This window comes from Triticum urartu, chromosome 2A, assembly GCF_056163025.1.
Source record: "Triticum urartu cultivar PI428250 chromosome 2A, HENAU_Tu73, whole genome shotgun sequence".
Classification (NCBI taxonomy): domain Eukaryota; kingdom Viridiplantae; phylum Streptophyta; class Magnoliopsida; order Poales; family Poaceae; genus Triticum; species Triticum urartu.
This window is the reverse complement of record NC_141874.1, coordinates 736,430,707-736,502,795: the sequence shown is the minus strand read 5'-3', so window position 1 is coordinate 736,502,795 and position 72,089 is coordinate 736,430,707. Positions and strand designations below refer to the sequence as shown.

Genomic DNA, 72,089 nt, shown 5'->3' with positions numbered 1-72,089 from the left:
CGTAGGGTCTACACACTTAAGGTTCGGTGACGCTAGGGTTGTGAAGATATGTATATGCAGTAACCCGAATGTTGTTCGGAGTCCCGGATGAGATCCCGGACGTCACGAGGAGTTCCGGAATGGTCCGGAGGTAAAGAATTATATATAGGAAGTGCTGTTTCGGCCATCGGGACAAGTTTCGGGGTCACCGGTATTGTACCGGGACCACCGGAAGGGTCCCGGGGGTCCACCGGGTGGGGCCACCTATCCCGGGGGGCCCCATGGGCTGAAGTGGGAGGGGGCCCAGCCCAAAGTGGGCTGGGGCGTCACTCCCCTAGGGCCCATGCGGCTAGGGTTGAGGGGAAACCCTAAGGGGGGCGCCCCCTTGCTTGGGGGGCAAGCCCCCCACCCTAGGCCGCCGCCCCCCTAGGAGATCCCATCTCCTAGGGCCGGCGCCCCCCCTAGCACCCCTATATATAGTGGGGGAGAGGAGGGACTTCATAACACAGCCTTTGGTGCCTCCCTCTCTCCCCGTTACGTCTCTTCCTCGTAGTATAGGCGAAGCCCTGCTACTGTGACGCCCTGCATCCACCACCACGCCGTCGTGCTGCTGGATCTTCATCAACCTCTCCTCCCCCTTGCTGGATCAAGAAGGAGGAGACGTCTCCCGTCCCGTACGTGTGTTGAACGCGGAGGTGCCGTCCATTCGGCGCTTGGTCATCGGTGATTTGGATCACGTCGTGTTCGACTACATCATCCCCGTTCTTTGAACGCTTCCGCTCGCGATCTACAAAGGTATGTAGATGCATCCGATGACTCGTTGCTAGATGAACTCCTAGATGGATCTTGGTGAAACCGTAGGAAAATTTTGTTTTCTGCAACGTTCCCCAACAGTGGCATCATGAGCTAGGTCTATGCGTAGTTCTTCTTGCGCGAGTAGAACACAATTTGTTGTGGGCGTAGATTTGTCAACTTTCTTGCCGCTACTAGTCTTTTCTTGCTTCAGCGGTATTGTGGGATGAAGCGGCCCGGACCAACCTTACACGTACACTTACGTGAGACCGGTTCCACCGACTAACATGCACTAGTTGCATAAGGTGGCTGGCGGGTGTCTGTCTCTCCTACTTTAGTTGGAGCAGATTCGATGAGCAGGGTCCTTATGAAGGGTAAATAGAAGTTGACAAATCACGTTGTGGCTTTAACGTAGGTAAGAAGACGTTCTTGCTAGAACCCTAACTCAGCCACGTAAAACTTGCAACAACAATTAGAGGACGTCTAACTTGTTTTTGCAGCAAGTGGTTTGTGATATGATATGGCCAAAGTTGTGATGAATGATGAATGATCTATATGTGATGTATGAGATGTTCATGCTATTGTAATAGGAATCACGACTTGCATGTCGATGAGTATGACAACTGGCAGGAGCCATAGGAGTTGTCTTTATTTTTTGTATGACCTGCGTGTCATTGAGAAACGCCATGTAAATTACTTTACTTTATTGCTAAACGCGTTAGCCATAGTAGTAGAAGTAATAGTTGGCGAGCAACTTCATGGAGACACGATGATGGAGATCATGGTGTCAAGCCGGTGACAAGATGATCATGGAGCCCCAAGATGGAGATCAAAGGAGCTATATGATATTGGCCATATCATGTCACGTTTATTATTTGATTGCATGTGATGTTTATCATGTTTTGTATCTTGTTTACTTAGAACGACGGTAGTAAATAAGATGATCCCTCATATTAATTTAAAGAAGTGTTCCCCCTAACTGTGCACCGTTGCGACAGTTCGCTGTTTCAAAACACCACGTGATGATCGGGTGTTTGATTCAGACGTTCACATACAACGGGTGTAAGACAGATTTACACATGCAAACACTTAGGTTGACTTGACGAGCCTAGCATGTACATACATGGCCACGGAACATAGAAGACCGAAAGGTCGAGCATGAGTCGTATAGAAGATACGATCAACATGAAGATGTTCACCGATGTTCACTAGACCGTCTCACATGATGATCGGACACGGCCTAGTAAACTCGGATCATGTTATACTTAGATGACTGTAGGGATGTCTATCTAAGTGGGAGTTCATTGTATAATTTGATTAGATGAACTTAATTATCATGAACTTAGTCTAAAATATTTTACAATATGTCTTGTAGATCAAATGGCCCACGTAGTCCTCAACTTCTACGCGTTCCAAGAGAAAACCAAGCTGAAAGATGATGGCAGCAACTATACGGACTGGGTCCGGAACCTGAGGATCATCCTCATAGCTGCCAAGAAAGATTATGTCCTAAAAGCACCGCAAGGTGAAGCTCCCGTCCCACAGAACCAAGACGTTATGAACGCTTGGCAGACACGTGTTGACGACTACTCCCTCGTTTAGTGCGGCATGCTTTACAGCTTAGAGCCGGGGCTCCAAAAGCGTTTTGAGAGACATGGAGCATATGAGATGTTCGAAGAGCTGAAAATGGTATTTCAAGCTCATGCCCGGATCGATAGATATGAAGTCTCCGATAAGTTCTTCAGCTGTAAGATGGAGGAAAATAGTTCTGTCAGTGAGCACATACTCACTATGTCTGGGTTGCATAACCGCTTGTCTCAGCTGGGAGTTAATCTCCCGGATGATGCGGTCATTGACAGAATCCTCCAGTCGCTTCCACCAAGCTACAAGAGCTTTGTGATGAACTTCAATATGCAGGGGATGCAAAAGACCATTCCTGAGGTATTTGCAATGCTGAAATCAGCAGAGGTAGAAGTCAAGAAGGAACATCAAGTGTTGATGGTCAATAAAACCACTAAGTTCAAGAAGGGCAAGGGCAAGAAAGCCTTCAAGAAGGACGGCAAGGAAGTTGCCGCGCCCGGCAAGCAAGCTGCCGGGAAGAAGCCAAAGAATGGACCCAAGCCCGAGACTGAGTGCTTTTATTGCAAGGGAAGCGGTCACTGGAAGCGGAACTGCCCCAAATACTTAGCCGACAAGAAGGCCGGCATCACAAAAGGTATATGTGATATACATGTAATTGATGTGTACCTTACCAGTACTCGTAGTAGCTCTTGGGTATTTGATACCGGTGCAGTTGCTCACATTTGTAACTCAAAGCAGGAGCTGCGGAATAAGCGGAGACTAGCGAAGGACGAGGTGACGATGCGCGTCGGGAATGGTTCCAAGGTCGATGTGATCGCCGTCGGCACGTTACCTCTATATTTACCTACGGGATTAGTTTTAAACCTCAATAATTGTTATTTAGTGCCAGCTTTGAGCATGAACATTGTATCGGGATCTCGTTTGATACGAGATGGCTACTCATTTAAATCCAAGAATAATGGTTGTTCTATTTATATGAGAGATATGTTTTATGGTCATGCTCCGATGGTGAATGGTTTATTCTTAATGAATCTCGAGCGTAATGCTACACATATTCATAGTGTGAGTATAAAAAGATGTAAGGTTGATAATGATAGTCCCACATACTTGTGGCACTGCCGCCTTGGTCACATAGGTGTCAAACGTATGAAGAAGCTCCATGCAGATGGACTTTTAGAGTCTCTTGATTATGAATCATTTGACACGTGTGAACCATGCCTCATGGGTAAGATGACCAAGACTCCGTTCTCAGGAACAATGGAGCGAGCAACCAACTTATTGGAAATCATACATACTGATGTGTGCGGTCCAATGAGTGTTGAGGCTCGCGGTGGCTATCATTATGTTCTCACCCTCACTGATGATTTGAGTACATATGGGTATATCTACTTAATGAAACACAAGTCTGAAACCTTTGAAAAGTTCAAGGAATTTCAGAGTGAGGTTGAGAATCAACGTGACAGGAAAATCAAGTTTCTATGATCAGATCGTGGAGGAGAATACTTGAGTCACGAATTTGGCACACACTTAAGAAAATGTGGAATAGTTTCACAACTCACGCCACCTGGAACACCTCAGCATAACGGTGTGTCCGAACGTCGTAATCGCACTCTATTAGATATGGTGCGATCTATGATGTCTCTTACCGATTTACCGCTATCTTTTTGGGGCTATGCTTTAGAGACTGCCGCATTCACTTTAAATAGGGCTCCGTCGAAATCCGTTGAGACGACATCGTATGAATTATGGTTTGGGAAGAAACCTAAGCTGTCGTTTCTAAAAGTTTGGGGATGCGATGCTTATGTCAAGAAACTTCAACCTGAAAAGCTCGAACCCAAGTCGGAAAAATGCGTCTTCATAGGATACCCAAAAGAAACTATTGGGTATACCTTCTACCTCAGATCCGAAGGCAAGATCTTTGTTGCCAAGAATGGGTCCTTTCTAGAGAAAGAGTTTCTCTCGAAAGAAGTAAGTGGGAGGAAAGTAGAACTTGATGACGGGTTACCTCTTGAACCGGAAAATGGCGCAACTCAAGAAAATGTTCCTGAGGTCCCAGCACCGACTAGAGAGGAAGTTAATGATAATGATCAAGATACTTCTGATCAAGCTCCTACTGAAATTCGAAGGTCCATAAGGACACGTTCCGCACTAGAATGGTACGGCAACCCTGTCTTGGAAATCATGTTGTTAGACAACGGTGAACCTTCGAACTATGAAGAAGCGATGGCGGGCCCGGATTCCGACAAATGGCTAGAAGCCATGAAATCCGAGATAGGATCCATGTATGAAAACGAAGTATGGACTTTGACTGACTTGCCCGTTGAACGGCGAGCCATAGAAAATAAATGGATCTTTAAGAAGAAGACAGACACGGATGGTAATGTGACCATCCATAAAGCTCGGCTTGTCGCTAAGGGTTATCGACAAGTTCAAGGGGTTGACTACGATGAGACTTTCTCACCAGTAGCGAAGCTGAAGTCCGTCCGAATCATGTTAGCAATTGCCGCATTTTACGATTATGAAATATGGCAAATGGACGTCAAAACGGCATTCCTTAATGGTTTCCTTAAGGAAGAATTGTATATGATGCAGCCGGAAGGTTTTGTCGATCCTAAGAATGCTGACAAAGTGTGCAAGCTCCAACGCTCGATTTATGGGCTGGTGCAAGCATCTCGGAGTTGGAACATTCGCTTTGATGAGATGATGAAAGCGTTTGGGTTTACGCAGACTTATGGAGAAGCCTGCGTTTACAAGAAAGTGAGTGGGAGCTCTGTAGCATTTCTCATACTATATGTAGATGACATACTTTTGATGGGAAATGATATAGAACTTTTGGACAGCATCAAGGCCTACTTGAATAAGAGTTTTTCAATGAAGGACCTTGGAGAAGCTGCTTATATATTAGGCATCAAAATCTATAGAGATAGATCGAGACGCCTCATAGGTCTTTCACAAAGCACATACCTTGATAAGATATTGAAGAAGTTCAATATGGATCAATCTAAGAAGGGGTTCTTGCCTGTCTTACAAGGTATGAAATTGAGCTCTGCTCAATGTCCGACCACGGCAGAAGATATAGAAGAGATGAGTGTCATCCCCTATGCCTCAGCCATAGGTTCTATTATGTATGCCATGCTGTGTACCAGACCTGATGTAAACCTTGCCGTAAGTTTGGTAGGAAGGTAGCAAAGTAATCCCGGCAAGGAACACTGGACAGCGGTCAAGAATATCCTGAAGTACCTGAAAAGGACTAAGGAAATGTTTCTCGTTTATGGAGGTGACGAAGAGCTCGTCGTAAAGGGTTACGTTGACGCAAGCTTCGACACAGATCTGGATGACTCTAAGTCACAAACCGGATATGTGTATATTTTAAATGGTGGGGCAGTAAGCTGGTGCAGTTGCAAGCAGAGCGTCGTGGCGGGATCTACATGTGAAGCGGAGTACATGGCAGCCTCGGAGGCAGCACATGAAGCAATATGGGTGAAGGAGTTCATCACCGACCTAGGAGTCATCCCAATGCGTCGGGGCCAACCAAACTCTTCTGTGACAACACTGGAGCTATTGCACTTGCCAAGGAGCCCAGGTTTCACAAGAAGACAAGGCACATCAAGCGTCGTTTCAACTCCATTCGTGAAAATGTTCAAGATGGAGACATAGATATTTGTAATGTACATACGGACCTGAATATAGCAGATCCGTTGACTAAACCTCTCCCTAGGGCAAAACATGATCAACACCAAAATTCCATGGGTGTTCGATTCATCACAATGTAACTAGATTATTGACTCTAGTGCAAGTGGGAGACTGTTGGAAATATGCCCTAGAGGCAATAATAAAAGCATTATTATTATATTTCCTTGTTCATGATAATTGTCTTTATTCATGCTATAATTGTGTTATCCGGAAATCGTAATACATGTGTGAATAACAGACACCAACATGTCCCTAGTAAGCCTCTAGTTGACTAGCTCGTTGATCAACAGATAGTCATGATTTCCTAACTATGGACATTGGATGTCATTGATAACGAGATCACATCATTAGGAGAATGATGTCATGGACAAGACCCAATCCTAAACATAGCATAAAGATCGTGTAGTTCGTTTGCTAGAGTTTTCCAATGTCAAGTATCCTTTCCTTAGACCATGAGATCATGTAACTCCCGGATACCGTAGGAGTGCTTTGGGTATACCAAACGTCACAACATAACTGGTGACTATAAAGGTAGACTACGGGTATCTCCGAAAGTGTCTGTTGGGTTGACATGGATCAAGACTGGGATTTGTCACTCCGTATGACGGAGAGGTATCACTGGGCCCACTCGGTAATGCATCATCATAATGAGCTCAAAGTGACCAAGTGTCTGGTCACGGGATCATGCATTACGGTACGAGTAAAGTGACTTGCCGATAACGAGATTGAACGAGGTATTGGGATACCGACGATCGAATCTCGGGCAAGTAACATATCGATTGACAAAGGGAATTGCATACGGGGTTGATTGAATCCTCGACATCGTGGTTCATCCGATGAGATCATCGTGGAGCATGTGGGAGCCAACATGGGTATCCAGATCCCGCTGTTGGTTATTGACCGGAGAGTCGTCTCGGTCATGTCTGCTTGTCTCCCGAACCCGTAGGGTCTACACACTTAAGGTTCGGTGACGCTAGGGTTGTGAAGATATGTATATGCAGTAACCCGAATGTTTTTCGGAGTCCCGGATGAGATCTCGGACGTCACGAGGAGTTCCGGAATGGTCCGGAGGTAAAGAATTATATATAGGAAGTGCTGTTTCGGCCATCGGGACAAGTTTCGGGGTCACCGGTACTGTACCGGGACCGCCGGAAGGGTCCCGGGGGTCCACCGGGTGGGGCCACCTATCCCGGGGGGCCCCATGGGCTGAAGTGGGAGGGGACCCAGCCCAAAGTGGGCTGGGGCGCCACTCCCCTAGGGCCCATGCGGCTAGGGTTGAGGGGAAACCCTAAAGGGGGCGCCCCCTTGCTTGGGGGGCAAGCCCCCCACCCTAGGCCGCCGCCCCCCCTAGGAGATCCCATCTCCTAGGGCCGGCGCCCCCCCTAGCACCCCTATATATAGTGGGGGAGAGGAGGGACTTCATAACACAGCCTTTGGTGCCTCCCTCTCTCCTCGTTACGTCTCTTCCTCGTAGTATAGGCGAAGCCCTGCTACTATGACGCCCTGCATCCACCACCACGCCGTCGTGCTGCTGGATCTTCATCAACCTCTCCTCCCCCTTGCCGGATCAAGAAGGAGGAGACGTCTCCCGTCCCGTACGTGTGTTGAACGCGGAGGTGCCGTCCGTTCGGCGCTTGGTCATCGGTGATTTGGATCACGTCGTGTTCGACTACATCATCCCCGTTCTTTGAACGCTTCCGCTCGCGATCTACAAAGGTATGTAGATGCATCCGATGACTCGTTGCTAGATGAACTCCTAGATGGATCTTGTTGAAACGAGTAGGAAAATTTTGTTTTCTGCAACGTTCCCCAACAGTCGGTGGCTCCAGCGCGGGCACAGGGCTGAATCTTGCCGTGACACAATCCGCTGCTCCCGTTGTCTACAAAATGGGCACAAATCGCGCGGCTGCAAGAACAGGTGGAAGCCTTTGAGCTCTCTCGACAGTCCCTCCCCCCCCCCCCCCCCCGCCTGGGCCGGGGCTGGGAGACCTCTGCTCAACCCCCTCTGCTGCAGTCCAACGCAGCGGCGGCCGTGATGCTGCGCCTGGGCGACCCCGCTCTAAGGCCGGAGGAGGACTTCGTCGTCGTCCCGGCGACTCCCGAGATGCAGGCGGAGGCGGCACTCCTCGCCTCCAACTGTGTTGTGGCCTGGCTAGAGGGGGCCAGGCAGGACGTCCCCTGCCACCAGGTGGCCGCCGAGATGGCGACGGCCCTCGGCGCGAGGCCGGCCGACGTCGAGGTCGTCAAGCACTACCCCGAGCAATTTTTTGTGCGCTTCATGCATCAACACCACTGCGCCGACGCCGTGTCTCGTGGAGACCTCCGTGGTGCTGGTCACCGCATCTACGTGCGGGAGTGGAGGCTGGAGGCCCATGCGGACAATGAGGACCAGCTCCATCATGTTCGTCTCTGCCTGGAAGGCGTCCCGCTGCACGGCTGCAACCACTACATCGCCACCTTCCTCATCGGCCGTGGCTGCTCCCTCGACTACATCGAGCCGCGTTCGCTCCGCAAAGAGGACACAAGGGACATTGCGCTCTGGGCATGGACGTCCAACCCCAACGCCATCCCCAACGTCAAATGGCTCACGCTTCCGGCTCATGGTCATCGCCGCCGCGGACGCCGTGGCCTCCGGCACCGCGTCCTCATCCACCTCGACCTCCACGAGGACCACTCCAAGGCTGCGGACGACGACGACAACCCACCAGCCCCGGATGTCTTCGAGTTCACCTGGTACAGGAAGATGGTCGACGCACGTACAAACAAAGGGAGCACCGGCCCGCCCAGGGTGGTGCGGAACGCCGTGGGGACAGGCAGATGATGAGGGCGACCGCGACGGCAGGCGTGGCCGTGACGGTGGTCGCGCGCGGGAGGGCTGGGGCGCCAGGGTGCGGCGCTCGCTCTCCCGTAACCCTCGGGGTCGGCAACAAGAGGAGGTCCAGGACCGCTCTAGGGACCGCTCCAGTGGCCGTCGGCGCGCTGGCAACAACCAGGTTGCCTCGCCCACGCCCCTTGTTGGTCCTGGTGCTGCTCTGGTGCTCAGGGGCTCGGGCAGTGCAGCACCTGCTCGCGCCCTCGAGATGACGGCCATCCGCGGGCGCAGCCCGACGCGTCAGGCCTCGCCGCGCTCTTCCAGGCGCCACTCACAGGAAGAGAGGACCCCCCGGCGTCCCCGCCGCTCTTTCCGACAACAGTTCTGCCACCAAGCCCGATCTCCAAACACGCTGTGGATGCGGCTTCCCGCCTGGCGTGCCCTACGCCCAGCCAGGCCATGCTGGAACTCTGCGCGCCTGCTTCGCTCATGCTGCCCCTACGGTCGCCCTCTGGGCCGCCGGGGTTCCAGTTGTTCACCCACGCTGCCCCTGATCAGCACCGGCTCCCTGCAGCGCACGCCCTCTCCTGCTCGGGGCCAAGCGGCAATCTGCTCGGAAGATGCTCTGGAGCCATTCTTTGTGGAGCGCCAAGGAGGCATTCTTGCTTTGCCCGACTCCCCCCCTCCTAGGCCACCTGTAGCTCAGCGGAAGACTATTGCTGGCGTGAAGATTTCCAACAGGGGGGCCTCTCTCTGCAGAAAATCAAGCGTGGAGGTCCTCGCGCAGCCGTGGTTCCGGCTGCCAAGGCGGCGGATAAGCTCGTCAGCCGGTCCTTGGGAATCACCAGAGATGGAGTGGACGTGACAGAGGCCACTCTTGCTGACTTCACAGCCATGTTCAGAGAGCAGCTTGCTCCGGAGGTGATATTGGCCATGAGAGAGTTCTTCCACCTGGACGACGCGGTTGTCAATGATGTTGAAGACGCGCTGATCGAACATGGTGGGGAAGGTACCCTCGAGATGATCCAAGAGGATGGTGCAAGCCTGGGAGCGCAGTAGGCGGCCTGGTAGTTTGTTGTTAAGGGCTGTTCTAGGTATCTATGTTAGCTAGCTATCTCCACGGTGGTATGTGTTGGCATGTTGGCTATAGGTGGCCTTCCCTTGGACCTGGTCAATGCCGTTTGGCTTGGCCTTGTGTGTGTGCGTCCAGTATGTGTTCTTCTGTGTACTTCCAGTATGTGTGTGTCCCAGTGGGGTTTGTATCCTCTTTCAACTTGGCCATACTATTTCTACTAGCTGCTTGTTGTTGGCACCCCTGGTCTTGCAAAAGTGTCTGCTTGTTTGCTCAATGACATCACAACCTGTCAATACCCTAAGCTGGAACGTGTGGGGGCTTAACTGCCCGGCTAGGAGGGCAACAGTCAGTGCTACGATTGCTGACTCCTCGTGCCAAATTGTGTGTTTACAAGAGACAAAGCTGGATAATGTTGATAAGTATGTGGCAGCATTTCTTGGTGGCAACCGATTGAAAAGTTTTGCGCAACGCCTGGCCACGAGAACTCGGGGTGGTATTTTACTGTTGTGGGACGACAATGTCATTGAGATTTCCGGCATTTCTACCTCGGCCTTTTGTCTCTCTGCCATGGTTTGCATCCGGGCGACAAATGTGTGCTTTAAGTTAACATCCGTCTATGGACCAACTGACCATGCCAGCAAAGATCCCTTCTTCGCCGAGCTTGTCTCCCACAAGCCTTTACCGGGTGTTGCTTGGTTGGCCCTCGGGGATTTTAATCAAATATACCGCGCAAGAGATAAGAATAAGCGAAGGGTAAACCGGAGTAGGATCAACCGTTTTCGTGCAGCTCTACAATCTTGTGAGCTCAAAGAGATTCATCTCCAAAATAGGCGCTTCACTTGGAGCAACGAGAGGGAAAACCCCACCCTCTGCAAGCTTGACTCGTTTTTCTGCAATGCGGATTGGGACATGTCTTTCAACACTCATGTGTTGCACGCTTTATCATCTTCTCCCTCCGACCATTGCCCCCTCCTGCTTGCCGATGACAAGGGGCCGAGAAGACCGCGATCCTTCAAATTTGAAAAATTTTGGGTATCGTTACCCGGATTCAATGACATGGTTTAAAAGGCGTGGGATGAGCGTGTCAACCACTCAGAGCCTTTCCAAATCCTTCATTATAGGCTCAAGAAAACTGCGACACGCCTTATTGAGTGGAGCAACAAGTTTTTCTCTAAGGCCAAGGTCCAACTACATGCGGCTCGCCTGGTGATCCTCCATTTGGATATTGCGCAGGAGGATAGGGCCCTCTCCCCTGCAGAGCGAGACCTTCGCGCTAGGCTCAAGCGTAGAGTGGTTAGCTTGGCGGTCCTGGAGCGGGCACGAAAGAGCCAATGTGCTAGGTTGACAAATCTAAAGGAGGGTGATGCCAACACCAAATTCTTCCACCGTCGCATCAATGCCCGTAGGTGAAAAAACCACATTCACCGGCTAAAACATGCACGTGGTTGGGTGACTGAGCATAAAGAAAAAGAGAAGATCATCCACGACCACTTCTCCGAGGTCATGGGGCGGGCAAGCACGTGTAACAAGGATTTCAATTGGGAGGAATTGGGCATCGAGAATCACGCTTTGCAAGACCTCGACTCCGCCATCACTGAGGACAAGGTTTGGGAGGCTATTAAGGAGATGCCTAGTGATAAGGCGCCGGGCCCAGACGGATTCACGGGGATGTTCTTTAAGAAGTGTTGGGGAACCATCAAGCATTCGATCATGGAGGTCATTCAACGATTTGATTCTCTGCACACCTCCAACCTGTTGGGGAACGTAGTAATTTCAAAAAAAAATCCTACGCACACGCAAGATCATGGTGATGCATAGCAACGAGGGGGAGAGTCTGATCTACGTACCCTTGTAGATCGCAACGGAAGCGTTGACACAACGTAGAGGAAGTAGTCGTACGTCTTCTTCCCGGTCCGACCGATCCAAGCACCGTTACTCCGGCACCTCCGAGTTCTTAGCACACGTACAGCTCGATGACGATCCCCGGGCTCCGATCCAGCAAAGCTTCGGGGAGAAGTTCCGTCAGCACGACGGCGTGGTGACGATCTCGATGTACTACCGACGCAGGGCTTCGCCTAAGCACTACAACGATATGATCGAGGTGGAATTTGGTGGCAGGGGGCACCGCACACGGCTAAGGAACGATCTCAACGATCAACTTGTGTGTCTAGAGGTGCCCCCTGCCCCCGTATATAAAGGATCCAAGGGGGAGGGGCTGGCCGGCCAAGAGGAGGGTGCAGGTGGAGTCCTACTCCTACCGGGAGTAGGACTCCCCCCCCCAATCCTAGTCCTAATAGGATTCCTCGAGAGAGAGAGAGAGAGAAGGGGGCCGGCCACCTCTCCTAGTCCTAATACGACTAGGGGAGGGGGGTGGCGCGCAGCCCACCTTGGGCTGCCCCTTTCACCTTTCCACTAAGGCCCACTAAGGCCCATATGGTTCCCGGGGGGTTCCGGTAACCTCCCGGTACTCCGGTAAAATCCTGATTTCACCCGGAACACTTCCGATATCCAAACATAGGCTTCCAATATATGAATCTTTATGTCTCGACCATTTCGAGACTCCTCGTCATGTCCGTGATCACATCCGGGACTCCGAACAACCTTCGGTACATCAAAATGCATAAACACATAATAACTGTCATCGTAACGTTAAGCGTGCGGACCCTACGGTTCGAGAACAATGTAGACATGACCGAGACACGTCTCCGGTCAATAACCAATAGCGGGACCTGGATGCCCATATTGGCTCCTACATATTCTACGAAGATCTTTATCGGTCAGACCGCATAACAACATACGTTGTTCCCTTTGTCATCGGTATGTTACTTGTCCGAGATTCGATCGTCGGTATCCAATACCTAGTTCAATCTCGTTACTGACAAGTCTCTTTACTCGTTCCGTAATACATCATTCCGCAACTAACTCATTAGTTGCAATGCTTGCAAGGCTTATGTGATGTGCATTACCGAGAGGGCCCAGAGATACCTCTCCGACAATCGGAGTGACAAATCCTAATCTCGAAATACACCAACCCAACATCTACCTTTGGAGACACCTGTAATGCTCCTTTATAATCACCCAGTTACGTTGTGACGTTTGGTAGCACCCAAAGTGTTCCTCCGGCAAACAGGAGTTGCATAATCTTATAGTCATAGGAACATGTATAAGTCATGAAGAAAGCAATAGCAACATACTAAACGATCAGGTGCTAAGCTAATGGAATGGGTCATGTCAATCAGATCATTCACCTAATGATGTGACCTCGTTAATCAAATAACAACTCTTTGTTCATTGTTAGGAAACATAACCATCTTTGATTAATGAGCTAGTCAAGTAGAGGCATACTAGTGACACTCTGTTTGTCTATGTATTCACACATGTATTATGTTTCCGGTTAATACAATTCTAGCATGAATAATAAACATTTATCATGATATATAAGGAAATAAATAATAACTTTATTATTGCCTCTAGGGCATATTTCCTTCAGTCTCCCACTTGCACTAGAGTCAATAATCTAGTTCACATTGCTATGTGATTAACACCAATAGTTCACATCTTTATGTGATTGGTTCACATCTCCATGTGACTAACACCCAAAGGGTTTACTAGATTCAATAATCTAGTTCACATCGCTATGTGATTAACACCCAAAGAGTGATCATGTTTTGCTTGTGAGAGAAATTTAGTCAACGGGCCTGCCAAATTCAGATCCGTATGTATTTTGCAAAATTCTATGTCTACAATGCTCTGCACGAAGCTACTCTAGCTAATTGCTCCCACTTTCAATATGTATCCAGATTTAGAATCATCTGGATCAGTGTCAAAAACTTGCATTGACGTAACCCTTTACGACGAACCTTTTTGTCACGTCCATAATTGAGAAACATATCCTTATTTCACTAAGGATAATTCTGACCGCTGTCTAGTGATCTACTCCTAGATCACTATTGTACTCCCTTGCCAAATCAGTGCAGGGTATACAATAGATCTGGTACACAGCATGACATACTTTATAGAACCTATGGCCAAGGCATAGGGAATGACTTTCATTCTCTTTCTATCTTCTGCCGTGGTCGGGCTTTGAGTCTTACTCAACTTCACACCTTGTAATACAGGCAAGAACTCTTTCTTTGACTGCTCTATTTTGAACTACTTCAAAATCTTGTCAAGGTATGTACTCATTGAAAAACTTATCAAGCGTCTTGATCTATCTCTATAGATCTTGAAGCTCAATATGTAAGCAGCTTCACCAAAGTCTTTCTTTGAAAAATTCCTTTCAAACACTCCTTTATGCTTTACAGAATAATTCTACATTATTTCCGATCAACAATATGTCATTCACATATACTTATCAGAAATGTTGTAGTGCTCCCACTCACTTTCTTGTAAATACAGGCTTCACCGCAAGTCTGTAAAAAACTAAATGCTTTGATCAACTCATCAAAGCGTATATTCCAACTCCGAGATGCTTGCACCAGTCCATAGATGGATCGCTTGAGCTTGCACATTTTGTTAGCACCTTTAGGATTGACAAAACCTTCTGGTTGCATCATATACAACTCTTCTTTAATAAATCCATTAAGGAATGCAGTTTTGTTTATCCATTTGCCAGATTTCATAAAATGCGGCAATTACTAACATGATTCAGACAGACTCAAGCATAGATACGAGTGAGAAACTCTCATCGTAGTCAACACCTTGAACTTGTCGAAAACCTTTTGCGACAATTCTAGCTTTGTAGATAGTAACACTACTATCAGCGTCCGTCTTCCTCTTGAAGATCCATTTATTCTCAATTGCTTGCCGATCATCGGGCAAGTCAACCAAAGTCCAAACTTTGTTCTCATACATGGATCATATCTCAGATTTCATGGCCTCAAACCATTTCGCGGAATCTGGGCTCATCATCGCTTCCTCATAGTTCGCAAGTTCGTCATGGTCTAGTAACATGACTTCCAGAATAGGATTACTGTACCACTCTGGTGTGGATCTCACTCTGGTTTACCTACGAGATTCGGTAGTAACTTGATCTGAAGTTACATGATCATCAACATTAGCTTCCTCACTAATTGGTGTAGTAGTCACACGAACAGATTTTTGTGATGAACTACTTTCCAATAAGGGAGAAGGTACAATTACCTTATCAAGTTTTCTACTTTCCTCCCACTCACTTCTTTTGAGAGAAACTCCTTCTCTAGAAAGGATCCATTCTTAGCAACGAATGTCTTGCCTTCGGATCTGTGATAGAAGGTGTACCCGACAGTCTCCTTTGGGTATCCTATGAAGACATATTTCTCCGATTTGGGTTGAGCTTATCAAGATGAAACTTTTTCATATAAGCATCACAATCCCAAACTTTAAGAAACGACAACTTTGGTTTCTTGCCAAAACACAGTTCAGATTGTGTCGTCTCAACGGATTTAGATGGTGCCCCTTTTTTAACGTGAATGTAGCTGTCTTTAATGCATAACCCCAAAAACTATAGTGGTAAATCGGTAAGAAACATCATAGATTGTACTATATCCAATAAAGTACGGTTATGACGTTCGGACACACCATTATGCTGTGGTGTTCCAGGTGACACGAATTTGTGAAACTATTCCACATTGTTTTAATTGAAGGCCAAACTCGTAACTCAAATATTTTACCTCTGCGATCATATCGTAGAAACTTTTATTTTCTCGTCACGATGATTTTCCACTTCACTCTGAAATTCTTTGAACTGTTCAAATGTTTCAGACTTATGTTTCATCAAGTAGATATCCCCATATCTGCTCAAATCATATGTGAAGGTCAGAAAATAATGATACCTGCTGCAAGCCTTAATATTCATCGGACCACATACATCAGTATGTATGATTTCCAACAAATCTGTTGCTCTCTCCATAGTACCGGAGAACGGTGTTTTAGTCATCTTGCCCATGAGGCACAGTTCGCAAGTACCAAGTGATTCATAATCAAGTGGTTCCAAAAGTCCATCAGTATGGAATTTCTTCATGCGCTTTACACCGATATGACCTAAACGGCAGTGCCACAAATAAGTTGCACTATCATTATTAACTTTGCATCTTTTGGTTTCAATATTATGAATATGTGTATCACTATGATCGAGATCCAACGAACTTGTTCATTGGGTGTATGACCATCGAAGGTTTTATTCATGTAAATAGAACAACAATTATTCTCTGACTTTAATGAATAACCGTATTGCAATAAACATGATCAAATCATATTCATGCTCAACGCAAAAACCAAATAACACTTATTTAGGTTCAACACTAATCCCAAAAGTATAGGGAGTGTGCGATGATGATCGTATCAATCTTGGAACTATTTCCAACACACATCGTCACTTCACCCTTAACTAGTATCTGTTCATTCTGCAACTCCCGTTTTGGGTTACTACTCTTAGCAACTGAACCAGTATCGAATACCGAGGGGTTGCTATGAACACTAGTAAAATACACATCAATAATCTGTATATCAAATATACCTTTGTTCACTTTGCCATCCTTCTTATCCGCCAAATACTTGGGGTAGTTCCGCTTCCAGTGACCAGTTCCTTTGCAGTAGAAGCACTTAGTATCAGGCTTAGGTCCAGACTTGGGCTTCTTCACTTGAGCAGCAACTTGCTTGCTGTTCTTCTTGAAGTTCCCCTTCTTCCCTCTGCCCTTTTCTTGAAACTAGTGGTCTTGTCAACCATCAACACTTGATGTTTTTCTTGATTTCTACCTTCGTTGATTTCAGCATCACGAAGAGCTTGGGAGTTGTTTCCGTTATCCCTTGCATATTATAGTTCATCATGAAGTTCTACTAACTTGGTGATGGTGACTAGAGAATTCTGTCAATCACTATCTTATGTAGAAGATTAACTCCCACTTGATTCAAGCGATTGTAGTACCCAGACAATCTGAGCACATGCTCACTAGTTGAGCGATTCTCCTCCATCTTTTAGCTATAGAACTTGTTGGAGACTTCATATCTCTCAACTCGGGTATTTTCTTGAAATATTAACTTCAACTCCTGGAATATCTTATATGGTCCATGACGTTCAAAACGTCTTTGAAGTCCCGATTCTAAGCCGTTAAGCATGGTGCACTAAACTATCAAGTAGTCATCATATTGAGCTAGCCAAACGTTCATAACGTCTGCATCTGCTCCTGCAATAGGTCTGTCACCTAGCGGTGCATTAAGGACATAATTCTTCTGTGCAGCAATGAGGATAAACCTCAGATCACGGATCCAATCCGCATCATTGCTACTAACATCTTTCAATATAATTTTCTCTAGGAACATATCAAAATAAACACAGGGAAGCAACAACGCGAGCTATTGATCTACAACATGATTTACAAAATACTACCAGGACTAATTTCATGATAAATTTAAGTTCAATTAATCATATTACTTAAGAACTCCCACTTAGATAGACATCCCTCTAATCCTCTAAGTGATCACGTGATCCAAATCAACTAAACCATGTCCGATCATCACGTGAGATGGAGTAGTTTCAATGGTGAACATCACTATGTTGATCATATCTACTATATGATTCACGCTCGACCTTTCGGTCTCCGTGTTCCGAGGCCATATCTATATATGCTAGGCTCGTCAAGTATAACCTGAGTATTCCGCGTGTGCAACTGTTTTGCACCCGTTGTATTTGAACGTAGAGCCTATCACACCCGATCATCACGTGGTGTCTCAGCACGAAGAACTTTCGCAACGGTGCATACTCAGGGAGAACACTTCTTGATAATTTAGTGAGAGATCATCTTATAATGCTACCGTCAATCAAAGCAAGATAAGATGCATAAAAAGATAAACATCACATGCAATCAATATAAGTGATATGATATGGCCATCATCATCTTTTGCTTGTGATCTCCATCTCCGAAGCACCGTCATGATCACCATCGTCACTGGCGCGACACCTTGATCTCCATCGTAGCATCGTTGTCGTCTCGCCAATCTTATGCTTCCACGACTATCACTAATGCTTAGTAATAAAGTAAAGCATTACATCGCGATTGCATTGCATACAATAAAGCGACAACCATATGGCTCCTGCCAGTTGCCGATAACTTGGTTACAAAACATGATCATCTCATACAATAAAATTTAGCATCATGCCTTGACCATATCACATCACAACATGCCCTGCAAAAACAAGTTAGACGTCCTCTACTTTGTTGTTGCAAGTTTTACGTGGCCGCTACGGGCTTAAGCAAGAACTCATCTCACCTACGCATCAAAACCACAACGATAGTTTGTCAAATAGACTCCGTTTTAACCTTCTCAAGGACCGGGCGTAGCCATACTCGGTTCAACTAAAGTTGGAGAGACAGTCGCCCGCAAGCCATCTATGTGCAAAGCACGTCGAGGGAACCGGTCTCGCGTAAGCGTACGCGTAAGGTTGGTCCGGGTCGTCTCGTCCAACAATACCGCTGAACCAAAGTATGACATGCTGGTAGGCAGTATGACTTGTATCGCCCACAACTCACTTGTGTTCTACTCGTGCAAATAACATCAAACCATAAAACCTAGGCTCGGATGCCACTGTTGGGGAACGTAGTAATTTCAAAAAATTTCCTACGCACACGCAAGATCATGGTGATGCATAGCAACGAGGGGGAGAGTCTGATCTACGTACCCTTGTAGATCGCAACGGAAGCGTTGACACAACGTAGAGGAAGTAGTCGTACGTCTTCTTCCCGATCCGACCGATCCAAGCACCGTTACTCCGGCACCTCCGAGTTCTTAGCACACGTACAGCTCGATGACGATCCCCGGGCTCCGATCCAGCAAAGCTTCGGGGAGGAGTTCCGTCAGCACGACGGCGTGGTGACGATCTTGATGTACTACCGACGGAGGGCTTCGCCTAAGCACTACAACGATATGATCGAGGTGGAATTTGGTGGCAGGGGGCACCGCACACGGCTAAGGAACGATCTCAACGATCAACTTGTGTGTCTAGAGGTGCCCCTGCCCCCGTATATAAAGGATCCAAGGGGGACGGGCTGGCCGGCCAAGAGGAGGGCGCAGGTGGAGTCCTACTCCTACCGGGAGTAGGACTCCCCCCGCCCAATCCTAGTCCTAATAGGATTCCGAGAGAGAGAGAGAGAGGGAGAGAGAGAGAGAGAGAAGGGGGCCGGCCACCTCTCCTAGTCCTAATAGGACTAGGGGAGGGGGCTGGCGCGCAGCCCACCTTGGGCTGCCCCTTTCACCTTTCCACTAAGGCCCATATGGTTCCCGGGGGGTTCCGGTAACCTCCCGGTACTCCGGTAAAATCCCGATTTCACCCGGAACACTTCCGATATCCAAACATAGGCTTCCAATATATGAATCTTTATGTCTCGACCATTTCGAGACTCCTCGTCATGTCCGTGATCACATCCGGGACTCCGAACAACCTTCGGTACATCAAAATGCATAAACTCATAATAATTGTCATCGTAACGTTAAGCGTGCGGACCCTACGGTTCGAGAACAATGTAGACATGACCGAGACACGTCTCCGGTCAATAACCAATAGCGGGACCTGGATGCCCATATTGGCTCCTACATATTCTACGAAGATCTTTATCGGTCAAACCGCATAACAACATACGTTGTTCCCTTTGTCATCGGTATGTTACTTGTCCGAGATTCGATCGTCGGTATCCAATACCTAGTTCAATCTCGTTACTGACAAGTCTCTTTACTCGTTCCGTAATACATCATTCCGCAACTAACTCATTAGTTGCAATGCTTGCAAGGCTTATGTGATGTGCATTACCGAGAGGGCCCAGAGATACCTCTCCGACAATCGGAGTGACAAATCCTAATCTCGAAATACGCCAACCCAACATCTACCTTTGGAGACACCTGTAATGCTCCTTTATAATCACCCAGTTACATTGTGACGTTTGGTAGCACCCAAAGTGTTCCTCCGGCAAACGGTAGTTGCATAATCTTATAGTCATAGGAACATGTATAAGTCATGAAGAAAGCAATAGCAACATACTAAACGATCAGGTGCTAAGCTAATGGAATGGGTCATGTCAATCAGATCATTCACCTAATGATGTGACCTCGTTAATCAAATAACAACTCTTTGTTCATTGTTAGGAAACATAACCATCTTTGATTAATGAGCTAGTCAAGTAGAGGCATACTAGTGACACTCTGTTTGTCTATGTATTCACACATGTATTATGTTTCCGGTTAATACAATTCTAGCATGAATAATAAACATTTATCATGATATATAAGGAAATAAATAATAACTTTATTATTGCCTCTAGGGCATATTTCCTTCACAACCTTCAGTGGCTAAATTCGGCCAACGTTGTTCTATTGCCAAAAAAGGATGGCGCGGAAGAAATCTCTGACTATAGGCCCATTAGCCTCATCCACGCCATCGCTAAAATCATTGCCAAGATTCTCTCGCTCCGGCTTGCACCCCACATGGACGATCTTGTCTCCAATGCCCAGAGTGCATTCATCAAAAGGAGAAGTATCCATGACAACTTCATGTATGTTCGAAATTTCGCCCGGCGTCTTCACAAATGCAAAACGCCCGCACTCCTCTTCAAGCTTGATATAAAGAAGGCGTTTGACTCGGTCAAGTGGGGATACATCCTAGAACTTCTCCAACGACTGGGCTTCCCTCCAAAATTCCGGGCTTGGATTGCTGCGTTATTATCATCTTCTTCATCTCGGATTATGTTAAATGGGTTGCCTGGTCCTCCGGTCAAGCATGGTCGTGGATTCCGGCAGGGAGACCCCATTTCCCCCCTCCTCTTTGTTTTGGCAATTGACCCCTTGCACAAGATCCTCGACTTGGCGATGAGAAAGGGACTCCTCCACAAGATCCGTGGTCGCGGGTCCATGGTGCGTACCTCCCTGTATGCGGATGACGCAGCGGTCTTTGTGGCTCCCATCAAGCGGGACATCGACAATCTTGCCTCTATTCTGAGAGGCTTTGGGGACGTCACAGGCCTTTGCTCCAACTTCCAGAAAAGCTCGGTTGTGCCTATTCGTTGCAACCACCTCGATCTTGAGCAAATCCTTGAGAGTATGCCGGCAACACGGGCCTCTTTCCCGGTAAAATACCTTGGCTTACCACTTTCAGTTTGGCAGTTAAAGAAGGTGGATTTCCAATACCTTGAGGATAAGGCAGCCGGGAAACTGGTGACCTGGGAGGGACAAAACATCACTACCATTGGTCGTACGACACTTGTTAGGTCGGTCATCTCCTCCCAAGCGGTGTTCTCCATCACGCCCCTCGTCGTGCCTCAAGGCTCTCTTGATAACCTAAACAAGATTGAGAGGGCTTTCCTTTGGTCTGGTGCAGACAAGACAACGGGAGCCAAATGCAAGGTTAACTGGGAAGTGGTTTGTAGACCAAAACAATACGGCGGCCTTGGAGTGCTCAACACCGACAAATTTGCGCGTGCTTTGCGGCTGCGGTGGCTGTGGTTTGAATGGAATGATCCCCGCAAATTATGGGTTGGACTAGGAAACCCCTGCACCGAGGAGGACTACGAGTTTTTCTATGCCTCTACGACTATCACGGTGGGAGATGGCGCCAAAACGCCTTTTTGGGACTCCCCGTGTCTTCTTGGACGCAAACCCAAGGATATTGCACCTCTCATCTTTGCGGCCTCGACAAGAAAGAACTGGAAGGTTCGTGAGGCCCTCAAGGGGAACGCTTGGATCCTCAAGATCAGCCACATCATGGTTGTCTCCGCCGCCCACATTCAGGAATTTTTCACTCTTTGGATGCTCCTAAATGATTTTCACCTGCACGAGCAAACCGAAGATACCATCATCTGGAAGCACGCGAACGACGGGATATACACGGCGGCCACCGCGTACCAGGCCCAATTCCTAGGCTTGACTTTTTCCCCCTTGGATCGCATGGTTTGGAAGGCATGGGCACCTTCAAAGGTCAAATTTTTTGCATGGTTGGCATTGCAAGATAGGATTTGGACCGCCGATCGTTTAGAGAGGCGAGGTTGGCCAAATTGTGGCCTCTGCAAGCTTTGCAATAGGGAACAAGAAACAGGTGCCCACCTTTTCTTCAAGTGTCGCTATTCGATTCGGCTATGGAAGGCTCTCATTGAGTTGCTTGGTCTCGCGCACATGGACACGTCCGGGTGGCACATGGACGAATCCGTCTTCGAATGGTGGGACAAAAGAACCGACAACCGTAACCCCAACCGGCAAGCTTTGGCCTCTCTCACCATGCTTGTCTCGTGGACCATTTGGAAGGAACGAAACGCTCGGGTGTTTCGTCATAAGAGTGCGCCACCGAACATCCTACTCGCCGCCATCGTCGACGAGGCCAAGCTTTGGGTGACCGACGGTGCAAAGAAATTAGGGTATATTCTTGCGGGCGAGTAATTGTCATGCCGTGCCTGTGGGTGTGTTGTAAAACTCTAAACTCTATTTTCTCCTTATTTAATAGATGAGGCAAATCTTTTGCCTCCGTTTCAAAAAAAAACAATTATTATGAGAGCTCGGATCCACCTCTCGACGAATTCTGGGAGCCTATATGCAGCTACCTCTTGAAGCTGGAGCTGGAGTTGCAGTGGTTGGAGAACCCAGTCCACGTCAAGCTCGACGAACAGATTCTTCAGCACAGGGTCCGGACCAAATGTTCTAGTGAGAGATATGTTGTCGAATATTTGTACCATACGCTGGGTGTAACCGTCGTTGACCATCCTGTGAGCAATCTTCGTGAGCTCGCTAGTACCCAAGTCCGCCGCTCCGCCGGACGCCGAGTTGGAAGTGTAGCGGGAGTTGTTGGACCTTGAGGCACCGGAGTCGCTTGATCTCGATCTCATCCGCCACTCGGGGCAGACGTTGCTGACACTCCGGATTGAGTCGCGGTAGAAGTTGGGCGGCGGGCCGAAGGCATCCGTGAAGGTGAAGCCGCTGGTGCACTCCTCCGGCACGGAAGCAAGCTGCCCCGCCGCGCTCTCCTCCGGCACGGAAGCAAGCTGACCAGCCGTGCTCTCCTCCGGCACGGAACCAAGCTGGCCCGCCGTGCTGCTACCTTGAAATAGGACTCTAAGACTGTTAAACACGCTTGACAGGTGGCGCGCCATTCTTCTACTTTGTGCAGCTCGAAGAGATTGGCAGTGAGGAAGACTATGAGAAGTGCCGGGCCGGAATCAACACTAATGGTCCATGATGTGACGATAATTTTGATGTGAGTTTTCATTATAATTTATTTATGATGAAAACACAGATTGTCGAAACCGAGTGACGGCGAGTTACGGCCTGACCCGCCGGCGATGAATGGTGGTCAAAGCCCATGAGGTGGCGAGCTGTTTTTTTTTTATAAAAGGGTAGATTTTATTGACTCAAAATGAAGCATCAAAAGAATACAAATATAATGAGGACACATCCGACCTCTTTATAACTAAGATGCACACAGCTAACATCAACATACTTCCTTGGTCCCAAAATTCTTATCTTAGATTGAACATATAAAGGATGAGGCAGTCCGGCTATCTAGCGGCCGTGGCCACGTCTCCTTTTTTGCGAACAGTGCGCGCGTTACTGTAGCGACGAGGGAAGCGAAAGCGAGCAGGCAGCGCAGCGAAGCGAACAGCGAGAGAAAAGACCTAGCCCGCGCCCCCGCCCCCGCAGCTGCCTCCTCTCCTGCCGCCGCCTCGTCCTCGTCTCCTTTCTTGCCCTCAGCGCCGCCTCCTCTCCTTCCTCTCTCTCCCTCTGCGCCACCTCCTCTCCTCTTCATGCGTGGCGGCGTCTCGTCATCCCCAGCCCCCACCCTAGCCTCCCCAATCCCCTCCTCCAGCACGAACCCTAGCAGAGAAAGAAGATGAGAGGGAGAGAGAGAAGGAAGGAGAGGAGAGGAGGGAGAAAGAGAGAGGAAAGAAGAGAGGGAGGTGTGGCGGCTGACGGGAGAGGGTCATCGGCGGGCCTGCAGTATGCAGTTTTATGCCAATTTTTGTGTTCGCTAATAGATTTGGTTTGATTGATTCAAGTTTTTGATTTATGCACATACATATTGTAGAGTGTATTGTCCCCTAGCCGACTTGATTTTAATATGCTATATGCAGCTTTGAGACAAGTGACTATTCTCTGGTAGTCAACTAACTCACGGGTTGATTACAATATCTTGTCATAGAATTTTATAACTGTTTTGTACTTTTGTCATAGAACTGGTTTTGCCATATCATCTATGAATCCTTTTTGTTAATTACAATATCCTGTGATAGAATTTTTATAATGGTTTGTTCAAATGCCTAGGATGGGATGCCAGATCATGTTAACTATAAAAGTTTTTCTCTCCAATCGGTTTCTGTAAGATGATGTGGAGATATTCATATGTGGAGCTCCTAATCTAGCTAATTTAACTATGGAAATATTGTTTACTCTACCTTGTGGGCCTAACTTCCTAAAAATATGGGACATTGTGATATATACCAATGACTGTTCAAAATATCATCCAAGAGAGAGGCAGTAGCAGGAGAGAGGCGGTAGCAGCAAACCAAAGCAAAGGAAGATTAACTCCTTTTTGCTATTGGCTTTTAACCTCTTGTTTTGTGTGATTGTGCTTAGGTCTTTGAAGGATTAGGGCTTAGGGCACTTGATGCCAGCGAGTTGGAGTTTGCTTGGTTACATATGCAGGTCTTTGGAATCTGAAACTTCTATGTGGTGATGTGCTTCTACTCATCTTGATTGATTCATCTCCAGTGAAGGTACCCACACCCTTCACCCCCTCCTAATTTGACTCATCTCCTCTATTTTCCACTCATTTTTTTGGTTTAAGCCAGAATGTCTCATCTCTGTATGTAGATCCATTTTTGTATCTACCTAGAAGGTGTTCGATGAAAATCCTAGCTGCAGCAGATGCTTGATGAAAGCTACAGATTTACTTCTTCCGAATCTCTATAGGTACTAAGAACTTCCCTGCAGGTTAGACATGGATCCTTGGGAAACAGAGGTATGGCTATTCTCTTACAAGTTCCTTTTCCGCACCTGCACATCTATTATTTGCCGAATTAAAACAAATGAAACACTCTTAAAGACCTGGAGCTAAAGTATGAGTTACTCTCAAGACGTATGCATGCGTTTGACACCCTAAAGATATATGTTTACTTAACCACAAAAAATATGTTTACTTCTACACAGAAGTTATAGTTCAATGAACTTTAATGTGTGATTGTGTAATGTAGACTTCAGTGAGTATGGCTTCTCCAATCTACATTGTTAATATCTTGAGCTCAATTGATAATTGCCCGTCAAAACAGATTGCATAATGTTCCTTGCTCTGAAACATTTAGATTGATGTCCATACTTTTTTTGGACACACAATTATTTCTAAAATAAAAGCATAACAATTATTTACTGGTTGTAGGTCACAAAGTGGCTGATAGTAAATCTCTCGCGTCGGCGCTCGCTTTCTTTCCTCTCTCTCTCTCTCTTTCTGTCTCTCTCTGATTATGTACGTGCTCCTCCCTTGCAGGAACACAGAGTTGTGCAGCCAGTAGTGTCTTGACCAAGGGTTGTTGTGATGAACATCCATCGATGGTACTGCCTCCTCCGTATCATGCCCATGTAGAGCTGCCACTTCCTCCCACATATTCTCGATAACATATTCGACAAAATCCTGTGAACTGAGATGGCTCCATTTTCTTGTTTCATTGCATATCCAGGTTCTTTGCTCGTCGAACATATAAAGGCGCAACCATTGTGATGTTTGCTTCCTGCCATTAGAGCAAAGTTGCCTGAATAAAAACATCAGTAGTTTCCCCCTTTTAGCTTTGACGCGGTGTTATGGTTGTACAAGTGTATAGCAACAGTAAGTTGTAGATTTTTTGGAAAACGTGAGTGTGCAACTAATCCGAGCAGAGCCTTGCGCCACTACAAAATGGTGAGGTATTTTCGTGCCCACTGAAATAGCAAACTTTAGGATCGACCGGGCGCATCAGTGACTTGAAGGGGATAGCAAAACACATAGAAGAAATATAAAGCATCAAGGTAGCAATTCGTTGGTGATTTTTGGCTTATTTGCGACTAATTTCATAATTAATCACATTTGGTTATGCAGTGGGAAAGGTAAAAATTAGCGCAGCCAGTTTTTTTACCGGAAAGTCTGTCAGTTTATGTTCTCTTCTTGATGGTAGCTAATGTTGGAAATATGCCCTAGAGGCAATAATAAATTGGTTATTATTATATTTCCTTGTTCATGATAATCGTTTATTATCCATGCTAGAATTGTATTGATAGGAAACTCAGATACATGTGTGGATACATAGACAACATCATGTCCCTAGTAAGCCTCTAGTTGACTAGCTCGTTGTGTTAGCTAGCTATAATTAATATAGAGAAGTGTCCTCTCTTATGTCCGTGCTTGGTCGACGCTACGTACTATACATACGTATGTAGAGGACTAGACACGCTGGCTAGCTAGTAAAGCAAACGAAGGAAACAGAAGATCGTCATGAACATATATGCATACAGAGAGAAGTGATATCGACCACCTCTCCTTCTCCGAGAGATTGGTCGAACAACAAGTTCTCGTATATCTATCTGACACTACCGGCTACATATATACAATAATTATCTCTTACAAATATAATCATACGGACTCAGGGTCAACATAGAATTCTCCGTCTTCAGGGATCACGTGGTCAAGAAAGAATGCCGCCAATTCCTCTTGAATTCCTCGCATGCGAGCTGGTGCTAGGAGTTCATCCCGCTTCCGAAACATCTAATTTAAAGAAGGGGGTCAATACGTATATGAATGAATGAAACTCAACACAAATGATGGTAATAAAATAAAATTGTGAATGTTGTTATTTACGTACTTCATATTGTTCGTTAGAGTACCCGCCCCGCTCACACGTCGTGTGGCGGATGGACTCGCAGATGTAGTATCCACAGAAATCATTCCCTTGTTCCTGCCACAACCACTTTACAAGAAATAGAGGTCAATCAAACTGATAAGCAAGAATGCTAAATGGTATTGATGAAACTAGCGCTTGAATCACTAGGAGATGCGCGGAACATGCTACTATAGTACTTACTTTCGGGTGTCTAAATTCCAGCTCCTTCGGCAGTCCCGGAACTTTTTTGGTGAATTTTCTCCAAACCCTGCCGGACAAAGAAAACAATTACTTGATATCAGGAAATGAACAAAGTTGCTGATATGGTGGATAATGATCGATTTAACTTACTTCTTGAGGATTTTAGTCATGTCTGCATAGTCCTGGGGATCTTTTCGTCTTGAGTCTAAGACGGTTACTAGTCCCTGCTCAAGCTTAATCTCTAGGAGAATATAGTGAAAACTGCACACGCATGCATAACTCATGAATTACATTACTATAACCTTGACTAATATATAAGGAAAACCGAATACGCACAAGACAGTAACACTCACTTGAAGTTGTAAGGAAAGAGTATTATATCTTTGTTTTGATTTATTACGAACGATTGTAGCATGTTGGCCTCGGTAGCTGCGGCATGAAGTTTAACCTCAGTTGCATCTATGAGATATGTGTTAATGAACCCAATATCACCGACTTGTCTTTTCTTCAATTCGACGATCTTCAATCTGCATAATATAGTGAGGATGATTATAAATACATGCAATGAAAGAGCTAAGCTATATAGAGAAACTTAATGACAGAAGTAGTACTACTTACAAACAGTAGCAGGCGACCGTTGTTTTATCGAGGGCCAATTGATTGAAAAACTGATAGAACTCCTCAAATGGAACAGGCAACAGATCAATTCCAACGAGGTCATGCTCCTTTTTAACTCTCACATACAAAGTACTCCTCCCCCCAGAGTCTCTGCAGATTTTCAAGTACCAATCATGCAATCTTCGCATCATCGTTGATAGAGATCTTTCATCTTTGACGAGAGGCTTCCCGTACTCGTATCTTTGCATCTGCATGTCCATGGGTTCATAATGTACTTCGTCGGGCAGGTAATCTGCAAGATTATTATAACCGGGCACCATCCTCGGATCATTAGCGAGGTTGTGGCTAGGCACCTTGAGCGGGGGGCATGATTGCTTCGCTTATTTGCCGAGCTAGGCAATTTGTTTCCCAGCTCGTCGTTTTTTCAGCCTTTCATCACTGACAGTACTTCCCGACCGCTCCGCTTCAGCAAATTCCTTTCCAATAATGCGCTCATAGTTTACTCTCGACGGATCAGACTTTGGTGGTTTTGTCAGGGCAGCCAGAGTGCGCTTCACTTTCACCCGATCTACCTTCTCCTCCGGAGGTGGATGTTTCTTTGCTTTCACCCCTTCAAAGAATTTCCTCACTTCTTCTCGCGCGATCTCGGCGTTCTCCTCCTGGGTCCTCTCGTATGGTAACTTCTCTGGAGTCTTCAGAGAAGGACCGAATCTGTATGTCCTCCCGCCTCTGGTTGTACTGCTAGACGCCGACCGAGCAGACGAAGCGGTTGTCTTCTTTACTTGCTTAAGAGGCGGAGGAGAAGGACTACGACCTGCCGGAGCAGCTGGAGCGGCGGCAGGTCTCTTCTGCCCTTGCTGACGAGGCGGAGAAGGAGGAGGTTGGCTGCTCGGGCGCGTCGGCGCAGGCGGAGACAGAGGCGGAGTGCCACCACGCGCCGGAGAAGGAGCCGGCCGAGGGCCCTGATCGTCACTCGCCGGAGGAGGAGGCGGTGGAGGAGGCGGAGTGCCCTGACTCGCCGGAGGAGGAGGAGGAGGCGGAGGCGTCCAGTTCGGAAGGTTGATGAGGTCCTTCCGCCATAGGCATGGAGTCTTCAGAGCAGACCCCAGCCGAGTCTCCCCTTCACCGGTAGGGTGGTCAAGCTGGAGGTCCTCAAATCCCTCCGTTACCTCATCCACCATCACCCTAGCATATCCTTCTGGAATCGGCCGGCAGTGAAAAGTTGCGCCGGGTTCAGTAGGATAAACAGAGCCAACAGCCGCCTTGACCTTCAAATTCATCCATTGCGTCATAAGTTGGCAATTTTGAGACTCCGTTATAGCATCCACAGGATAGCTGGCAGGAGCCGTCAAGGCATGCTCCGGTTGAAGCAGCTCGGTGGAAGCCACGCTGCTTCTGCGCTGAGATGGCGGGGTAGCTTCGGGGGAGGCTTCGGCAGTACGTTTGCTGTGATTTGCTTCTCGTTCCTCTATCGCTTGTACCCTTGCGTGCAGCGCCTGCAGTTCGGTCTGCTGCACTTTTTTCCTCCTCTCATGGGATTTGTAACCGCCTGCGTCCGGAAACCCAACCTTCCACGGAACGGAGCCTGGCGTGCCTCGTGTCTGTCCAGGGTGCTCAGGATTCCCGAGGGCCATTGTGAGCTCGTCGTGCTCTCTGTCTGGAAAGAACGTCCCTTCCTGCACTGCTTTGATATACTGCTTAAGCTTACTGACCGGTATGTCCGTTTGTTCGTTCGTCCAAATGCACTTCCCTGTTTCAGGGTCCAAGGTTCCGCCAGCCCCGAAGAACCAAGTCCGGCAACGGTCTGGCCAGTTATTTGTCTCTGGTTCGATCCCTTTATGAACCAGATCATTCTCAACCTTGGACCACTTAGGCCGGGCTACGAGGTAGCCACCTGACCCCGTGCGATGGTGAAGCTTCTTCTTCGCAGCATTTTGCTTGTTTGTCGCCGACATCTTCTGACTCTTTTCCGATGTCTTGTAGGCCACAAATGCGGGCCAGTGATCTCTGATCTTCTCATATCTTCCCTTGAATTCTGGTGTCTCTTTTTTATCGACAAACCTATTCAGCTCTTTCTTCCACCTCCTGAATAGTTCTGCCATCCTCTTCAGAGCAAAAGACTTGATCAATTTCTCTTTAACTGGGTTCTCTGGATTATCCTCAGGCGGTAGGGTGAAATTTGACTTCAGCTCAGTCCAAAGATCATTTTTCTGCATATCATTGACATAAGACACCTCAGGGTCTTCTGTAGCCGGCTTAAACCATTGCTGGATGCTTATCGGGATCTTGTCCCTAACCAGAACCCCGCACTGAGCAACAAATGCGCTCTTTGTCCGGAGGGGTTCAATAGGTTGGCCGTCGGGCGCGATTGCTGTGATCTCAAGCTTTTCATCCGAGCTCAACTTTTTCTTTGGGCCTCGTCTCTTTACCGATGTTGTGCTCGATCCGGAGGGCTAGAAAAAAGAACAAAGACTTAATTAATATGTGTACATACCAAAACAATGAATGCATCAATCAGCTAGTCAGCATAGGCTTAACTAATATATATACCTGGCCAGACTCGTTTCGGTCACCGGAGCCATCATCACGGTCTCCTTCTTGCACCGGCATTGGGTCACCGGAGCCGTCCTCATGTTCTTCTTCTTGCACCGGCATTAGGTCACCGTAGCCAGCTTGTTCACCCTCTCCTTCCAGACCATCGGTTTCGTTGAGATAGTACGAGACGACATCACTTCCTCGTGCGATTATCTCCCTCAACAACGCTTCTTTTGCTGCTTCGTCTAGGGCGGTGTCCATAGTTTCTACAAATATTACAACATGGCAATTATTATTCAAACATGACAGATGGATATATTAGTGCCAAACGTAGAACTAGCTACCTAATCATAGTAAGCTATCGAGAGGGGGTATATATCGACAACGACGACACTACATCTATGTCCCTCGACGACCCTCGTTCCCGATAAAAAAAAGAGGAAGACGAAGAAAAAAAAGAGGAGAAGAAAGAATAGAGGAGAAGAACTCCTCTATTCTTTCTTCTCCTCTTTTTTCTTCTTCTTCCTCTTCTTTTTTTATCCTCTTCTTCCTCTCATGTTCGAGAGGATCGCCTTGGGGTCGGGAGGTTGCCTAGTGTCAAAGGATTCAACAAAACCATGTCTTCATCATTAGGCGAAAGTAACATGTGCATGATGGTAGGAAGCTCTTCAAAGTTGTTCTGGAACGGAGTCCCAGATAAGATAATTCGCTTTTTGGTACAAAGTTCAGCAAGAGCCTTCCGAATATCGCTATTTGGAAGGCCTTTGCTGAATTCGTACCAAAAGGAGGATTATTCTATCCGGGACTCCATTCCAGAACAACTTTGTAGAACTTCGTACCAACATGCCCTGGTTACTTCCGGCTAATGATGAAGGCATGGATTTCTTCAATACTTTGACACTAGGAAACCTCTCTCGACCCCTCGGCGATTCTTGACCCCTCGAACCCTCAACGACCCTGAAACCCTCGACCCTTGACCCCTTAACGACCCTCGACCCTCTACCCTAGTTCCCGACCCTCGACCAATAGAGGAGAAGAAGAAAGGAATAGCTAGAGGAGAAGATCGAAGAAAAAAAAGAAGAAACAAAAGAGGAGAAGAAGAAAGGAATAGTGGAGAATATATTCTATTTTCTCTTCTTCTCCACTATTCCTTTCTTCTTCTCCTCTTTTGTTTCTTCTTTTTTCTTCTTCTTATTTATTTCTCCTCTTCTTTTCGGTAGAGGAAACCCTAAATAGCTAGCAAGTATCGTGGGTGTGAGATACATGTGGCCTTCGGTGTCGGACACTACATCCACGTCCCACAAGTGACGTGGGCGTCGAAGCCCGCGCCACTTGTGGGATGTGGATGTAGTGTCCGACACCGACGGTACATGTATCTCACACCGATGATACTTTCTATTTAGGGTTTCTCGACCCTCGACCCTCGACCCCTAGGCGACCGTCGATCCCTCTTTTTTTTTTCTTCCTCTTCTTTTTTTTCCTCTTCTTCCTCTACCGCTCGGCGACCCTCGACGACCGTCGTTCCCGATAAAAAAAAGAGGAAGAAGAAGAAAAAAAAGAGGAGAAGAAAGAATAGAGGAGATCTTCTCCTCTATTCTTTCTTCTCCTCTTTTTTCTTTTCTTATTCCTCTTCTTTTTTTTATCCTCTTCCTCCTCTCATGTTCGACGACCCTCGACCCCTCGGCGACCCTCGACCCCCTCTCGACCCCCTCTTCTTCTCCCTCTTCTTCCCCTTCTTCCCCGCCTAAAATGACCTAAAATGAAAATAACCTAAAATTCACTAAAGTTATCGATGACCCTCTCTTCTTCTCCTCTCGACACACCCACGAATAAGAAAATATATCATCTTCTTCATCTATTTTTCTCTTCTTCTCCTCTATTCCTTTCTTCTTCTCCTCTTCTTTTTCTTCTTTTTTCTTCTTCTTATTTATTTCTCCTCTTCTTCCTCTCCCCTCTTCTTCTCCTTTCTTACACATATACATTATAGCCACATACACATATATGAACAGAAAAAATAGACATATACATTGTTCACATACACATATACATTTTATGAACAGAAAAAATCCTAATTTTTCTAAAAAACAGAAAAAAATAGAAAAAATCCTAATTGTTCACATACACATATACACATATATGAACAGAAAAAATAGACATATACATTAGAAAAAATCTATGAACAGAAAAAAATCCTAATTTTTCTAAAAAACAATCTTTTGCATTGTTCACATACACATATACATTATAGCCACATACACATATACATCACATATGAACAAAAATTCATCATACATACATCTACAGTATATATGAACAAAAATTATAAACTTTCTCCCCAACTCATACATACATACATACATCTACATCATATATATCAATATTTTGCAAATTAAGGAAGGAAGGAGAGGATGGGGCGGTAGCTAGCTACCTCTCACGGAGGGATCGGGGAGGAGACGCGGGCGGCCGGGGTCGGGGTCGGCGAGGGCGAGGGCGACGGCGGGGCGCGCTCGGCGGCGGCGGACGGCGGAGCTCGGGGGCGCGCGGGGCAGGACCTCGGGGGCTCGGGGACGGCGGAGCTCAAGGACGAGGGCGAGGGCGACGGCGGGGCGGCTCGGGGTCGGGGTCGGCGAGGGCGAGGGCGACGGCGGGGCGCGCTCGGCGGCGGCGGACGGCGGAGCTCGGGGGCGCGTGGGGCAGGAGCTCGGGGGCTCGGGGACGGCGGAGCTCGAGGGCGAGGGCGACGGCGGGGCGGCTCGGGGTCGGCGACGACGGCGAGGCAGGGCGCGCTCGGGGGCGGGGCAGGGGCAACGGCGGCGACGGCGAGGCGAGCAGAGGGGCAGCCTAGCGGCGACGTCGGGATGGGATCGAAGAAACTGTACCAAAATTTCCACAAGGGTGGCTTATATAGACGGAGCATTGGTCCCGGTTGGTGGCACCAACCGTGACCATTGCCCCCTTTAGTCCCGGTTGGTGCCACCAACAAGGACCAAAGGCCTCTTTTCGGCAGCCCAAAGGGCGGGAAGCGAAGCCCATTGCACGAACCGTGACCAATGCACCCTTTAGTCCCGGTTGGTGCCACCAACCGGGACCAATGCCCTTGTGCTGCCCCGCGCCCAAAAGTTTAGTCCCACCTCGCTAGTTGAGAGGGCTCGGGAGTGGTTTATAAGCGCTGCTGCGCCCACCCTCCCGAGCTCCTCTCAACTACAGGCTTTCGGGCCTAATCTGTCACTGCAATGCCTGTGGGCCTGCTGCGGGCCTGAAACCTGGCCCATGTAGGGTTTCTAGTCGTATTTAGGCCGTGGAGGCCTAGTAGGTGGCATTTTTTTGGTTTTTCTTTTTCATTTCTACATTTTTTTTTGTTTTTTCTTTTTTATTTCTACATTTTTTTGGTTTTTTATTTTTTTCTTTTAGGTCACAAAAATTATAAACTTTCTATTAGTGCCATTAGTTTTAAATTTTAAATAGTTTAAATTTGAATTTTTAAAAATTTGTGTGAATCACTAGTTTATGAATAACTTTACTATAAAATTAGAATTTTTTTTCTATTTATTTTTTATTTCTACTTAGAACTAAATACTTACAGTTTTTTAGTGATTTCTTTTTGCTTTTAGGTCACAAAAATTATAAACTTTCTGTTAGTGCCATTAGTTTTAAATTTTAAATAGTTTAAATTTGAATTTTTACAAATTTGTGTGAATCACTAGTTTATGAATAACTTTACTATAAAATTAGAATTTTTTTCTATTTATTTTTTATTTCTACTTACAACTAAATACTTACAGTTTTTTAGTGATTTCTTTTTGCTTTTAGGTCACAAAAATTATAAACTTTCTGTTAGTGCCATTAGTTTTAAATTTTAAATAGTTTAAATTTGAATTTTTAAAAATTTGTGTGAATCACTAGTTTATGAATAACTTTACTATAAAATTAGAATTTTTTTCTTCTTTGCTATTTATTTTTTATTTATACTTACAATTAAATACTTATAGTTTGATTTTAGGTCACACAAATTATATTCTTTTTGCTATTGAAGAATATTATAGTTTTATTTTAGTTGATCATAACATAATATTTTAATTGATTGTTTTTATTTTCATAAAAGTTTTGTAGTTCATTCTGTTTGCTATTAATTCATTCTTTGAGCTAAATGACTCTGAAATTGGAAAGCATTTCAAAATGAACTCTGAAAAGGTTGAAAGTTGGCATGGTATCATCATTTCACCCACATAGCATGTTCCAAAAAGTAGAGAGGGTTACGACAAAAACTTGATGCACTTCGTGTACAAAATGGACAATCACTTTCGAAGTATCAAAGTTTCAAACCATAAGACATGAAAGCATTTCAAATGAACTCTGAAAAAGTTGAAAGTTGGGATGGTATCATAATTTCACCCACATTGCATTTTCTTATTGCGGGAGAAAGTCTTCACTTTTTCTTCGCTTGTGTCATTTGCTTATTGCGCCGTAACCATGGATAATCTTCATTGTTTATCAGGATGCTTGGGTCAGCCTTGACATTGAAGGGAGGAATTTCATGAAACTTTTCATAATCTTCAGACATGTCTGTCTTGCCGTCCACTCCCAGGATGTCCCTTTTTCCTGAAAGAACTATGTGGCGCTTTGGCTCATCGTATGATGTATTCGCTTCCTTATCTTTTCTTTTTCTCGGTTTGGTAGACATGTCCTTCACATAGATAACCTGTGCCACATCATTGGCTAGGACGAACGGTTCGTCAGTGTACCCAAGATTTTTCAGATCCACTGTTGTCATTCCGTACTGTGGGTCTACCTGTACGCCGCCGCCAAACAGAATGACCCATTTGCACTTAAACAAAGGGACCTTAAAATTAGGTCCGTAGTCAAGTTCCCATATGTCCACTATGTAACCATAATATGTGTCCTTTCCGCTCTCGGTCGCTGCATCAAAGAGGACACCGCTGTTTTGGTTGGTGCTCTTTTGATCTTGGGCGATCGTGTAAAATGTATTCCCATTTATCTCGTATCCTTTGTAAGTCAATACAGTCAAAGATGGTCCCCTGGACAACAAGTACAACTCATCACAAACAGTGTTGTCACCTCTGAGACGTGTTTCCAACCAACTGCTGAAAGTCCTGATGTGTTCACATGTAATCCAGTCGTCGCATTGCTCCGGGTGTTTGGAGCGCAGACTGTTCTTGTGTTCATCGACATACGGGGTCACCAAGGTAGAGTTCTGTAGAACTGTGTAGTGTGCTTGAGACCAAGAATATCCGTCCCTGCATATTATTGAGTCTCTTCCAAGAGTGCCTTTTCCAGTCAGTCTCCCCTCATACCGCGATTTAGGGAGACCTATCTTGTTAAGGCCAGGAATGAAGTCAACACAAAACCCGATAACATCCTCTGTTTGATGGCCCATGGAGATGCTTCCTTCTGGCCTAGCGCGGTTACGGACATATTTCTTTAGGACTCCCATGAACCTCTCAAAGGGGAACATATTGTGTAGAAATACGGGCCCCAGGATGACAATCTCGTCGACTAGATGAACTAGGACGTGCGTCATGATATTGAAGAAGGATGGTGGGAACACCAGCTCGAAACTGACAAGACATTGCGCCACATCACTCCTTAGCCTTGGTACGATTTCTGGATCGATCACCTTCTGAGAGATTGCATTGAGGAATGCACATAGCTTCACAATGCCTAATCGGACGTTTTCCGGTAAAAGCCCCCTCAATGCAACCGGAAGCAGTTGCGTCATAATCACGTGGCAATCATGAGACTTTAGGTTCTGAAACTTTTTCTATGGCATATTTATTGTTCCCTTTATATTCGACGAGAAGCCAGTCGTGACCTTCATACTGAGCAGGCATTCAAAGAAGATTTCTTTCTCTTCTTTCGTAAGAGCATAGCTGGCAGGACCTTTATACTGCTTCGGAGGCATGTCGTCTTTTTCGTGCAAACGTTGCAGGTCCTCCCGTGCCTCAGGCGTATCTTTTGTCTTCCCATACACGCCCAAGAAGCCTAGCAGGTTCACGCAAAGGTTCTTCGTCACGTGCATCACGTCGATTGAGGAGCGGACCTCTAGGTCTTTCTAGTAGGGTAGGTCCCAAAATATAGATTTCTTCTTCCACATGGGTGCGTGTCCCTCAGCGTCATTCGGAACAGCTAGTCCACCGGGACCCTTTCCAAAGATGACGTAGGGTAAATCATTGACCATAGCAAGCACGTGATCACCGGTGCGCATGGCGGGCTTCTTCCGGTGATCTGCCTCGCCTTTGAAATGCTTGCCTTTCTTTCGACATTGATGGTTGGTCGGAAGAAATCGACGATGGCCCAGGTACACATTCTTCCTGCATTTGTCCAGGTATATACTTTCAGTGTCATCTAAACAGTGCGTGCATGCGTGGTATCCTTTGTTTGTCTGTCCTGAAAGGTTACTGAGAGCGGGCCAATCGTTGATGGTCACGAACAGCAACGCCTTAAGGTTAAATTCCTCCTGTCTGTGCTCATCCCACGTACGTACACCGTTTCCATTCCACAGCTATAAAAGTTCTTCAACTAATGGCCTTAGGTACACATCAATTTCGTTGCCGGGTTGCTTAGGGCCTTGGATGAGAACTGGCATCATAATGAACTTCCGCTTCATGCACATCCAAGGAGGAAGGTTATACATACATAGAGTCACGGGCCAGGTGCTGTGATTACTACTCTGCTCCCCGGAAGGATTAATGCCATCCGCGCTTAAAGCAAACCATACATTCCTTGGGTCCTTTGCAAACTCATCCCAGTACTTTCTCTCGATTTTTCTCCACTGCGACCCGTCAGCGGGTGCTCTCAACTTCCCATCTTTCTTTCGGTTCTCACTGTGCCATCGCATCAACTTGGCATGCTCTTCGTTTCTGAACAGACGTTTCAACCGTGGTATTATAGGAGCATACCACATCACCTTCGCAGGAACCCTCTTCCTGAGGGGCTCTCCGTCAACATCACCGGGGTCATCTCGTCTGATCTTATACCGCAACGCACCGCATACCGGGCATGCATTCAGATCCTTGTATGCATCGCGGTAGAGGATGCAGTCATTAGGGCATGCATGTATCTTCTCCACCTCCAATCCTAGAGGGCATACGACCTTCTTTGCTGCGTATGTACTGTCGGGCAATTCGTTATCCTTTGGAAGCTTCTTCTTCAATATTTTCAGTAGCTTCTCAAATCCTTTGTCAGCCACAGCATTCTCTGCCTTCCACTGCAGCAATTCCAGTACGGTACCGAGCTTTGTGTTGCCATCTTCGCAATTGGGGTATAACCCTTTTTGTGATCCTCTAACATGCGATCGAACTTCAGCTTCTCCTTTTGACTAATGCATTGCGTCCTTGCATCGACAATGACCCGGCGGAGATCATCATCATCGGGCACATCGTCTGGTTCCTCTTGATCTTCAGCAGCTTCACCCGTGTCAGCATCATTGGGCACATCATCGTCTGGTTCCTCTTGATCTTCACCAGCTCCCCCCGTTGTAGCATCACCGTATTCAGGGGGCACATAGTTGTCATCGTACTTTTCTTCTTCGCCGTCTTCCATCATAACCCCTATTTCTTCGTGCCTCGTCCAAACATTATAGTGTGGCATGAAACCCTTGTAAAGCAGGTGGGAGTGAAGGATTTTCCGGTTAGAGTAAGACCTCGTATTCCCACATTCAGTGCATGGACAACACATAAAACCATTCTGCTTGTTTGCCTCAGCCGCATCGAGAAACTCATGCACGCCCTTAATGTACTCGCGGGTGTGTCTGTCACCGTACATCCATTGCCGGTTCATCTGCGTGCATTATATATAATTAAGTGTCCAAATTAATAGAAGTTCATCATCAAATTAAAACCAAAGTGCATACATAGTTCTCATCTAACAACATATAGCTCTCCAGAGCATCTAATTAATTAAACCATACATTGAAACTATGTAAAACATTTCAATGCGAAAACAAATGCGATCATAATCGCAACCAAGGTAACAATTGATCCAACGGCATAATGATACCAAGCCTCGGTATGAATGGCATATTTTCTAATCTTTCTAATCTTCAAGCGCATTGCATCCATCTTGATCTTGTGATCATCGACGACATCCGCAACATGCAACTCCAATATCATCTTCTCCTCCTCAATTTTTTTTATTTTTTCCTTCAACAAATTGTTTTCTTCTTCAACTAAATTTAACCTCTCGACAAGGTCGGTTGGCATTTCCGATTCACATACATCCTAGATAAATAAAATCTATGTCACGTTGGTCGGCATAATTTTCATAAACAATAAATGAACCAATAGTTATAAAGATAATATACATACCAAATCCGAATCATAGAAAGGACGAGGGCCGACAGGGGCGGATACCAAAACCATCCTTGAAGCATTATTCCTTTTATCGGTAGGGCTGTTAGCAAGGAGTTTGAAGCTTGAGTACTTTCAGCTTTCCTGTTTTAGCTAGGAATGAAGTTGGTTCAGAGGTGTCAAGTAGAGAGGTTAGATCTTCTCTTCCTTCTCATACTGCGAGTAATAAATGTAAGAAAATGATACAAGTATCTATCTAAACATACAAGTAAGAATATTTTTCCTTTCAGAAAGAAGATAAGAATAAGAGGCTCACCACGGTGGTGTCGGTGATGAGATCGGCGCGGGTGATCGACGGCGGTGAAGACGGGGACGGGGCGTGACGGACCGCTAAATCTAGAAAAATCTCGAGGAAAATGGAGCTTGGAGGTCGAGCTTCGAGAGGATAAAGCTTAAGTAGTGTGGCTCGGGCATTCCATCGAACACCTCATGTGCATAGGAGGTGAGCTAGAGCACCACAAAGCCCTCTCCCCCTCGGCCAGAAAAAACAGAGCACTGTGCTCTGCTCTTGCGCGAGGGGGTATATATAGGCAATTCATTGGTCCCGGTTCGTGGCATGAACCGTGACTAAAGGGGAGCCTTTGGTCCCGGTTCAAGCCACCAACCGGGACCAATGGTGGTGGGCCAGGAGGGAGGCCCTTTGGTCCCGGTTCGTCCCACCAACCGGGACCAAAAGGTCCAGACGAACCGGGACCAATGGCCCACGTGGCCTGGCCGGCCCCCTGGGCTCACGAACCGGGACCAATGCCCACATTGGTCCCGGTTCTAGACTGAACCGGGACTAATGGGCTGAGGCGGCCTGGACCATAGCCCCTTTTTCTACTAGTGACACTTAAGGTTCGGTGACGCTAGGGTTGTAGGGATATGTATATGCAGTAACCCGAATGTTGTTCGGAGTCCCGCATGAGATCCCGGACATCACGAGGAGTTCCGGAATGGTCCGGAGGTAAAGAATTATATATAGGAAGTGCTATTTCGGCCATCGGGACAAGTTTCGGGGTCACCGGTATTGTACCGGGACCACCGGAAGGGTCTCGGGGGGTCCACCGGGTGGGGCCACATGTCTCGGGGGGGCCACATGGGCTGTGGGGGTGCGCCTTGGCCTACATGGGCCAAGGGCACCAGCCCCAAGAGGCCCATGCGCCTAGGGTTTCAAAGGGGAAGAGTCCCACAAGGGGAAGGCACCCCCTAGGTGCCTTGGGGGGGGAGGGAATCCTCCCTTGGCCGCCGCCCCCCCTAGGAGATTGGATCTCCTAGGGCCGGTGCCCCCCTAGGCCCCCTATATATAGTGAGGGAAGGAGGGCCTCTAAAACCACGCCTTTTGGTGCCTCCCTCTCCCTCTCCAACACCTCCTCCTCCATAGAGCTTAGCGAAGCCCTGCCGGAGTACTGCAGCTCCACCACCACCACGCCGTCGTGCTGCTGCTGGAGCCATCTTCCTCAACCTCTCCTCTCCCCTTGCTGGATCAAGAAGGAGGAGACGTCATCCGCTCCGTACGTGTGTTGAACGCGGAGGTGCCGTCCGTTCGGCACTAGGATCATCGGTGATTTGGATCACGACGAGTACGACTCTATCAACCCCGTTCTCTTGAACGCTTCCGCTTAGCGATCTACAAGGGTATGTAGATGCACTCTCCTTCCCCTCGTTGCTGGTCTCTCCATAGATAGATCTTGGTGACACATAGGAAAATTTTGAATTTCTGCTACGTTCCCCAACAGTGGCATCATGAGCTAGGTCTATGCGTACTTACTATGCACGAGTAGAACACAAAGTAGTTGTGGGCATTGATTTTGTTCAATATGCTTACCGTTACTAGTCCAATCTTGATTCGGCGGCATTGTGGGATGAAGCGGCTCGGACCAACCTTACACGTACGCTTACGTGAGACCGGTTCCACCGACTGACATGCACTAGCTGCATAAGGTGGCTGGCGGGTGTCTGTCTCTCCCACTTTAGTCGGATCGGATTCGATGAAAAGGGTCCTTATGAAGGGTAAATAGCAATTGGCATATCACGTTGCGGTTTTTGCGTAGGTAAGAAACGTTCTTGCTAGAAACCCATAGCAGCCATGTAAAACATGCAAACAACAATTAGAGGACGTCTAACTTGTTTTTGCAGGGTATGCTATGTGATGTGATATGGCCATGAAGAATGTGATGAATGATATGTTATGTATGAGATTGATCATGTTCTTGTAATAGGAATCACGACTTGCATGTCGATGAGTATGACAACCGGCAGGAGCCATAGGAGTTGTCTTAATTTATTTATGACCTGCGTGTCAACATAAACATCATGTAATTATTTTACTTTATTGCTAACCGTTAGCTGTAGTAGTAGAAGTAATAGTTGGCGAGACAACTTCATGAAGACACGATGATGGAGATCATGATGATGGAGATCATGGTGTCATGCCGGTGATGATGATGATCATGGAGCCCCGAAGATGAAGATCAAAAGGAGCAATATGATATTGGCCATATCATGTCACTATTTGATTGCATGTGATGTTTATCATGTTTATACATCTTATTTGCTTAGAACGACGGTAGTAAATAAGATGATCCCTCATTAAAATTTCAAGAAAGTGTTCCCCCTAACTGTGCACCGTTGCGACAGTTCGTTGTTTCGAAGCACCACGTGATGATCGGGTGTGATAGATTCTAACGTTCACATACAACGGGTGTAAGACAGATTTACACACGCGAAACACTTAGGTTGACTTGACGAGCCTAGCATGTGTATAGACATGGCCTCGGAACACAGAAGACTGAAAGGTCGAGCATTAGTCGTATAGAAGATACGATCAACATGAAGATGTTCACCGACGTTGACTAGTCCGTCTCACGTGATGATCGGACACGGCCTAGTTGACTCGGATCATGTAATCACTTAGATGACTGGAGGGATGTCTATCTGAGTGGGAGTTCATAAGATGAACTTAATTATCCTGAACATAGTCAAAAGGTCTTCGCAAATTATGTCGTAGCTCGCGCTTTAGTTCTACTGTTTAGATATGTTCCTAGAGAAAAATTAGTTGAAAGTTGATAGTAGCAATTATGCGGACTAGGTCCGTAAACTGAGGATTGTCCTCATTGCTTCATAGAAGGCTTATGTCCTTAATGCACCGCTCAGTGAGTTGAACCTCGAACGTCGTCTGTGGATGTTGCGAACATCTGACATACACGTTTTGATAACTACGTGATAGTTCAGTTAAACGATTTAGAGTTGAGGCACCGAAGACGTTTTGAAACATCGCGAAACATATGAGATGTTTCGAGGGCTGAAATTGGGATTTCAGGCTCGTGCCCACGTTAAGAGGTATAAGACCTCCGACGATTTTCTTAGCCTGCAAACTAAGGGAGAAAAGCTCAATTGTTGAGCTTGTGCTCAGATTGTCTGAGTACAAGAATCTTTTGAATCGAGTGGGAGTTGATCTTCCAGATGAGATAGTGATGTTTCTCCGAAGTCATTACCACCAAGCTGCTAGAGCTTCGTGATAAACTATAATATATCAGGGACATATATGATGATCTTTGAGATATTCGTGATGTTTGACACCACAAAAGTAGAAATCAAGAAGGAGCATCAATTGTTGATGGTTGGTGAAACCACTAGTTTCAAGAAGGGCAAGGGCAAGAAGGGATACTTCATGAAACGGCAATTCAGCTGCTGCTCTAGTGAAGAAACCCAAGGTTGAACCCAAACCCGAAACTAAGTGCTTCTGTAATAAGGGGAACAGCCACTGGAGCAGAATTACCCTAGATACTTGGTAGATGAGAAGGTTGGCAAGGTCGATAGAAGTATATTGGATATACATTGTGTTGATGTGTACTTTACTAGTACTCCTAGTAGCACCAGGGTATTAGATACCGGTTCGGTTGCTAAGTGTTAGTAACTCGAAATAAAAGCTACGGAATAAACGGAGACTAGCTAAAAGTGAGCTGATGATATGTGTTGGAAGTGTTTCCAATGTTGATATGATCAAGCATCGCACACTCCCTCTACCATCGAGATTGGTGTTAAACCTAAATAATTGTTATTTGGTGTTTGCGTTGAGCATAGACATGATTGGATTATGTCTATCGCAATACGGTTATTCATTTAAGGAGAATAATGGTTACTCTGTTTATTTGAACAATACCTTTAATGGTCTTGCACCTAAAATGAATGGTTTATTGAATCTCGATCATAGTGATACACATGTTCATAAGATAGTAATGATAGTACCACCTACTTGTGGCACTGCCACTTAAGTCATATCGATATAAAACGCATGAAGAAGCTCCATGTTGATAGATTTTTGGGCTCACTCATTTTTGAAAGGATTGAGACATGCGAACCATGTTTGTTGGTAGATATGCATGAAGAAACTCTATATAGATGGATCGTTTGGACTCACTTGATTTTGAATCACTTGAGACATGCAAATCATACCACATGGGCAAGATGACTGAGAGCCTCATTTTCAGTAAAATGGAACTAGAAAGCAACTTGTTGGAAGTAATACATTTTGATGTGTGCAGTCCAATGAGTGCTGAGGCATGTAGTGGATATCGTTATGTTTTTACTTCACAGATGATTTGAGTAAATGTTGAGTATATTTACTTGATGAATCACGAGTCTGAATTATTGAAAGATTCAAGTAATTTCAAGGTGAAGTTGAAAGATCGTCGTGACAAGAGGATAAAATATCTATGATATGATCATAGAGATGAATATCTGAATTACGAGTTTGGCACAGAATTAAGACATTGTGGAAATTGTTTCACAACTAATACAACCTGGAACACCATAGTGTGATGGTGTGTCCGAACATCATAACTGCACCCTATTGGATATGATGCATACCATGAAGTCTCTTATCGAATTACCATGATAGTTTATGGGTTAGGCATTAAAGACAACCACATTCACTTTAAATAGGGAACCACGTAATACCGATGAGATGACACCGTATGAACTAAGGTTTAGAGAAACCTAAGCTGTCATTTCTTAAAAGTTTGGGGCTGCGATGCTTATGTGAAAAGTTTCAGGATGATAAGCTCGAACCCAAAGCAGATAAATGCATCTTCATAGGAAACCCAAAACAGTTGGGTATACCCCCTGTCTCAGATCCGAAAGCAATAAGGGATTGTTTCTAGAATCGGGTCCTTTCTCGAGGAAAAGTTTCTCTCGAAAGAATTGAGTGGGAGAATGGTGGAGACTTGATGAGGTTATTGAACCGTCTCTTCAACTAGTGTGTGGCAGGGCACAGGAAGTTGTTCCTGTGGCACCTACACCAATTGAAGTGGAAGCTTATGATAGTGATCATGAAACTTCAGATCAAGTCACTATCAAACCTCGTAGGATGACAAGGATGCGTACTACTTCAGAGTGGTACGTAATCCTGTCTTGGAAGTCATGTTGCTAGAAAACAATGAACCTACAAGCTATGGAGAAGCGATGGTGGGCCCGGATTCCGAGAAATGGCTCGAGGCCATATAATCCGAGAGAGGATCCATGTATGAAAACAAAGTGTAGACTTTGGCAAAACAGCTCGATGGTCGTAAGGCTGTTGAGTACAGATGGATTTTAAAAGGAAGACGGACAACGATGGTAAATGTCACCATTAAGAAAGCTCGACTTGTCGTTAAGATGTTTTTCCGACAAGTTCAAGGAGTTGACTATGATGAGACTTTCTCACTCGTAGCGATGCTAAAAGTCTGTTGGAATTATATTAGCGATTACTGCATTATTTATGAAATCTTGGAGATAGGATGTCAAAACATTGTTTCCTCGACGATTTTATTGAGGAAAGGTTGTATGTGATACAACCGGAAGGTTTTGTCAATCCTGAAAGATGCTAATAAGTATGCAAAGCTCCAGCAATCCTTCTAAGGACTGGAGTAAGCGTCTCGGAGTTGGAATGTATGCTTTGATGAGATGATCAAAGATTTTGTGTGTATACAAAGTTTATGAGAAACTTGTATTTCCAAAGAAGTGAGTGGGAGCACTATAGAATTTCTGATGAGTATATGTTGTTGACATATTGTTGATCAGAAATGACGTAGAATTTCTAGGAAGCATATAGGATTATTTGGAAAGTGTTTTTCAATGGAAAGCCTGGAGTAAGCTACTTGAACATTGAGCATCAAGATCTATAAGGATAGATCAAAACACTTAATGGTACTTTCAAATGAGCACATACCTTGACATGATCTTGAAAGTGTTCAAGATGGATCAGTCAAAGAAGGAGTTCTTGCCTGAGTTGTAAGGTATGAAGTTAAGACTTAAAGCTCGACCATGGCAGAACCGAGAGAAAGGACGAAGGTCGTCCCCTATGCTTAGACATAGGCTCCAAAGTATGCCATGCTGTGTACCGCACCTGATGTGTGCCTTGCCACATGTCTGGCTAGAGGGTACAAAGGTGATCTAGGAGTAGATCACCAGATAGCGGTCAAAATTATCCTTAGAGGAATAAGGACATGTTTCTCAGTTATGGAGGTGATAAAGAGTTCGACGTAAAGAGTTACGTCGATGCAAGCTTAACACCTATCCGGATAGCTCTGAGTAGAGATACCGGATACGTATAATGGAGCAATAATTTGGAATAGCTCCAAGTAGAACAGTTATTTGAAATGGCTCCAAATGTAGCGTAGTAGTTGCATCTACAAGATGACATAGAAATTTGCGAAGTACATACGGATCTGAATGTTGCAGACCCGTTGACTAAAATCTCTCTCACAAGCAACATGATCAAACCTAGAACTCATTGAGTGTTAATCACATAGTGATGTGAACTAGACTACTGACTCTAGTAAACTCTTTGGTGTTAGTCACATGGCGATGGGACCTGTGAGTGTTAATCACATGGCGATGTGAACTAGATTATTGACTCTAGTGCAAGTGGGAGACTGTTGGAAATATGCCCTAGAGGCAATAATAAATTGGTTATTATTATATTTCCTTGTTCATGATAATCGTTTATTATCCATGCTAGAATTGTATTGATAGGAAACTCAGATACATGTGTGGATACATAGACAACACCATGTCCCTAGTAAGCCTCTAGTTGACTAGCTCGTTGATCAATAGATGGTTGCGGATTCCTGACCATGGACATTGGATGTCGTTGATAACGGGATCACATCATTAGGAGAATGATGTGATGGACAAGACCCAATCCTAAGCATAGCACTAGATCGTGTAGTTCGTATGCTAAAGCTTTTCTAACGTCAAGTATCATTTCCTTAGACCATGAGATTGTGCAACTCCCGGATACCGTAGGAATGCTTTGAGTGTGCCAAATGTCACAACGTAACTGGGTGGCTATAAAGGTACACTACAGGTATCTCCGAAAGTGTCGTTGGGTTGGCACGAATCGAGACTGGGATTTGTCACTCCGTGTGACGGAGAGGTATCTCTGGGCCCACTCGGTAGGACATCATCATAATGTGCACAATGTGATCAAGGAGTTGATCACGGGATGATGTATTATGGAACGAGTAAAGAGACTTGCCGGTAACGAGATTGAACAAGGTATCGGGATACCGACGATCGAATCTCAGGCAAGTATCGTACCGATAGACAAAGGGAATTGTATACGGGATTGATCGAATCCTCGACATCGTGGTTCATCCGATGAGATCATCGTGGAACATGTGGGAGCCAACATGGGTATCCAGATCCTGCTGTTGGTTATTGACCGGAGAACGTCTCGGTCATGTCTACATGTCTCCCGAACCCGTAGGGTCTACACACTTAAGGTTCGGTGACGCTAGGGTTGTAGGGATATGTATATGCAGTAACCCGAATGTTGTTCGGAGTCCCGAATGAGATCCCGGACGTCACGAGGAGTTCCGGAATGGTCCGGAGGTAAAGAATTATATATAGGAAGTGCTATTTCGTCCATCGGGACAAGTTTCGGGGTCACCGGTATTGTACCGGGACCACCAAAAGGGTCCCGGGGGGTCCACCGGGTGGGGCCACCTGTCTCGGGGGGGGGCACATGGGCTGTGGGGGTGCGCCATGGCCTACATGGGCCAAGGGCACCAGCCCCAAGAGGCCCATGCGCCTAGGGTTTCAAAGGGGAAGAGTCCCACAAGGGGAAGGCACCCCCTAGGTGCCTTGGGGGGGAGGGAATCCTCCCTTGGCCGCCGCCCCCCTAGGAGATTGGATCTCCTAGGGCCGGCGCCCCCCCCCCCTAGGCCCCCTATATATAGTGAGGAAAGGAGGGCCTCTAAAACCACGCCTTTTGGTGCCTCCCTCTCCCTCTCCAACACCTCCTCCTCCTCCATAGAGCTTAGCGAAGCCCTACCGGAGTACTGCAGCTCCACCACCACCACGCCGTCGTGCTGCTGCTGGAGCCATCTTCCTCAACCTCTCCTCTCCCCTTACTGGATCAAGAAGGAGGAGACGTCATCCGCTCCGTACGTGTGTTGAACGCGGAGGTGCCGTCCGTTCGGCACTAGGATCATCGGTGATTTGGATCACGATGAGTACGACTCCATCAACCCCGTTCTCTTGAACGCTTCCGCTTAGCGATCTACAAGGGTATGTAGATGCACTCTCCCTCCCCTCGTTGCTGGTCTCTCCATAAATAGATCTTGGTGACACGTAGGAAAATTTTGAATTTCTGCTACGTTCCCCAACAGCTAATCCATCATACTTCTTTTATTTAGAGTTTCCCCCATGTTTAAACGCGGTGGAAGTATCGCCTATGATTGATGGTAGCTAATCACATTCAAGCCTTCTATGTTTGCTTTCTTAGTAAAGAACCATTTATTTGTCTTTTCTTGGATAAGATTATATTCTTTAGCTCGTGAGCTGACCTATTTGTCATTTTGTACCTCAGTTGACGGGATATCTCATAACTGAAACCATGAATAACAAGTGCTTCAGTTCTGGTGGTGGCGATCCATTGCTTGAGGCCACATTGTGTGCAAGGTTATCCTTGTGGAGGCCGCTGGTACGGTGGCACCCTCCTCGGCCTGCTGATCCCATTACCCTGGTTAGCTTATTCCCCTTTCCTCATGCTCGATTTCTATTTTTATGTTGCTCTGTTTGATTTAGAGTTTCCCCCATGTTCCATGAGATGCCTCACCTTGCCGATGGCTGAGGCCTCCATGTTAGAATGTGATTTATGTGGTGTTCATAGTGAGATAAAGTTCGACGTCGATTTGATCCGTAGTTATTCTTCCAAGATATTTTGTGGCTCTCAAGAATTTGGATGACATCCCGAATTGGAACTGGGCGAGGTATGTCATGAACGACATTATATCAGTAGCACAGGCATTGGGCAACAAATTCACTGATGAGATAAAAGCCATATTTTTTTACTATAAGCTGCGTGATCAAAGCAATCTACATGATGCATATGTGTCTATGTAGCTTTACTTAGCATAAACTGATCTTAATGACTTTGTTTAAACCTATGAGCCTGCCACCAATGTAGTATATAGCATATGTATGAATTGTTTCCCTCAGCAGGAGGAGGAGAGGAGCAGCAGCGCCAAGAGAAGAGAGGAGCGAGGCCTCGACCCAGACTCGGGAGGAGGAGACGAGGAGCAGCGCCAAGAGAAGAAAAAAAATGGGGCGTGGTCTTCTGGAGGTGCATCTGGTCCATGCCAAGGGCCTCTCCGGCAGCGATTTCCTTGGTGAGTATTCCACTGCACGCCTTCCGTGGGGAAGAACATTTATCGCCACCACCACGCATGTTCTTGGGTTGGCTTGGGTTCGTCTGCTGATAGAGATTGATCTGATTTTACCTATACTTGTAGGGAAGATAGACCCGTGTGGTCGTTAGGTGCCGGAGCCAGGAGCACAAGGGCAACACCGCACTGAGGTCAGTGCCTCCACAGCTCTCTGGTTTTTAGTTTCATTACTCATCTATGTTCAAAGTGATTGTAATGTATGCCTTGGTCTGCTCTGTTCAGTTCCATGGAGTTGCCATTGGCACGACCAGTATCTACTATGCAAGCAGACAATTGTTGTTACATTCCTGCCAACTATATGAATCTCACAGCTTCTCACATGTACCATCCTCTTAGACTTTTCGATTTTCAAAGAAACTAAATGAAGATATGGTGGCCTGGTCTCAATAGTACAACCTAAAGCATTCCATGCTTTATATTTTCTCTGAAATTTGCTCTTGAAGAATCATGTATCTATGTTAGATCGAGTGAGAAAAGGCGGCTTCCAAGCAGAGGATGCAACAGTGTTGGCCACATTTGGTTTTCGACTTGGGTGTCTAAATATTCTCACAATACTTGGCTCTTTCTCGCCCTTTGCGCCATTGACGCAACGAGTCATCTAGTTTGTCTAGATATGGATGTATCTAATACTAAAACACGACTTGATACATCCGTCTTTAGACAAATCTAAGGCAAAAAAATTGGGACGGAGGGAGTACATAAAAACTCACCGGCGAATAGCAAAATAATACAAGATCAAAGCTATGTACGGGCACAAAAAAAAAACCCAAAACGATGCAACAAAAACCATATCCACGTGGCGAGCGGGAACGGATCGAGCTGCCGCGCCGCCAAGGTGAGCTCCGCTGCCAAGCCGAGCTACTTCGCGGGCATCGCTTCACAAAATGACGGGAGGGAGGGAGATGCTTCTTGCGGGTGGCTTCGCCGTTTGGGCCTTCAGTGGAGCCATCAGGCTGAGCAGGGCCAGTTGGGAAAGGTGGTTCGTCTATAATCCGAACGAGAGCTCATGTTCGGCGCCTTAAGCGCGCGAACAGCTTCCTAGCACCTATAGCGAGCATCGCTAGGCTTGGCCCAACAAGGATCGATGGTCCCTTGCGGTTGCTCGCTCGTTGTTTCATCGATCACTTAGATCGCTCAGGTCAACAAGGGTCATTGGTGTCTGTACAAACCAGGTTAATCGGTCAGCATTACCAGTCAGCTGTTGACCAAAAGTCAACCGTTTTGACTTTTGTAAAAAAATAGGAGATATTGTTTTTTAAAAAAGTTCATTTATTTATAGAAAAATTTCATCGATTTTGAAAAAGAATTCATCAAATTTGAAAAAAAATAAAATTCATCGAATTTGAAAGAAATCACTGATTTGGGGAAAAAGTTCATCGAGTTTGAAAAAAAATCATCAAATTTGAAATAAGTTCATTGGTTTTTCTTTAAAAAATCATTGAATTTTAAAAGTTTGTGAATTAAAAAACAATAGTACAAAGGAAAAAATAAAGAAAAAATACTAAAGAAGAAAAACAGAAAAAGAAAGGAAAAACCACAGAAAAACCGGTCCAGGAGTGAAAACGGAATGAAAAAAGAATAGAAAAAAACGGCTTAAAAGCTTCCGAAAATAGTATAGATTAATTTGCTTTTTACGTTGGGTGGATCCATGCCTGCATTGGGCTTCGGTATTTCCGCTACTCTGTACTGGCTCGAAAATGTTGTCGATCTCGGATTTGTGGGTATGTGTTAAGAGCTCTGATAAATATTACAGTTACGTTGCAAATATAACTATATTGTGGATTTGTTTTCTGTCTTTTATGAGCAAAACAACGTCATGTTGCCGAGCATGGGACGACTCTTTGCTGAGATTGTCTTTCAGAAGATATTTTCTGTCTGCTATGATCTGATGTGTTATATGTGGCTAAGGCATTGAGTCTATCTGCCTCAATTAGGATGCTCAATGCATCAGGCTCTTACCCTGTAGCTCTTCTTTTTATCATACTCTGTCAGCTCCTTCTTACCATTGCCGCACCAGGGCACCCTGAACCTCCATATAGCCTCATTTCTGATTTACCTTCCCTTTGCCGTTGACGAATAAATAAATTTTCCCCCTGGTCCTGTTCCGAACTTGATTTGCGCTGCTTCTGTCTGAGCCTTGCGGAAAACTTTTAGTTATCTATGTTCTCGGGTAGAGCTTGGTTGTGAACACATCAGAAAGCGGAAACGTTATGCAGGGCTCCCTATTCGATCCTCCTGCACGAGTAAACCCTCTGTTAGAGTTGTGTGAATATTATTCTACAAGATAGATTACAGTTGGACTCTGAGTCGTACGGTGTGTAGATAGGATTACGGAGTCGTGTCCTATTAGGACACTTGTATCCTAGGTCTCTCATATATGGCGGGGGCACGCGGGGAGCCAGCGGTGTGTGCCAGCGCCCGGGCGGCCGGGGTGCGGTATTATGACGGTATCATGGGGAGGAGGGCCCGTAGTCATGCCCCAGAGATGTAGCCATATCGGTGAATCTCGTTAATAAATCTCGGTATCGTGCTTGTGTGATTGCTTGGTTTTCGGTATCGTGCTTGTGTGATTGCTTGGTTCTCGGTAGATCGACGGAGCGTCTCGGATTTATTTTAACACCCTCGACAGGAGGGAGAATTCCCATGGATTTCCTTCCTGCAGAAGGTAAACAGCGACGAAGCATGACGCCAGTTCGTACTCTCCAAAACTTCATAATTTAGTGCTTAGCTTGTAAAATCTTCTTTGTGTTATTCTGCACGCCACCAGAAGTCTGTTCCCATATTTTTCTGCATGTTGGGATGGTCCCTGTACTGAACTTGTACTCTGGTCTCATGATCAATGGAGCCACAAGACGTTGCAATTTATAAAAACCATTATAGAAGCATATTGTGGCCACTTAACAAAGTACCAGGCTACAAACCAACACAATTCAGAATAGAGTCTCACACAAAAATAGAAGAAAACAATCCACAAACAACTATGGAGACTCTGTCCGATGCCCAGCCATGAGAATCAAGTTAGTTCTCACCCTTCAAATAGCTCTCCCAGCATCTCCTCCAAATCATCGATGCTGCTGCTTCTGCTGCTAATGTGTTCTGCTACCTCCGGATGCTCCTCCATGTAGTAATTGTAATTCCACATGACCTCCCGGACGATAGTTCTCCGCAGCGCGCATCGTAGCGGAGGGTCGGGAACCTTCCAGAGTTTTCTGAGCCTTGTAGGTTTTCTGAAGCGCCGACTCGAATGTAGCTAACTTGAATTTAACTAGTGAAGATTTGATCCACTTCCGATTCAGCCTGGACGGCACGAGCGGGCTTTGCGGCCCGCTCGTGGCCTGTTTTAGGACCGTCCCGTACGGTCCAGGCCCGATAGGAAAATATGCCGGTCCGAGCCCAGCAAAACAGACCGAAAAAAGTTCGGTCCGGTCCGGTCTTTAACCGGGCCGACCGAGCGGACCGATGGCGCAAGGCCCATAAACTGTGTAACAGATCGAGGCCCCGAGCCCCCGAGCCGAGCAACCCCCTCCCCCCTCGTTCCATTCCCCCTCCTCGCTTGATTCCTTCTACAAACAGAGGCAGTGCCTCCTCCTCTGTTCTATCCCTAACCCTAACCCTAAGGCGACGGCGCCGTTGCCTGCAGCTCAGCCTGACCCGCGGCCTCTCCCTTCACCGACGGCGCCATCTCATCCGAGTCCGAGCTGGAGGAGCACGTGTACATCGGGGAGGCAGCAAGGCCAGCACGCCGTCGGTCCGTCCTTCCCTGGTTCCTCACCGAGCGCCACGAAGAGGAAGAGGCAATCTTTCTCTAACTTGTACCATTGGATGTGGACTTACGATTGAGGGAGGCTGCTGCAGATGGTACATGCGTAACATGCCTGGGAATTGTGCATGAGAGGATTGAGTTGTAGCACTGAAAGATGCATTCCCAGGATTTGGCATATAGACACCAGGTGTTGAGTTGTAGCACCAAGTTGTCAGGAAATAATTAGTCAAGAGTTTCAGGAGATGTAGTGAAGGAGAAGGGGAATGAAGTACTAGTAATCAATAGGCACCTTTTCCCCACTGTGCTTGTGAACCATCAACAGACTATGATAGCTTGTTTGGTTTACTATACTTTGGTAAGTGCTTCCAACCTTTAATTACTTTTGGAACTTAACCTATGCTGAGCGGTATCAATAGCCCCTTACAACCTGATGCTGCTGCTATGTTTCAGATTTCGTAAGAAATCTGTTAATCTTTACTGGTCAATTGACTACTAATTTAAGGGCGATAGGTAGTTTATCCAGGTTTATGTGGTAATAGTTAGTTACAGCTCCAGTCCTTGCAATACATTTATGTCTTATTGAGTGATGTTAATGGATGAAGGGGATTATGTGCTGTTTTTTGTAGATAATGGTCAGGAGATAATTATGTTTATTTGCACTAGTACTAGATGATTTTCTATGCTACAAAAAGAAGAAGATGAATTTTTTGCACTTGATTGATGTACTGACTGTAGATATTATGTGCTTTCTTTTGTAGATAATGGTGAAGGAGAAGGGGAATGAGAAGGGAAAGGGTGCTGGTAAGGAGAATGCGAAGGCGAAGGCAAAGGAGAAGAGCGTGAATTACCTAATTAGGCAAGATTCGGCGCTGCCTCCGCCGGTTTCGAGGAAGAAGAAGAAGCCTAAGGTGCAGATTAGGAAGGCGAAAGACTTTCCCAATGCCCCGGCGGGAGAGTTGATTTGTAGGTTAAAAAAACACCCTCCACCTCCTCCGCGTCTCCCCGACCGCACCGGTGCCGGCGTGCGTGCCGCGGAAGCCGCTGCCTCTGGCTCCGCAACCTGCTCCGAGTTGCCTCATGCACCTACTATTGTAAGTTTGCTTTACTTGATGCTTGATGTAGCCATATTTCCATATAACCATATAGGTGTTGTTTGCTTATTTGTGTGCTCATGTGTGTTAGGTGGTAGAAGATGAGGAGGAGGAGGAGGACGAGGACGAGGAGAAGGACGATGAGGAATATGAGGAGCAGAATCTGTTTATAGTCCCACCACAAGCGAGTGCTGATATGTCGGATGATGATACATCAGAAGGGTATAAGGAATCAGCTGATGAACTAGAAGGTGACACTATGTCCGAGGAATCACTTGTGCATGTTGTTTCTAGTGAGGAGGAGGCAAGAGAAAGGAAAAATAAAAAGAACAAGAGGCCAAGAGCCAATGCTCTTGTTAGGATGTCATCGGATGTTTGGGCCCATTTTCACAAGGTCAAAGAGGCATCAACGGAGCATCTCGGAGAGACGGTGTTGAAGGCTGTTTGTAATTATTATCCCAAAAAGAGGTATGCGTATACGCAAGGTGGCAGCACCTCAACTATTGGAAGGCATATGTTAAAATGTGAAGGTTTAAGGGACAAGATGGCTAGGAATGCCATCCAAACAACTCTTGAACTGCGCAGAATCAATAGTCCAACAAGTGGTCCAACAATGCACCCCTCTATTGAGTACAACCAAGGAATCGTTAAGGAGCTTATTGCTAAGATTATATGTGTGCATGAGTATTTATTTAGAATGGTTGAACATGAGTGGTTCAACATTCTAATGAAGTGCATGAATCCAAATTATAAACCCATTTGAAGGAAGGCAATACGAGCCGAGTGCATGAGGGTTTACAAGAACGAAAAGGAGGTGCTTAAATTCTCCTAAAGGGTATGAGCTCCATATGTCTAACTACAGATTTGTGGACAAGCAACCAAACCTTATCTTGCATGTGTGTGGTTGCACACTATATAGATGGGAATTGGAACTTACAAACCCGTGTGCTTGCTTTCATAGAGTTGGATCCTCCTCACTCTGGAAATGTCATTGCGGATGCTCTCTATGCGTGTGTGACAGAATGGAATATTGAGACCAAAATTATGTCCGTCACACTTGACAACGCTTCAAACAATGATGGTGCGATCGATGCTTTGAAGGCCAAGTTCTTGTTTTGGAGAGGTATGATTGTATCCTGTTTTTTGCTCATATGCTTGCTGTATATGTTAATATAGAAGCTATATATGCTCATATGTTTGCTGTTTTTGTTAATATAGAAGCTATATATGCTCATATGCTTGATGTATATGTTAATATAGAAGCTATATATGCTCATATGCTTGCTGTTTTTGCTAATATAGAAGCTATTTATGCTCATATGCTTGCTGTATATGCTAATATAGAAGCTATTTATGCTCATATGCTTGCTGTTTTTGCTAATATAGAAGCTATTTATGCTCATATGCTTGCTGTATATGCTAATATAGAAGCTATTTATGCTCATATGCTTGCTATATATGTTAATATAGAAGCTATATATGCTCATATGCTTGTTGTTTTTGCTAATATAGAAGCTATTTATGCTCATATGCTTGCCGTATATGCTAATATAGAAGCTATTTATGCTCATATGCTTGTCTTTTGTAGGTAAGGACTTCGAAGGCCAATATTTTCATATCCGTTGTTGTGCACATATCCTCAACTTGCTCATGCAAGATGGGACAGCGATCTTAGATAATTTGATAAACAGCTTGAGAGAGACGGTGAAGTACTTCAAGAGGTCACCTTCTCGTCTCCATGCTTTTGTTGCCACTTGCAAAAGCTTGGGTGTCAAAGTTGGTAATCATTTATGTTGGAAATATGCCCTAGAGGCAATAATAAAAGGATTATTATTATATTTCCTTGTTCATGATAATTGTCTTTTATTCATGCTATAATTGTGTTATCCAGAAATCGTAATACATGTGTGAATAATAGACACCAACATGTCCCTAGTAAGCCTCTAGTTGACTAGCTCGTTGATCAACAGATAGTCATGGTTTCCTGACTATGGACATTGGATGTCATTGATAACGAGATCACATCATTAGGAGAATGATGTGATGGACAAGACCCAATCCTAAACATAGCACAAGATCGTATAGTTCGTTTGCTAGAGTTTTCCAATGTCAAGTATCCTTTCCTTAGACCATGAGATCGTGTAACTCCCGGATACCGTAGGAGTGCTTTGGGTGTACCAAACGTCACAACGTAACTGGGTGACCATAAAGGTATACTACGGGTATCTCCGAAAGTGTCTATTGGGTTGACACGGATCAAAACTGGGATTTGTCACTCCGTATGACGGAGAGGTATCACTGGGCCCACTCGGTAATGCATCACCATTATGAGCTCAAAGTGACCAAGTGTCTGGTCACGGGACCATGCATTACGGTACGAGTAAAGTGACTTGCCGGTAACGAGATTGAACGAGGTATTAGGATACCGACGATCGAATCTCGGGCAACTAACATACCGATTGACAAAGGGAATTGTATACGGGGTTGCTTGAATCCTCGACATCGTGGTTCATCCGATGAGATCATCGAGGAGCGTGTGGGAGCCAACATGGGTATCCAGATCCCGCTGTTGGTTATTGACCGGAGAGCAATCTCGGTCATGTCTACATGTCTCCCGAACCCGTAGGGTCTACACACTTAAGGTTCGGTGACGCTAGGGTTGTGAAGATATGTATATGCAGTAACCCGAATGTTGTTCGGAGTCCCGGATGAGATCTCGGACGTCACGAGGAGTTTCGGAATGGTCCGGAGGTAAAGAATTATATATAGGAAGTGCTATTTCGGCCATCGGGACAAGTTTCGGGGTCACCGGTATTGTACTGGGACCACCGAAAGGGTCCCGGGGGTCCACCGGGTGGGGCCACCTATCCCGGAGGGCCCCATGGGCTGAAGTGGGAAGGGATCCAGCCCAAAGTGGGCTGGGGTGCCACTTCCCCTAGGGCCCATGCACCTAGGGTGGGGAAACCCTAAAGGGGGGGCGCCCCCTTGCTTGGGGGGCAAGCCCCCCACCCCTTGGCCGCCGCCCCCCTAGGAGATTGCATCTCCTAGGGCCGGTGCCCCCCCTAGGCTCCCTATATATAGTGGGGGGAGGGAGGGCCTCTCACCTACGCCTTTGGTGCCTCCCTCTCCCTCTCCAACAGCTCCTCCTCCTCCATAGAGCTTGGCGAAGCCCTGCCGGAGTACTGCAGCTCCATCACCACCATGCCGTCGTGCTGCTGCTGGAGCCATCTTCCTCAACCTCTCCTTCCCCCTTGCTGGATCAAGAAGGAGGAGACATTATGCTGACCGTACGTGTGTTGAACGCGGAGGTGCCGTCCGTTCGGCGCTAGGATCTCCGGTGATTTGGATCACATCGAGTACGACCCCTCATCCCCATTCTTTGAACGCTTCCGCTCGCGATCTACAAGGTATGTAGATGCATCCGATCTCTCGTTGCTAGATGAACTCATAGATGGATCTTGGTGAAACCGTAGGAAAACTTTTGTTTTCTGCAACGTTCCCCTACAGTGGCATCATGAGCTAGGTCTATGCGTAGTTCTCTATGCACGAGTAGAACACAATTTGTTGTGGGCGTTGATGTTGTCAACTTTCTTGCCGCTACTAGTCTTATCTTGCTTCAACGGTATTGTGGGATGAAGCGGCCCGGACCAACCTTACACGTACGCTTACGTGAGACCGGTTCCACCGACTAACATGAACTAGTTGCATAAGGTGGCTGGCGGGTGTCTGTCTCTCCCACTTTAGTTGGAGCGGATTCGATAAAAAGGGTCCTTATGAAGGGTAAATAGAAGTTGACAAATCACGTTGTGGCTTTCACGTAGGTAAGAAAACGTTCTTGCTAGAACCCTATTGCAACCACGTAAAACTTGCAACAACAATCAGAGGACGTCTAACTTGTTTTTGCAGCAAGTGTTTTGTGATGTGATATGGCCAAAGTTGTGATGAATGATGAATGATATATATGTGATGTATGAGATGTTCATGCTATTGTAATAGGAATCATGACTTGCATGTCGATGAGTATGACAACCGGCAGGAGCCATAGGAGTTGTCTTTATTTTTTGTATGACCTGCGTGTTATTGAGAAACGCCATGTAAATTACTTTACTTTATTGCTAAACGTGTTAGCCATAGTAGTAGAAGTAATAGTTGGCGAGCAACTTCATGGAGACACGATGATGGAGATCATAATGATGGAGATCATGGTGTCATGCCGGTGACAAGATGATCATGGAGCCCCAAGATGGAGATCAAAGGAGCTATGTGATATTGGCCATATCATGTCACTATTATTATTTGATTGCATGTGATGTTTATGATGTTTTTGCATCTTGTTTACTTAGAACGACGGTAGTAAATAAGATGATCCCTCATAATAATTTCAAGAAAGTGTTCCCCCTAACTGTGCACCGTTGCGACAGTTCGTTGTTTCGAAGCACCACGTGATGATCGGGTGTGATAGATTCCAACGTTCACATACAACGGGTGTATGACAGATTTACACATGCAAACACTTAGGTTGACTTGACGAACCTAGCATGTACAGACATGGCCTCGGAACATAGAAGACCGAAAGGTCGAGCATGAGTCGTATAGAAGATACGATCAACATGAAGATGTTCACCGATGTTGACTAGTCCGTCTCACGTGATGATCGGACACGGCCTAGTTAACTCGGATCATGTTATACTTAGATGACTGGAGGGATGTCTATCTAAGTGGGAGTTCATTGAATAATTTGATTAGATGAACTTAATTATCATGAACTTAGTCTAAAATATTTACAATATGTCTTGTAGATCAAATGGCCAACGTAGTCCTCAACTTCAACGCGTTCCTAGAGAAAACCAAGCTGAAAGACGATGGCAGCAACTACACGGACTGGGTCCGGAACCTGAGGATCATCCTCATAGCTGCCAAGAAAGATTATGTCCTACAAGCACCGCTAGGTGACGCACCTGTTCTCCCTGCAGAACAAGACGTTATGAACGCTTGGCAGACACGTGTTGACGACTACTCCCTCGTTCAGTGCGGCATGCTTTACAGCTTAGAGCCGGGGCTCCAAAAGCGTTTTGAGAGACATGGAGCATATGAGATGTTCGAAGAGCTGAAAATGGTTTTTCAAGCTCATGTCCGGGTCCAGAGATATCAAGTCTCCGATAAGTTCTTCAGCTGTAAGATGGAGGAAAACAGTTCTGTCAGTGAGCACATACTCACTATGTCTGGGTTGCATAACCGCTTGACTCAGCTGGGAGTTAATCTCCCAGATGACGCGGTCATTGACAGAATCCTTCAGTCGCTTCCACCGAGCTACAAGAGCTTTGTGATGAACTTCAATATGCAGGGGATGGAAAAGACCATTCCTGAAGTATTTGCTATGCTGAAATCAGTAGAGGTAGAAGTCAAAAAGGAATATCAAGTGTTGATGGTGAATAAAACCACTAAGTTCAAAAAGGGCAAGGGTAAGAAGAACTTCAAGAAGGACGGCAAGGGAGTTGCCGCGCCCAGCAAGCAAGCTGCCGGGAAGAAGCCAAAGAATGGACCCAAGCCCGAGACTGAGTGTTTTTATTGCATGGAAAGTGGTCACTGGAAGCGGAACTGCCCCAAATACTTAGCCGACAAGAAGGCCGGCATCACAAAAGGTATATGTGATATACATGTAATTGATGTGTACCTTACCAGTACTCGTAGTAGCTCTTGGGTATTTGATACCGGTGCAGTTGCTCACATTTGTAACTCAAAGCAGGGGCTGCGGAATAAGCGGAGACTAGCGAAGGACGAGGTGACGATGCGCGTCGGGAATGGTTCCAAGGTCGATGTGATCGCCGTCGGCACGCTACCTCTATATTTACCTACGGGATTAGTTTTAAACCTCAATAATTGTTATTTAGTGCCAGCTTTGAGCATGAACATTGTATCGGGATCTCGTTTGATACGAGATGGCTACTCATTTAAATCCGAGAATAATGGTTGTTCTATTTATATGAGAGATATGTTTTATGGTCATGCTCCGATGGTGAATGGTTTATTCTTAATGAATCTCGAGCGTAATGCTACACATATTCATAGTGTGAGTATCAAAAGATGTAAGGTTGATAATGATAGTCCCACATACTTGTGGCACTGCCTCCTTGGTCACATAGGTGTCAAACGTATGAAGAAGCTCCATGCAGATGGACTTTTAGAGTCTCTTGATTACGAATCATTTGACACGTGCGAACCATGCCTCATGGGTAAAATGACCAAGACTCCGTTCTCAGGAATAATGGAGCGAGCAACCAACTTATTGAAAATCATACATACTGATGTGTGCGGTCCAATGAGTGTTGAGGCTCGCGGTGGCTATTGTTATGTTCTCACCCTCACTGATGACTTGAGTAGATATGGGTATATCTATTTAATGAAACACAAGTCTGAGACCTTTGAAAAGTTCAAGGAATTTCAGAGTGAGGTTGAGAATGAACGTGACAGAAAAATCAAGTTCTTGCGATCAGATCGTGGAGGAGAATACTTGAGTCACGAATTTGGCACACACTTAAGAAAATGTGGAATAGTTTCACAACTCACGCCGCCTGGAACACCTCAGCGTAATGGTGTGTCCGAACGTCGTAATCGCACTCTATTAGATATGGTGCGATCTATGATGTCTCTTACCGATTTACCGCTATCTTTTTGGGGCTATACTTTAGAGACTGCGACATTCACTTTAAATAGGGCTCCGTCGAAATCCGTTGATGAGACAACACCGTATGAATTATGGTTTGGGAAGAAACCTAAGCTGTCGTTTCTAAAAGTTTGGGGATGCGATGCTTATGTCAAGAAACTTCAACCTGAAAAGCTCGAACCCAAGTCGGAAAAATGCGTCTTCATAGGATACCCTAACGAAACTATTGGGTATACCTTCTACCTCAGATCCGAAGGCAAGATCTTTGTTGCCAAGAATGGATCCTTTCTAGAGAAGGAGTTTCTCTCGAAAGAAGTAAGTGGGAGGAAAGTAGAACTTGATGAAGTATTACCTCTTGAACCGGAAAATGGCACAACTCAAGAAAATGTTCCTGAGGTGCCTGCACCGACTAGAGAGGAAATTAATGATGATCATGAAACTTCAGATCAAGTTGCTACTGAACTTCGTAGGTCCACAAGGACACGTTCCGCACCAGAGTGGTACGGCAACCCTGTCTTGGAAATCATGTTGTTAGACAACGGTGAACCTTCGAACTATGAAGAAGTGATGGCGGGCCCGAATTCCGACAAATAGCTAGAAGCCATGAAATCCGAGATAGGATCCATGTATGAAAACGAAGTATGGACTTTGACTGACTTGCCCGTTGAGCGGCGAGCCATAGAAAATAAATGGATCTTTAAGAAGAAGACAGACGCGGATGGTAATGTGACCATCTATAAAGCTCGGCTTGTCGCTAAGGGTTATCGACAAGTTCAAGGGGTTGACTACGATGAGACTTTCTCACCGGTAGCGAAGCTAAAGTCCGTGCGAATCATGTTAGCAATTGCCGCATTATATGATTATGAGATATGGCAAATGGACGTCAAAACGGCATTCCTTAATGGTTTCCTTAAGGAAGAATTGTATATGATGCAGCCGGAAGGTTTTGTCGATCCTAAGAATGCTGACAAGGTGTGCAAGCTCCAACGCTCGATTTATGGGCTGGTGCAAGCATCTCGAAGTTGGAACATTCGCTTTGATGAGATGATCAAGGCATTTGGGTTTACGCAGACTTATGGAGAAGCCTGCGTTTACAAGAAAGTGAGTGGAGCTCTGTAGCATTTCTCATATTATATGTAGATGACATACTTTTGATGGGAAATGATATAGAACTTTTGGACAGCATTAAGGCCTACTTGAATAAGAGTTTTTCAATGAAGGACCTTGGAGAAGCTGCTTATATATTAGGCATCAAGATCTATAGAGATAGATCAAGACGCCTCATAGGTCTTTCACAAAGCACATACCTTGATAAGATATTGAAGAAGTTCAATATGGATCAGTCTAAGAAGGGGTTCTTGCCTGTGTTGTAAGGTGTGAAATTGAGCTCAGCTCAATGTCCGACCACGGTAGAAGATATAGAAGAGATGAGTGTCATCCCCTATGCCTCAGCCATAGGTTCTCTTATGTATGCCATGCTGTGTACCAGACCTGATGTAAACCTTGCCATAAGTTTGATAGGAAGGTACCAAAGTAATCCCGGCAAGGAACACTGGACAGCGGTCAAGAATATCCTGAAGTACCTGAAAAGGACTAAGGAAATGTTTCTCATTTATGGAGGTGACGAAAAGCTTGTCGTAAAAGGTTACGTCGACGCTAGCTTCGACACAGATCTGGATGACTCTAAGTCACAAACTGGATACGTGTATATTTTGAATGGTGGGGCAGTAAGCTGGTGCATTTGCAAGCAGAGCGTCGTGACGGGATCTACATGTGAAGCGGAGTACATGGCAGCCTCGGAGGCAGCGCATGAAGCAATTTGGGTGAAGGAGTTCATCGCCGACTTAGGAGTCATACCCAATGCGTCGGGGCCAATCAAGCTCTTCTGTGACAACACTGGAGCTATTGCACTTGCCAAGGAGCCCAGGTTTCACAAGAAGACAAGGCACATCAAGCGTCGCTTCAACTCCATTCGTGAAAATGTTCAAGATGGAGACATAGATATTTTTAAAGTACATACGGACCTGAATGTAGCAGATCCGTTGACTAAACCTCTCCCTAGAGCAAAACATGATCAACACCAGAATTCCATGGGTGTTCGATTCATCACAATGTAACTAGATTATTGACTCTAGTGCAAGTGGGAGACTGTTGGAAATATGCCCTAGAGGCAATAATAAAAGGATTATTATTATATTTCCTTGTTCATGATAATTGTCTTTTATTCATGCTATAATTGTGTTATCCGGAAATCGTAATACATGTGTGAATAATAGACACCAACATGTCCCTAGTAAGCCTCTAGTTGACTAGCTCGTTGATCAACAGATAGTCATGGTTTCCTGACTATGGACATTGGATGTCATTGATAACGAGATCACATCATTAGGAGAATGATGTGATGGACAAGACCCAATCCTAAACATAGCACAAGATCGTATAGTTCGTTTGCTAGAGTTTTCCAATGTCAAGTATCCTTTCCTTAGACCATGAGATCGTGTAATTCCCGGATACTGTAGGAGTGCTTTGGGTGTACCAAACGTCACAACGTAACTAGGTGACCATAAAGGTATACTACGGGTATCTCTGAAAGTGTCTGTTGGGTTGACACGGATCAAGACTGGGATTTGTCACTCCGTATGACGGAGAGGTATCACTGGGCCCACTCGGTAATGCATCATCATTATGAGCTCAAAGTGACCAAGTGTCTGGTCACGGGATCATGCATTACGGTACGAGTAAAGTGACTTGCCGGTAACGAGATTGAACGAGGTATTAGGATACCGACGATCGAATCTCGGGCAACTAACATACCGATTGACAAAGGGAATTGTATACGGGGTTGCTTGAATCCTCGACATCGTGGTTCATCCGATGAGATCATCGAGGAGCATATGGGAGCCAACATGGGTATCTAGATCCCGCTGTTGGTTATTGACCGGAGAGCAATCTCGGTCATGTCTACATGTCTCCCGAACCCGTAGGGTCTACACACTTAAGGTTCGGTGATGCTAGGGTTGTAGGGATATGTATATGCAGTAACCCGAATGTTGTTCGGAGTCCCGTATGAGATCCCGGACGTCACGAGGAGTTCCGGAATGGTCCGGAGGTAAAGAATTATATATAGGAAGTGCTATTTCGGCCATCGGGACAAGTTTCGGGGTCACCGGTATTGTACCGGGACCACCGGAAGGGTCCCGGGGGTCCACCGGGTGGGGCCACCTATCCCGGAGGGCCCCATGGGCTGAAGTGGGAAGGGATCCAGCCCAAAGTGGGCTGGGGCGCCACTTCCCCTAGGGCCCATGAGCCTAGGGTGGGGAAACCCTAAAGGGGGGGCGTCCCCTTGCTTGGGGGGCAAGCCCCCCACCCCTTGGCCGCCGCCCCCCTCCCCTAGGAGATTGCATCCCCTAGGGACGGCGCCCCCCCTAGGCTCCCTATATATAGTGGGGGGAGGGAGGGCCTCTCACCTACGCCTTTGGTGCCTCCCTCTCCCTCTCCAACACCTCCTCCTCCTCCATAGAGCTTGGCGAAGCCCTGCCGGAGTAGTGCAGCTCCATCACCACCACGCCGTCGTGCTGCTGCTGGAACCATCTTCCTCAACCTCTCCTTCCCCCTTGCTGGATCAAGAAGGAGGAGACGTTACGCTGACCGTACGTGTGTTGAACACGGAGGTGCCGTCCGTTCGGCGCTAGGATCTCCGGTGATTTGGATCATGTCGAGTACGACTCCCTCATCCCCGTTCATTGAACGCTTCCGCTCGCGATCTACAAGGTATGTAGATGCATCCGATCAGTCGTTGCTAGATGAACTCATAGATGGATCTTGGTGAAACTGTAGGAAATTTTTTGTTTTCTGCAACGTTCCCCTACAATTTACACCTGGATTGTAAAACAAGGTGGAGTTCAACCTTTAAGATGATTAGCACTGCCCGTGGATATAAGGAAGACTTGACCTCTCATGCTGGTTCGAATGCCAACTATGCTTGGGCGCCGACAAACGCAGAGTGGGACATGTATGACCTTATCTCTCCATTACTTGAGAGTTTGGCTGAGGTGACAAAAGCATTTTCAGGAAGTTTATATCCCACTTCGAACATCTTCTACCCATACATTGTTGGCGTCAAGCTTGCAATCAAACATGCAATGACTAGTGATAGTGACCACTACAAGGAAATGGGTGAAGAAATGTTGGAGAAGTTTGACAAATATTGGGAAGAAAAGAACAATGCCATGGTGATCGCAACCATCTTTGATCCACGGTACACATGCTTGCTGTTTTTACTCCAATGGTTGCTGTTTTTTACTCATATGCTTGTTGTTTTTACTCGTATGCTTTCTAATTCACTCCAATGCTATCATCTTTGATCCTAGGTACAAGATGGGTTACATAGAGTGGGCCTTTGGAGAACTATATGGAGAAGGAAGTACGAGGTTTAGATCTGAGATCAAAATCGTGGAGAAAGAGTTGGCGGCCTTGTATGACAAATGTGTTGCTCAAGATAAGCGAGCTGGAAATGGAGAAAGCTCATCTTCCTCTACAAACATTCCTAGTATCCCGATTCAAGCTGGGTATGAGTCCTTCTTATCGTCCTGTTCAACAAGAATATAAAAGAGTGAGTTGAGGAACTACTTAGAGGATGAGGTTGCCCCTCGCAATAAGGCTCTTGATCTTCTTGGTTGGTGGAAAGACAATGCTCCTAGGTACCCAATTATGGCCAAGATAGCCAGGAGGTTCCTTACTATCCCGGCTACCTCCGTGTCTTCGGAATCTACCTTCAGCACGACCGGAAGGATTTTAGGTATGTCAACTCGTACTATTGAACTTTGGTTATAAACTTGTCAACTTCTCATCCTCAAACTAGTTTGTCAACTTGTGTCGTATTAGATGACTATAGGAGTTCGTTAAAACCGGTTATGGTGGAGGTATTAGTTTGTGGTGCAAGTTATATCAAGGGTGCTCATGTTGACTTGAATCTGGTGGTATGTTTGCCATCTTTTCCTTACCTTTTTTTCTTTCTTTTTTGGTCTTGTTGTTTGTGATGTGAGCATTTGTCTAACTTCCACACTTGTAGCCGAGGGATGAGAATGAAGAGGATGATGTTGAGAACATCAAGTTACCCATTGTGGTGGAGGAGATCAATAATTGGTAACTATTCTTCCTACATGTTTCACTTGTCATACGATACCAAGTATTATTTATGTGAATGTTGCTTATCTTACTTGTAGACGTTCATCATGTGGATGTTGATCTTGCTATTTTGAAGATGAATGTCAAAGTGATCTTTCTCATGTGAAGGCTACTTTTGCATTTCTGTTATGTTGGAACCTTTCAAGTCATGAACTATGAATTGTCACTGCTAGCTTGGAGATGAACCTCTCATTTGTGTTATGTTCAACTTGTCAATTGACATGGACTTGGAATTTTCATTGCAAGTTTGTAATCGTGTCATTCGATGATGATAAGACCTTATGTTTGTGGATGTGATATTTGTGCTTAACCTGATTTGTGCCATCTTTTCTGTCAAAATCAGTTTGTGGATGTCCAAAAAACAAAGGAAATGTTGTCCAAATTTAGTTATTCTTGCTGTCCAAATTTAGTCCAGTGCTTGCTGTCCAAATTAGTTGTTTGTGGCTGTGATATTTCTGCTGTTTCGGTCCAAACTTATCTGAAAACTGTAGTGATCACTGATGACTTGTCATATTACATCCATGTCAGTATGTGATGCCTAAACAGTAGAACACAGCCTAGGTAGTAGCTAACAGTAGTGTTGTTGTTGTACTTTTGATTAATCTACTCTCCAAAACCAGTAGATGCCTAAACATACACTGCCTGGCAACCAATACGACCTAAAAGGAGCAAATATACACTGCCTGGCAACAAACAAGAGCTAAAAGCTGGCCGGTCCATTCGGTCCTCTCGGTCCTGACCGAGCTGGCACCCCAACGGTCTGGTCCTAGAATACTAGCTCGTTTGACAGTTCGGTCCGGTCTGGTCCAAACGCCGGCTCGGACCGGGACCGGACCGGCCCGGACCGTGTCCAGGCTGACTTCCGATGATGAAGCGGTCCACAAAAATCCGCTTGGCAGTCCAGCCTCGATGTAACATTTCTCCAAGAAACATCGAGATATCTATCCAAGTACTTCACACAGTCGGGTTTAGTAAGCCTCCTCAAACGAAGAGGCGACACCCCATAGTCTAACGATACAGATGGCTCAGATAACACCTGCGATACAAAGTAGAGATTGTTGAGCAGGAACAGATACCTCAGGCTTAGGTTGGAGCACAACTCTGATTTTCTCAGAAGCAGATCCTTGAGATAATGGATGGTGTCATCTATCAGGCCAAGAAGGGTCACGGTGTTGCCATTGGGTTCAGAGTTCTCCGCCGATGCCCATGCTTCCCTCATGGACAGGATGCATTCCACCATACACCTAGTGTTCCGGTGAACCTCACCTCTTCCTCGTGTAATGTCGACGGCCCAATCACCATCAGCCTCTACGAGTGTCCGCACCTTCTCCATTGCTCTGGATATGGCCACATTTAGCCTGCTCGCTTCACTCGACAAAGAGCCGCCTGAGCCGCGTGTCTCCAAGCAAAAGCTTGGGCCTCCCCAAGGGGCGGCGACTATGCTGAAGTCGCTTAGCATGTAGGACGCACCGGAGACGCAGATATACATGTCTAGCAATGGCCGTAGATTCTCCGCCTCGAGAACGGGGACGATGGTCTCAAGGAAGACTAGCATCTTGGCGATGCTCAGGGTGGCGATGCTCACTTTGCCAAAGAATTCAACCGCCGGCCTCTCGTTGGGAGAGGAGACCCAGACCAGCTCTGTGATACTGACGACGATTACAGTGATAGCTCGGATCCACTTGGGTACCAAGTCTTGCAGCGGAGTATCTCCTCCCGTCCCTCCCCCGTGCGGCGGCGCCGCCCCGCACCGGGGAGCCCCCGCCCTCCTCCTACAGCCTCGCCCCTCCTCCGCTCCCCTCCGTCGCCGTCGCCCGAGGCGTCACATGGCAAAGCCCTTGTGGCGTGGCGGTGGCGGCGGGTTCTCCTCGGATCTTGATCTGGTTGGGAGGCGGCGCTCCTCTCTGGCCAGATCGACGGCAGTGGCGCAGATCGGCGGCGACATGGAAGTGGTGTGGCGGTGGCGGGGGAGGACGGCACCAGCAACGGCGGATCTGGCCTTGACTCATGTCGGGCTAATTCGTTGTCCTACCGATCTCAATCGCCGTCGGCGGGGCACTGCTCCTGGACTTGATCTGCAACACGAGGATGTCTGGGGCGCCGGCCCTAGGCTTGGTGGTGGTGGCCTTCTTCTTCGTCGGAGTTGGTCGGCCGGCTGGCTGTGCTCGCATGGTCATGTAGTGACCGGCGGCTTGGCCGGTCGGCGGCGGCGGGACTTGGCCGGTGGCAGCGGCAAAGTTCTGTCTGGATCCCGGGGCGGCGGCCCTGGAGGGTGGAGGCCGGTGAAGCTCGGGCTTCCCGCGGCGGCATGGCGTGGTGCAGTCCCTATCCAAGGCGGATCTGTGACGGCGATTTGTTATGGATTGGTTCGGATCAGAGACGGCGACGAGCGCGCGAGATCCTTCTCGACGGCTTTCGCGGCTTGGCGAGGCGGGGTGGGAGCCCTCCTCTTAGGCTTCAGTGGTGGCACACTCAGGCAGTGGCCGGTGCGCCAGGGGTCCCACGGTGGCACTGTTGCTGTGGTTGGTCTCCGGATCTAGGCGGCTGGATCTAGGGCTTTGAAGGCGGTCGAGACGGTGCACAGGCTGTTGGGTGGATTTCTTGGGACGGATCCGGGTGAAAACCTGATCTTTGGTCGATGGCCGGAGACGGTGATGACGATGCCCTTATCATCGTTTCCTTCATGAAGGCATCATCGAGGTGAAGCTCCCAACTCCACTCAATACCTCCGGGGGAAACCCTAGATCAGCTAATCGGATGTTGGCGGCAATCATGTGTCATAAGCCTCTTGGGGCGGCATTCTTGGAGATGCACTCGGCTTCGCGGGGCCAGCGGACGGCTTCTTTGGTGGAGTGGTGCTTCATCCATACATTGATGGCGATGGATCTGGACGGCGTGGCGCAGTGCAGATTCGGAGTTCGATGTGGGAGGATGGACTTGCGCAGGAGGACGACGCTGTCTGGCATCGTGATGGCGTCGATGGCTGAGAGACCTAGCACGATAGATGCAACAGTACAGCTCTAAAGATCGACTCGTGGCAGGTGGCTGCGGCGACCCCATAACCGGCAGGCATCCTGGTTGAGGAGTGCGCCGGACTGGTAGGTGCCCCATACCAGGCAGGCGTCCTGGCTGGGACCTCAGGTCTTAGATGTTTAGGTTTGGCTGCGATATCTGTTTGGTATTAGGCCCAGACTATCAGCGCACCTTCATCAACTAGATAGGTGTAGCGACAGTTGTTGCTTAGACGATGGCTTTAGTCTTAGTATTGTATGACTTTATAACATTTTATGAAAATAATTAATAAAGTGACCGCATGCGTCGCTCAGATGCAGAGGCCGAGAGTCATCCTCCTTTTCTAAAAAAACCAAGTCTTCCAGCGACGACGACGACTTATCTTGAAGCTGGAGCTGGGGCCCTGACCCATGCTTGCTGCGGATTCGAAGAACCCAATCCACGTCAAGCTCAAGGAACCAACTCTCCAGAGCACTGTCGTTGCCGCTGCCGCCGTATTGGAATGCTGGCTCCGTGTTAGCCTCGGAGACGTTGACTTCCTGGACCATACGCCGGGTGTACCCGTCTCTGACCATGTGGTGAGCGATATTCCTGAGCTCATCTCCAGCCGCGTCCCCAGGAAGGCCTCCCCAGGCGTTTTTTTTTTGCGCTGGCGTCGAAAAATCGGTCCAGTCGTATCCCCAGGAGCCCGATTTTCGCCGGCCTGGTCTGAAAACAGCGCCGGCGGACCCAGGCCGAACTCGGCGCGCTGGGGGCGCCTGGGGGCGTCGGGCGAACTTTTTTGGCGCGAGAAAGCCGCGGGCCCGCCGCGTCAGCGACACGGCTCTCTTCTCGCTCCTTCGTCGTCCTCATCGCCTCGTTTCCCGCGGAGAATCAATGCCAAAGCTGCCGCGCTGCCGCGCCGGTCAGCCTGCGCCATTGATGCCTCACGGGCGGCGCAGTGAAGGCCGGACGACGCGCGTCCCTCGCCCTCCCTCGCCCACCACGCGTAACACGGCGGCCACGCGTACGGGCGACGTCTCGGCCTATATAAGACGCGCACCAGCGTGCTCGGCGACCACACTCTCTCGTCGTCGTCGTTCCTCCCTCTCTTCTCTTTCGCCGTCGTTTCTCCCTCTCCTCTCTCTCGCCGTCTCCACCCATGGCCGAGCGCTTCCCTGATGACGGCGCGGCGGCGAACAGCTTCGGCCGCCGCCATCTCCACGAAGACGAGGCTCGCCTCCTTTACGAGGCTGGGTACCCGGTCCCGCCGGACATGCGGGTGCCCGGCGCGTGGAGGATCAGCGCCGGCAGCGTGCCGGTGCCACCACCACCCACCGGGGCGGCGCGGCGTGCGAAGATCGCACGCATCCGCGCGTCCCTACCGCGGCCGGCGAGGGAGGGGTCACGGTACGTCCCCGACAGCCTGCTCTGGGAGTCCTACTTCCGCCGCCGTCACGCCGAGCAGCTCGAGGCCACCAACGGCGTCGAGCCCTCCGGCAGGCTCAACTCCAACGGCCGGCGCCGGTGGTGGGGCGTGCCCGGGCGCACGTTGGAGGCCGTCCTCGAGTACATCGAGGGCGGCAACACGCCGCCCCTCGAGTACCCCGATCCCCCGTCCTTCTCGCGCCGCCGAGGAAGTTCCTGGACCCCGAGGCGCATGGAGACCGGGGGGTCCTCCTCGTCGTCCGGCGGCTCGTCCTGCCTCCGCCCCGTCAAGCCGGAGCCCCAGGACACGCCGGTCAGTGCCCGCACGCGCAGCTCCGGCGTCCGCATCGGCGGCGCCAACGCCTCCCCACCCACCGGCCACTTCGTCCTCGTCAAGCCCAAGCAGGAGCGCGGCCTCCCTGCGGAGTACGAGGAGATAGCCCGGCGCGGCATCTCCGACGAGGACGCCCTGCGCTGGGCGCGGGACGACTACCTCCGCGACGAGATGGTCCGGCAGCGCCGGGCCCTGGAGATCGCCGCCCGCAAGCGTGGGCGCGAGGACGAGCACGGCGTCGTGGTCCTCGACAGCGACGACGACGACGACGCCCCCGGACCGTCCAACCCGCCGCGCCAACCAGGGGAGGGATGCAGCAGGGGCGACGGAGGCGCAGGCGGGGGCGGCGACGACGACGACGACGACGACGGCGGCGACTACACGCGGTTCTACCACCTCCTCGGCATGTAAACCGCGTGGGCGGGCGGCGAGGGGGGCGGCGGGGGTAGCTCGCCAAAGTTTTTTTTCTTTTTTGTAAAATATGTTTAAGTTTGAACGAACTCGCCGATGTTTGCTTAAATTTCAGTCGTGTTTGCGCCGTATTTGAATTTTTTTTTTAAAACGTGAGGCGTCGTGACTGAAGGACATCACGCCTCCAGTGCGCGGTTTAGCGCCGGCACGCCTTCAGAGGGCGATTTTTAGGCGTCCTGATGGGCAGAACGGCAGGAGATGCCCTAAGGCAGCCAACACCGCGACGGTTCGGCCATAGCTGCCGGTGTTGTTGGTCGGGCAAGAAATGGAGGCGCGCGAGCTTGAGTAGCTGGATCCGTTATGGTCGCACTGAGACTGGGAGTTGGGGAGACCCCATGCTAGCGGCGCTCCGGACACGGCGACTGTCCGGATCCAGTCGCGGTAGGTGTTCGGCGGCAGGTAGTCACCCGTGATGCCCATGCCGGTCTCCTCCGGCACGGAAGCAAGGTGCTCCGCCATAGTCGACGCCCTGCTTGGTCGTGAACTCGTGATCGATGAGACCGGCAGACAGGGGAGAAGAGGAAAGTAGTACGGGAAGTGGAGGGCCAGGGCATAGAATGAAAACTGCTATATTGCTGAAGGAACCGCGTGGCGTGACGATAACTGACCACCGTGCTGCTGCCGAGTCAACACCAACCACCACCACCCCCGGCATGGTGGACGTCGGCCAACCTCGAGAAGGTGCGCGCGATGTGGCTCAGCTCCAAGGGACCGCACCTTCGTGCCCAGCCGGGCCCGACGCATATCCTTCGGCCCCACCCTCTGCTCCTCGTCTCGAGATCTTAGCCACCTGCACCCGTCCCGCCTGACTTCGTCTTCACGCCGTGACGCCGCCGATAGCGCCATGTGGCTCAGATTGGGGGCCACGTCCAGATCCATTATTAGCGTTTTAAACCTATTTGAAATATCGTCCAACCAATGACCAAAATTATTGACAACAGTTGTGGCGAATACAAATTTGACGCTATTTGGATGACTGACCACGTAGAACGTGCAAACTTACATTGAAAAAGAAAGTATTTGATTGTCTTGTCATGAGTAAAAAACAACACTTCTTACTCCTTTGCCAGTTGCGTCGTGCGAGATTGTCTTTGGTTAACACAACCCCCTACGAAGATATCACATGAAAATTTTCACTTTTAGTGGAATCTTGGACTTCCAAATTTTCTTATTATTACTCACTGATATCTCAGAATGTGTGAGCGCACGATACATAGAGTCTACAGTGCAAGACCCTGATGTAGTAAGGTTCAAGCGAAACACATCCCGGCCTTGTGTTAGGTTAATCGAATCCAGTCGAGATAAAAGATTATGCCATGACACAAGTCGGGGGCCAATCAAATCCCGCCCGAACGAAATATTCGGCGGGAATGAACTGAGCACTTGCGCAATAGTATTATTCTTATCCCGAATAATGTTGTATAAGCCTGGATATTGTTCTCGGAGACTGGCATTGCCTAGCCAGATGTCTTCCCAAAAACGAATCTCCGACCCATCCTTTATTGCGAAAGGCCCAAAGCGAAAGATATGTTTCTTTGCCGCCATTAGGCCAGCCCAAAAGTGCGAATCGCTAGGTTCCAGAATGCCTGGGACACCGCCGTTTGACCTAGACACTTGTTGCGCAGCATGGTTTGCCAAACACCACCCTCGGTAAGAAGTTTGAACAACCATTTACTGAATAGGGCCTCGTTTTTGACCTACAAGTCATGAATTCCGAGCCTTCCTTGGTCTTTCGGCCTACAAAGCACGCTCCATTTGGCCGGCCTGAATTTTTTCTTTTCACCGTCTCCTTGCCAAAAAAATCTGGATCTAATATACTCCAGTCTTTGTAGGACCCTTTTTGGGAGTTGGAAGAAAAAAAGCATATAGAGAACCATATTCATGAGGACAGAGTTAATCAAAACCAACTGTCCTCCAACTGAGAGTAGTTTGCCTTTCCAACTACTCAACCATTTCTCTAGAT

The 72,089-nt window shown here is 47.1% G+C and overlaps 1 protein-coding gene and 2 pseudogenes across 1 annotated transcript; all 3 read left to right on the top strand.

Moving 5' to 3' along the window:
- The first annotated feature begins 8,080 nt into the window (after window positions 1–8,080).
- Window positions 8,081–9,916, top strand: LOC147987414 (uncharacterized; annotated as a pseudogene).
- Window positions 9,917–52,721: 42,805 nt separating this feature from the next.
- Window positions 52,722–64,864, top strand: LOC147987412 (uncharacterized). Its single transcript, XM_087540334.1, has 3 exons — window positions 52,722–52,923; window positions 64,600–64,694; window positions 64,787–64,864. The coding sequence occupies exons 1-3, from the start codon at window positions 52,722–52,724 to the stop codon at window positions 64,862–64,864; spliced, it is 375 nt and encodes a 124-aa protein (XP_087396460.1).
- Window positions 53,248–64,323, top strand: LOC147987413 (zinc finger BED domain-containing protein RICESLEEPER 2-like; annotated as a pseudogene).
- Window positions 64,865–72,089: the final 7,225 nt, after the last annotated feature.

Coding starts and splice junctions, on each gene's coding strand:
- LOC147987412 (XM_087540334.1), top strand. CDS start 52,722: ATGGTGAAGGAGAAGGGGAATGAGAAGGGAAAGGGTGCTGGTAAGGAG. Junction 52,924..64,599: donor CCCGGCGGGAGAGTTGATTT/GTAGGTTAAAAA, acceptor GTGTCGTATTAG/ATGACTATAGGAGTTCGTTA. Junction 64,695..64,786: donor ATGTTGACTTGAATCTGGTG/GTATGTTTGCCA, acceptor CCACACTTGTAG/CCGAGGGATGAGAATGAAGA.